The following is a 72,089-nucleotide window of genomic DNA, read 5'->3' on the forward strand; positions in this document are numbered from 1 at the left end:
TCCCCATTTTCTCAAATTTTCATTTCTAATTAAAAATCTGCTTGGCTCCTTTTCTTGGGTCTTTCATAAAACATATTTTTCATGATTTTAAAAACATTTCAAGGTCCATGAGAGTTTCCTAATGATGTACATGAAATGCATGAATCCTAAAACCATTCTAAGTTATAATGAGCCTCAAATTAAATCATACGAAAATGTAAGTACATGAATTCTAAATACCATTTCCCAAGATATTCTTGAACTTTGCCACTTGCATCTTGATTCTCGTACTCTTTGAGTTCCATGGATCTTGCCAAGATTTGTTAACTTTCCGTGCATGCTTAGTGTAATTCCTGTTCACAAACTCAACGCACAGATCAAATATCAAGTGATTTGTCATTATCAAAACAAGATTGGACTCTTAGAGTCAACAAAATGCAATTCCAGTATTCTCACAATATAGTTCCAGTACAGTGTATGCATGAACACACACGCATACCCATGCCCATGATCTACACGGTGTCGTCACACCCCTTGACCTGAAGTCAGTCCGCAACATACGGTGTTGGCCCGTAGCCAACCCGCGTATATGGCGCTACCGACACATGGCTAGTTCCAGACTCCCATGGCATCGTACCAGCGCTAACTGGTGGATTCACACCCTTCGATGATCAACCGGTATAGGCTCATGCCCTCGGATATAGAGCCAGACACTCTTTCCAACATGGCAGGCGATAAACACACGCCCTCGGATATAGAGCCGGACACTCTTTCAATACCTGGAACAATTTGGAACCCAATTCCTATTGCATTTCAACATAACACGTTCATGCATGCTCATATAACCAACCATACCACACCCATTTGGTAATCCAAAAATCATGTTTTCCAATCATATACAATTTAAAACAAAGTCAAGGCACGATCATCCCCAATACACAGTATAATCACAATATACCAACAGTTTTCAACAAAACTGGGGATGCAACCCAATGCCCTCTTTTCCCCAAAACTGTAACATGAATCACCCATAATTTTACCCATCAGATTCCCCTAAATGAGTAGTCAAAGCACACACAGGACCATGGACCACAGTTCCGCCGAGTCTGATTTCAAAAATAATTAATATAAACTGTACTCCCTTATCTTTCCCCCAAAAGACCAATCCAGAACTCTACGGCTCCTAAATAGCGAACCGAGTTCTCAAAACCTACAAAACACAGTACAAAATATACTCACAATTCCGTCCTCTACCAAACTACCGGATCAAAAAAGAAAACCGAGCCTTACCTCGATTTTTAGCCAAAACCAAAAAATCTCTGAAACGGGATTCCAATCTATAGGTTTTGTAGAGAATCCTTCTATGATCCTCGTAGTAATGTCGGATCTACAATTCCAGCGACAAATGGCGAAGAAATCTAGAGAGAGAGAGAGAAAGTAGGGTGAGTTCTAAAGCGAGAGAGAGAGAGAGAGAGAGAGAGAGAGAGAGAGAGAGAGAGAGAGAGAGAGAGAGAGAGAGAGAATTTAGTTTTCTTAGCTCGTAAGTAAAGAGAAAGGATATTTATAGCCCTTTGACTCGGCCGTCCTCGTTGACGAAATGGTGTCCTCGTCAACGAGGCCATGTAGTCAGCTTGTCGACGAGACGGTGACTTCGTTGACGAGCCTAAGATCCCTAGTTTCCTGAAATCTCTCGGCTTCTTCTCGTCGACAAGCCTCTGAATTTTGTCGACAGAGGCTCGTCGATGAGAAAAACATGGACCTCGTCGACGAAATCTGACTTCATCGACAAAGTTTGCTCAAATCCCAATTTTACCCTTCTCTTATTTAATTAAACCCGCATATCACAGTTCAGGTTCTTACAATCCCCCCTCCTTACAAAAATTTAGTCCTCGAAATTTGCCATCTCTCGTTTGCAAACTCATTCGTATAATCAAACATATATACACAATTCTAGAAAGAAACTGGCAACCATTACAATGCAACCCCATCATAACATATATATACAATCATACCCTCACTTATGGCGGAGGAATACCGTGGTTACATACACATCATGTCACAGGAGTTCACAAGTACACACACTCCCAAAGACGAACCACCTATCCCAACCCAAAGGAGGATGACGTACACATACTCAAAACAACTATGGATACTTCAAGCATATTTCCATTTCCTTTTCCCAAGAAGCCTCCTCAACCTCATGGTTCCGCCACAATACCTTCACTAACGGTATATCTTTGGTACGAAGCTTCTGAACTTTATGGTCCAGAACTTGAATAGGTATTTCTTCGTACGCTAGAGTATCCCAAATTTCCAAACCATCATAACTGATAATATGTGATGGATCCAGCACGTATCTCCTCAACACGGACACGTGAAACACATCATGGACCCTCGAAAGTGTTGGAGGTAGTGCAATCTTGTAGGCTACCAGACCCACTTGCTCAAGAACCTAGAATGGTCCGATATACCTCGGGATCAGCTTGCCTTTTCTCCCAAATCTCATCACCCCTTTCATTGAAGCAATACACAAAAATACCTTACCCCTACCTCGAACTTTAACTCATGGCGGCAAACATCTGTGTAACTCTTCTGCTGACTCTGAGCTGGTTTAATCCTCTCCTGGATCAAACCCACCTTCTCAGACACCTGCTGCACAAGTTCAAGTCCTAAAACCTGACATTCACCAACCTCATCCCAACATAAAGGAGATGGACTCCTCCAACCATACAAAGCCTCGAACGGTGCCATCCCGATACTAGCTTGGAAGCTATTATTATAAGCAAACTCTACTAGTGGCATAAACTGTAACCAGCTACCACCAAAGTCTAACACACATGCTCTCAACATATCTTCCAAGATCTGTATCGTCCCCTCCGACTGTCCATCGATCTAGGGGTGGAACGTTGTACTAAAAGTAAGCTTCATCCCTAGTTCCTTCTGCAAGCTTGTCCAGAATCGAGAAGTAAACCTTGGGTCTCAATCTGACACAATGCACACTGGTACTCCATGCATTCTCACAATCTCATGCACATACATATCTACTAAGCTACTCAGAGGATAGCTAAGCTTCATTGATATGAAATGAGCAAATTTTGTCAATCTGTCCACGATTGCCCAAATAACATTCTGCCCATGAAGTGCTGGTGGCAATCCGATCACAAAATCCATGGAAATATGCTCCCATTTCAACACCGGAATAGGCAAAAGCTGCATGGCCCTGCCGGCCTTTGATGTTCAGCTTTCACCTACTGACATGTCAAGCATTGCTCCATGAACTGAGCAATCTGCCTCTTCATACCAGACCATTAGAAGGTCTCACACAAATCCTGATACATCTTTGTACTACTAGGATGTACCATATACAAAGAACAATGTGCTTCCTCCAGAATCGTCCTTCTGATCTCATCGTTGTTTGGAACATATAGCTTGGTCCCAAAACTCAACACACCTATATCAAAGATGTTAAAATACGCAGCCAAACCCTGCTGCACCTTCCCCACAATCCCAACTAACTTCGCATCACTAGCCTGGGCGGCTTTAATACGCTCAAACAAGGTCAGATGGATCACCAAGCTAGCAACGAAAGCCTGATGATCACCCGAAACCAACTCCATGCCAAGGCTTTCTAGATCCCATCTGACATGATGCTGAGCCACAACTGCAGATGCTGCTGCATGCTCTGACTTTCGACTCAATGCATCTGCTACAACATTAGCTTTCCCCGGGTGATAATTGATGACGCAATCGTAGTCCTTAATCAACTCAAGCCATTGTATCTACATCATGTTCAACTCCTTATGCGTGAAGAAATACCTGAGACTTTTGTGTTCAATAAAGATCTCACACTGCACACCATACAAGTAGTGTCGCCAGATCTTCAGTGCATATAGAGCAGCAGCCAACTCCAAATCATGCGTAGGATAATTCTTCTCGTACTTTTTCAGTTGACGAGAAGCATATGCTAGTACCTTACCCTGCTACATAAGCACACATCCCAGACCCTTTAGAGATGCGTTACTATAAATCACAAACCCACCATCCCCTGAAGGAATGGTCAAAACCAGAGCAGTAACCAGCCGATGTTTCAACTCCTAAAAACACTGCTCGCAATCACTAGTCCAGTCAAACTTCATCCCCTTCCTGATCAATCATGTCAGAGGTCCAGAAAATTTAGAGAAACCCTCTACGAACTAACGATAGTAACCCGCCAGTCCTAGACAACTCCGAACCTCCTGCACACTCTTCGGTCTTACCTTCAATCTTACTAGGATCAACTGAAATACCGCCCTTAGACACCACATGGCCTAAGAACGCAACCTGATTCAACCAGAACTCACACTTCTTCAGCTTGGCATACAACTTCCTTTCTCGAAAAATCTGTAGCACCAATCTCAAATGGTCTTCATGCTCTTCTGAACTCCTCGAGTATACCAGAATGTCGTCAATGATTGCCACTACGAACTGGTCTAGGTACTCATGGAAAACCCTGTTCATCAGATCCATGAACACCGCAAGAGCATTGGTTAATCCAAATGACATAACCAAGAACTCATAGTGACCATATCTGGTTCGAAAAGCAGTCTTCGCAACATCCTCAGATCGAACCCTCACCTGATGATATCCTGACCATAGGTCGATCTTCGAAAATACCTGCATCCCCTGTAGCTAGTCAAAGAGATCATCAATACGAGGCAATGGGTAACGGTTCTTCACAGTCACCTTGTTGATCTCACGGTAATCAATGCACATACGCATCAATCTATCCTTCTTCTTCACAAACAATCCTAGAGCTCCCCAAGGAGAGACACTAGGTCGAATGAATCCCCTGTCCAGTAATTCCTGCAACTACTCCTTCAATTCCCGAAGTTCCACTGAAGCCATCTAGTACGGAGCTTTAGAGATCGGTTCCTTGCCAGGCAGCAACTCTATCGCGAACTCCACCTCACGATCCAAAGGTAAACCGGGCAAATCATCTAGAAACACATCCAGGAACTCGCTGACTACCCGAATATCCTCGAGTCTCAACTCATCCCGCGGCGGTTCCTTTACACACGCTAGGTACCCCTGACATCTGTCTAAGAGTAGCTTCCTCGCCTGCAATGCTAATAGAATTTGTGGCGTCGAACGCACACATGATCCCATAAATTCATACTCTTGCTCCCCAGGAAGTTTGAACACTACTACCTTCCTACGACAGTCGATCACAGCATAACTGGAGAACAACCAATCCATCCTTAGAATGATATCGAATCCCAACATGTCGTACATCAAAAGATTTGCCGGTAGCAGTTTTCCCTGAATTATCACTAGGCAACCTTCCAACATCCTCCTTAAAACGGCTCCAAGATATCTCTTAAACACTGGCTCTCTGCTTCTTCAGCAGATTCACGGCAGTCCACCAACGCCCTGCCTCCCCAAACAACTGGAAGGTAACATATAGAACTCTCTGCTTATCCGTACAGTGGAGGACTTCCAGAATCCTCTCGGTCTTCTCGACCCAATCCTCTACTATAATCGGATCAAGTCCCCCTACAAACGTTGGTGGGTGCATGCGTGTGAACCTCTCGATGGTACAGTAGGAGAGTGTTCGTGTCTCCTCACACTCCAACCAATCTCCTGCAAAATCTGCCTCATCAAACCTTGAGGCACAAAAGAGGACTCGTCACTCGCAGTCTCCTCGGAGCCACTTCACAGGTCATTATCCTTGGGCTCCATTTTGCAACACAATAGGAATCTATCAGTGTCTCTACAACACATACAGTTAACATAATGATCAATAACTAATTGTCTTAACTACTCCCTACTAGGTCTCAATTTGTCCTATCACACTGACACGAAAGCCATCAATGGTCTTCCCTGCTTTTACTGAAATTGTCATTCTAGGAAAAACACAGAATACCGCCAAAAAATCCTTGTCTAGCAACAAAACAACCGTGGACCTACTCTATCCATTTCCTTCCTTCTATACTCTGGTATGTACACATAGCTACACCAAACCAAGTCTAAAGACCTAGTAGCCTGGTTAGCTCTGATACCAAGTTGTCACACCCCGAACCCGTAGATGGGACTAAGGGGTGAATTAGTAACCTAACCTGTCCCCGTATCATATAAATAACAACGATACAGCACAATGAATAAGGTTCCGACCCCGTGGGGTCCCTAGGCACCCTATACACATCCATATACAATCACATACACAGCGGAAAAGGTCTTTCTATACACATATAGTACCATACTAGAGTCTATACAAAAATGGAGTCCAGGCTCCATGCATACAAAACGTACATCTGGGTGCCAACATACCCCAAAACGGCAACCCGCAAAACCAAGGTCCTAGCACTTACCCAAGTGTTACCCTCAGTACACCAGCCACTATGCTCCTAACTCTAGGATGCTAGTTCCGGTTACTCGAAGGACCTGTAAAAATGTACGTACAGCAGGAGTGAGACACATCTCAGTAAGGCAAACACAGGTTATATTAGTGTGTGGCATTCGAGTGTTATCATGACAACAAATAAACACAATTAAATGCAATTCCAGTATTCCCACCATATAGTTCTAGTACAGTGCATACACGCACACACACGCATTCGCACGCCCATGATCTACACGGTGTCGTCACACCCCTCGACCCGAACCGATCCGCAACATACGATGTTGGCCCGTAGCCAACTCACGAATACAGTACCACCAGCACATGGCTAGTCCCAGACTCCCATGGCATTGTATCGGCACTGGATAAACACCCTTCGGTGATCAACCGGTATAGGCTCACACCCTCAGATATAGAGTTGGAAACTCTTGCTAACATGGCAGGCGATAAACACACTCTCTCAGATATAGAGCCGGACACTCTTTCAGTACCTAAAACAATTCGGAACCCAGTTCCTATTGCATTTCAATATAACACATTCATGCATGATCATATAACCAACCATACCACACCCATTTGGTAATCCAAAAATCATGTTTTCCAATCATATACAGATTAAAACAAAGTCAAGGCACGACCATCCCCAATACACAGTATAATCACAATATACCAACGGTTTTCAACAAAATCGGGGATGCAACTCAATACCCCCTTTTTCCCAAAACTGTAATATGAATAACCCATAATTTTACCCATCAGATTCCCCCAAATGAGTAGTCAAAACACACACAGGACCGTGGACCACAGTTTCACCGAGTCTGGTTTCAACAATAACTAATATAAACTGTATTTCCTTACCTTTCCCCCAAAAGACCAATCTCGAACTCTACGACTCCTAAACAGCGAACCGAGTTCTAAAAATCTACAAAACACAATACAGAATATACTCACAACTTCGTCCTCTACCAAACAACCGGTTCAAAAAGGAAAACCGAGCCTTACGTCGATTTTTAGCCAAAACCCAAAAATCTCTGAAATGAGATTCCGATCCATAGGTTTTGTAGAGAATCCTTCCGTGATCCTCGTAGTGACGTAGGATCTACGATTCCAACGACAAATGGCAAAGAAATCTAGAGAGAGAGAGAGAGAGAGTAGAATGAGTTCTAGAGAGAGAGAGAGAGAAAGAATTTAGTTTTCTTAGCTTGGAAGCAAAGACAAAGGATATTTATAGCCCTTTGACTCAGTCGTCCTCATCGACGAAATGGTGTCCTCGTCGACGAGGCCATATAGTCAGCTCGTCGACGAGATGGTGACCTCGTCGGCGAGCCTAAGATCCCCGATTTCCCGAAATCTCTCGGCTTCTCCTCGTCGTTGAGCCTCTGAATTTTGTCGACGAGAAAAACATGGACCTTGTTGACGAAATTTAATTTCGTCGACGAAGTTAGCTCAAATCCCAATTTTACCCTTCTCTTATTTACTTAAACCCACATATCACAGTTTGGGTTCTAACATCTATTCCACGTGTCTATGTTTGCAAGTACACAGGCATGAACACTCAAGCCTAAGCCTAATTCTCCAACTGTTGTGCAAATGGGTTTCACTCTCATGTCTTACGTGTCTTATATTGCATTACATGTGCCTCCAAACCAATCCTACCTTCCACGTCTTGACCTTATTCAAATCCATTTTTCAAACCTAAATGATTCCTATGATCTCAATCATACTCTTGAGGTCCTCCAACTGTTAGTACCAACTTGGTTCTCAACAAAGGTTGTATAGAAAGCCCCATGCATAATGAGTAGTTCATATTATTGACCTTACGCCAATCAATACATTATGATTGATTTGGGAATGAAATGGGTTAAGAATGGAAGGAGTAAAATTTTGAATTGGAAGCTTGTATTCCATTCATATATACTAAACATTTAATTATTGTTTAATTAATTTTAGACCCTAATTTTAAGCCTATTAGTTTGTGTCCTTTTCTCGAATTGGGTGCACAAGTGTGAATAAAGGTTATAGAGAGAGGAACTTGTTGCTTCTGATCATGATAGTACGAAGTTGAGGGTTGTTTAGCCAAAATTAAGCAATTTCTATTAAAACGTGAAGGGTTTAAAGAGAGCAAGGAGGTGATAGAAGTAGATGTTTGGGACTTAACACCAACTCTCTTAGAGGTGCAGAGCATCCTACTATGTAAGGAGAGTATCTCTCTAAATAGGAAATTTAGTTACTTTGGAATTGTAAAAGGGTATAAATTGTTAAAAAAAAAGGAGAGAAATAAGAAAAGTGATTGAAAATATATTAGAAAAGGTAAAGAGAGAATAAGAGACACAAAGAGATACACTTATACGTAATTAGAGATAAGAAAAAGAGAGAGAAATATATAAAATGGTGTAAGGCCAAGTAATAGCATATTTGACACATTGTGTGAATGTTTGGAGAGATGTCCATTACTTCTTCACTACATGTCTACTTTAGGAGGTTAGGTAAACTATCTCTTGTTATAAAAGGTGCAAGAAAATAAATATAGATAAGACAGAAATTTTATGTGGTTCGGCTATGCCTATTCCACAAGTGGATGGAATAAAAAACATCACTATTTCGGGAGGAATTACAAAATGATTTGGAACTGGATATCTCTCTTTTCTTTATCTCTCCTCTTCTTTCTATATACCCTACTCACTTCAAGCATGCAAGTGTGTATACAAGTGTGAGGGGTAGGGTGCCCTTTTATAGGGCAATATGGATAACAAATAATTTTTTAGGGTGGTAAAACCGAAGTGGTGGAAGATGAAATAGTGGAAGATAAGGGGTGACATACATATTTTTCATAACGCTTCCCCTTGGATGGCACCCATATATTAACTCCTTCTGCTAAGATCTTTAAAATCTCTCCCCTTTGTAGTAGGCAAATCTTTGGTGAACAAATCTGCTATATTATCACTTGATCAGATCTACTAGACATCTATATCACCATTCTTCTTGAGTTCATGTGTATAGAAGAATTTTGGAGATAAGATATGCTTGGTTCTGTCACCCTTTATGTATTCTCCTCTTAGTTGAGCTATACATGCATCATTGTCTTCATATAAAACTATTAGAATACCCTTGATTGATTAAAGACCACAATTTCTTGGATATGAGAAATCATTTATTTGAGCCACACGCATTCTTTACTAGCTTCATGGATAGCTAGTATTTCATAATGATTAGAGGATGTTGTTGTAATTGTCTGCTTTACTGATTTCCAAAATATATCAATTTTTCTGCAAAGAAATACATATCTAGTTTGAGATTTAGCATTATGAGGATCAAATAGATATCCAGCATCTGCATATCCTACTAGTTGAGATTTGGAATCAAATGAGTAGAATAGACCCAAATTAGATGTACCTCTCAAATAGTGTAAAATGTGTTTAATTCCATTCTAGTGTCACCGAGTAAGAGCAGAGTTATATCTTGCTAGTAGATTTACAACAAATGCAATGTTGGGTCTTGTACAATTGGCCAGATACATTAGAGAGCCGATGACACTTAAATATGGTACTTCAAGACCAAGTAATTCCTCCCCCTCATCATGAGGTCGAAATGGATCCTTCTTAACATCAAGTGATCGCACCATCATTAGAAATCCCTAAGGATGAACTTTGACCATATAAAATTGCCTTAATATATTTTCAATATATTTAGATTGATGAATAAAAATTCTGCCATTTACATGTTCAATCTATAGGCCAAGACAATATTTTGTCTTTCTTAAATCTTTCATCTCAAATTCTGCCGTTAAATAATTAGCAGCTTTAGTGAGCTTTTCAGGAGTCCCAACTAAATTCAAATCATCAATATAAACAAAAATTATAGCAAATCCGGATTTTGATCTTTTAATAAAAACACAGGGATAAATTAGATCATTTATGAATCCTTCTTTCACAAGGTACTCACTTAATTGATTGTACTATATGCGTCCAGATTGCTTTAATTCATATAAAGAACGTTGGAGTTTAACTGAATATAATTTCTGGGTTTTGCTTTAGGCAATTTAAATCCTTCAGGGATTTTCATATAAATTTCATTATCTAACGATCCATATAGGTATGATGTTACTACATCCATAAGACGCATGCTCAGTCGTTCTGCGACTAGTAGCCCAATTAAGAATTTGAAAGTGATTCCATCCATTACAGGAGAATATGTCTCCTCATAATCAATTCTGAGTTTCTGCGCCTTGCTTTATATCGAGTGATTTCATTATTTTCATTTCTCTTGTGCACAAATACCCATTTTTATTAAAACCCTCAGACGCCTGTTTATTCGTCTCCACTTCTCTAAACCAGCTCCTCTTCATTCTCTTCAAAGCTTCTTCTCTTCAAACCTCTTCCCAGCGTCAATCCATCACAACCCTAATTCCTTCACACCTAGGGTTTCTTAAATTTCAGCTTCATCAAAATGGCACATACCAAAACAGTGGGGAAAAAGGACAAAGCATCCTCTTCTTCTTCAAAGGCTGCAAGCAACAACGACATCGAGAAATAACTGGTTTCATCTCACGCAAAAGCGTTGTACCAAAATCACATCTCTACAATCGATCTGATGTTTTGTAAGGTATTGGATGTTAACTTCTTTGAAGAAAATTTCCCTGAGATTCTTGAATTGTTCAAAAATATAGGATGGGATAAGTTCATTCTTCACCAAGTTAAGGGGTATTACCCAGATCAGATTAAGCTTTTCTACTCAAACTTGGTAAAGAAAGATGTTGGATTTGATACTGAAGTTTTTGGCCAAAAGATAACACTTACTCCACACTTATTGTCATACCCCAACCCCGAAGGGTCTGAAATATTTACTTTTTATCATTGATTTACAGTGGAAGTAAATAAACTCAATTATTATTAAACCAGAGTGCAACACTAATTATCCATATTACAATCATTTATTTCAAAAGAAGAAAAATTACATAAGCCTAAATATCTGTCATCATACTAAAATTTATAATCAAGCTTTATTTTTTCTATTATATTCCCACTCGCATGCTTACTATGCCTGATTTCCGATATGTCCTTCAGAGTTATCTGAAATATAGAAATATGATTGGGGTGAAACGACACTCAGTAAGTAAATAAGATTATTATTAGTGTGTGGTCAAAATGAGTTTTTTAAAATTTTCGTAAAACAATATTTAATACTATAACTTCAAAATTACTTTTAAAATAAATGTAAATTTAAAATTTTCTGTATAAAACTTTTACCATCAATTATAATAGTAAAATTTAATAACCATATACTGTGACTGTTAAATTAAACTTTTAACTTTAAAACTATAAAAATATTTAATGATATACATACATATACTTTTCCTTATACGTTTTCTTTAGATCGTTAAGAATGACCCCTTTCATCTAAACTTATACTTTTCCTTCAAATCATTAATAACTTTGTACACGTAATTAAATATGTATAAACATATATTATAAAAAACCACCCTTAGGCCTATTTGTCGTAAGTCATGTTTACCCCCATGATTGGGTTATGCGGTCCGAAGACTGGACTTAACTGGCTGGTCGACCAAACTAAATCAACATACGTAAACATTAAGTAAGATTTTCCTTATTAAGTCCTGGTCTGGAACTAGGTGTGCACTCAGGAGAAATCCACTAACATAAATAACCACTTTGTAAACAGTGTGTGTGCACTCTGATCCGTTTAAACTTTAAGCTGCGGTACCAAGCATCTGTAACTTTAAACATTCGTTGCCATAAGGGGTTTTAAAATCATCTTATTATAATTTATGCGATTTAAAATAATATCGTGAAAATTTTATCTTTACTCATATTTTCATGAAAAAAATACAACGCAGAAATAAACTAATGCCACACAATTTTTGTGTTAAAAATATATATAATTTTTTTTTTAATAGAAAGAAATGATGAAAATTTACCTGAGGGGATTAGAACATTTCTTAATCCAAAAATAAATGCAAGTATATTAAAGATATAATTGGTATAATTAAATATACGTAAAAATAAACTCATGGAAATTTTACGGAACTAACATAATTGAAATTTATTTACAAATAAATTCGGGTATAAATTTTAAATAAAAATCTTAATATAATCAAATTTACTTACCTCTTCTTTTACCTTACGTTACGAACACAATGATTATCTCTAAGAAATGAGATCGGAAATAGTAGGTGAGTGAAAACTTACTAAAAAATTCTCTCTTCACCACTAATTCTTTCACTCACTAATCTTTCTCTTCCTTTGAAAATTTTTGTGAAAAATGAAGGTTGAGAGCTTCCTATTTATAAAAAAAGTTTGGGAAAGAAGTGAAATTTGTAAAAGTGTGGGGAGAGGAGTGAAATTATAATTTTTTTTAAATTAAAGAATGAGCATGGAATGAGTTAGGTATGAATTGAGTATGAGATGGGAATGGAGATCATGTGGGAGTGTTTGACACAATTCTCATTAAATAAAATTTTAATTAATTACTTAATTAATTAATTAATTAACTAATTAATTATTTTATTATTTTATTTTTTAAATCATTATTATCATTATTATTACATTTAAGCTATGTTTTAGTATTTATTTATTTATTTTAAAAAAATTAAATTTGAATTTCGAAAACTCATGTGATCCCCACATGGTCTTGTGGGTCCCATACAACTTTGAGACCCAAGTGGGTCCTACGTAACTCCAATAGTCCTTAGCGTAAGAGTTTTTTTTTTTTCCTTTCCTTCCTTTTTGTTCGTGAGAAGAAGGTTTTTTTTTTTTTTTTCTTTTCTTTCCTCTTCCTACTTTGTTCCAGGAAGCTTAGGCACTAAGCTTTTTTTTTTTTCCTTTACTTTATACATTATTATTTACTTATATATATATATGTATATATATATATAATTTATCCTTATATGTATTTAAGCATATATATATACACATAACCCTCAGATTTCTTAATTTAATTCATTTCTTTAATAATGTTTAATTAATTAATTAATATTTATTTATTTATTTATTTTTTTGGATTACTACAGTGTACATGTATAAGTATGTGTATGTATAGATGTCTAAGTGATTATTGTGTTATTGCAAGTCAATTAATTTTTTAAAAATATTAATAACATTAATATATGTGTGAGATATATTATATATCACTTATCTAATATTAAAAATATAATAATTTTTTTAAAAAAATATAACTAATATAAGAAAATTTGATCTCTACTCCTAGATAATTTGAGTTCCAATGATAGCCAATAAAATTAGCTAAATTTGAATAAATTATCAATTAAAAGTTTGTTAAATTGGATTGACAAACGATTAAAAAAAAAAGGATATGAGTAAGAATAAGCTCAACCCAGTATAATTTTGTAACTGTCAAGTCAAGCCAAAAATTAAATTATATTTGACAATCATAAATTTTAAATTTCAAAATAAAGTTTATGTAAGTTTAAAAGAAATATAAAATAATTTGAGATTATTAAGTTTTATACTTATATTAGGTTAAATGACAAGTTCAAAAATTTAATCACAAATTAAAATTGAATTATTAAGAGAACATTTATTAAAAATTGTTTGAAATAATTTATGACTTTTTTATTTTTAAATATTTTAGCATTAATATTTAAAAAATAAATGTGAAGTGTCAATAATTTCTCAATTTATCATAAATACATAAGAAAATTCATAAAATAATTTTAATTTTAAATTTTTAATAAAATTATAACTTTTTTTTTTTTTCAGCTTTCATTACCTCTTAAAAGGAAATAAATTTGAAAATGTGGAAATATGCCCATAAGTAGAACATAAGAATTGAAGTATCTATCAAACTGTTGTATTCAAAATTTGAGATGATAAAATATATTTTTTTTTTGAAATTTTTATAGACTATGTAATATTCATGAAAATGGAGATGAGTTTACTCAACAATATTTAATAAATCAATAAAGAAATAAAAGTCTTACCTCAGATGGGAGATCCGGATGTAACTTTCAAACAACAAATCAAAAGCAAAATACTAAATTATGAATCTATAATAATAAATCTTCAATAGGTATTACAAATTAATCAAGAAGAATCAATGAAAATAAAATATATTTGGGGTAAGAAATACATACCTCATTCCTCCCCTTTCATAGCTTACTCGATCTCCCGAACGGTCACCTACTACGACGAACGATCACTTGCTAGCCTGCTGCTGCAATCGTCCTCCTGCCTGTCGGACTCTCTGCTCTCTACTTATGCATCGTGCGTTCGCGAGGGAAGCGAAGGAGAAAGGAGGAGTTGAAGGGTGTTAAGACAAATCTTGCTGGACTAAGCAGCGAGATTTGCCACACGCCACACACCGATTGATCGTTCTATTTATCAGATAAATCTTGTTGGAGCAGCAAGAATTGCTTTGATACGCGTCAATACCCGATTTGTCTAATCCTTTAAATCTCATTGGATCAAGCAGCGAGATTACGTAAGCGTCATTCTGTGAAATATTTTTTCAAACGTGTTATTATTTAACATATTATTTTAAAATAAAGATAAAATTGAAAAAAAAAAAGGGCAGAAAAAGCTTTCACATTTGGCAACCAAGGAAACACAAAATTCGTAATTCTTCCGGAGAATCCAATCCGACTGCCCTCAATCAAGAGATGCGCAGTGGGTTATGGGTAGAACCAATTCCCGCCAAACCCCAAAACCCTAACATCTTTGTTCGTTATTAAAACCCTGCTCCCTTAAAAAACAGTTGCAGCAGGGAGCCCAACGCCTCCACCACTCCAAAAACCAAAACCCTAGAAAACCCTGCACCATGGATGCTCAGCCCCCCAATTCCGACCTGGTTCTCATCCTAGACTTCGGTTCTCAGTACACCCACCTCATCACCCGCCGCATCAGAAGCCTCTCCATCTTCTCTCTCTGCATCTCCGGCACCTCCCCCCTCAAGGCCATCGTCGACCTCGACCCAAAAGTCATCATCCTCTCCGGCGGCCCCCACTCGGTCCACTCCTCCGACGCCCCAACCTTTCCTCCGGGGTTCGTTGAGTACGTGGAGACGAAAGGCGTGTTTGTTCTGGGCATATGCTACGGGCTACAGCTGGTTGTGCAGAGTCTTGGTGGGGATGTGAGGGTTGGGGAGAAGCAGGAGTATGGGAGGATGGAGATTGAGGTGGAGAGGGTTGATGGGTTGTTTGGCAAGAAGATGGTCGGTGATAGGCAGGTTGTGTGGATGAGCCATGGCGATGAGGTAGTGAGATTGCCTGATGGGTTCTCGGTGGTTGCACGTAGCCACCAGGGGGCAGTTGCCGCGGTGGAGAACCCATTGCGGAGGTTTTATGGGCTTCAATATCACCCGGAGGTATTTGAGCTTGGTTTTGATTTGGCATTGATACATTTGGAGTGTTGGTCTTGAATCAGTTTGTGAATTTATTTGCTCTTAATGATTTTACATGTCAGTGGCGTGGTGGTTTTTTGAAGAAAAGTGGAAGATGGTTTTTTTTTTTTTCCTAAAAAAGCGAATATCTTGTTTTGAACATGTCTGGAATGAATCCTTTTTGGATGGTGAATGGAGGATTCATGATATATCTTTATTCATTTGTATGACTTTTCTTCTTGCACTGTTAAATTTCCAGAGCACAATATGGAAAAATGATTCAAGTTTCTGGCCTTCTTGAATAAGTTGACTGTAGTAGGTTGTTTCTGGTATAATTTTAAATGGTAGGAGTAAGACTCCTGTGGAGGAAAAATGGTAATGATATAAACATAAACAGGCGAAAATAACATAAAGGGGCCAACTTGGGTGACTTATTAGTGTAGAGATTTTTATGAGAGAAGAATAGGGATGAGGTGGGGCTGTTTCTGCCTCTGTAGTTTTGAGAAATATGTGTCAATAATAAAATGTTTTGTTTGATGGAGTCTTTTCTAGAATGTATTGACATATATTGTCCTATTAAAGGCCCATAGTTAATTGGCTCTTATCTAGGTGACACATTCACCAGAAGGGATGGAAACACTGCAGTATTTCCTCCTTGATATTTGTGAAGTCTCTGCTGGCTGGAAGATGGAAGATGTAATGGATCAAGAAATTAAATTGATCAAAAGCATGGTGGGACCTGAGGATCATGTCATTTGTGCATTGTCTGGGGGTGTGGATTCCACGGTTGCTGCAACTCTTGTTCATAAAGCAATTGGAGACAGGCTACACTGTGTTTTTGTTGACAATGGTCTATTAAGGTGAAAGTGCATACTTTTGTTGAATACCATTTATGTTCATTTGCAGAACACTTGATTTCACTACCAGATTGGTACTTAGTTTAATATATGACTGTTATGGACTTTGATAGTATATCAGCTGGCCTCATCCTTGCATGAATTTTGAATGTGGTTGTTGTTTTCCATAGGTATAAGGAGAGAGAGCGCGTTATGGAAACCTTTGAAAGGGACCTTCATTTACCAGTTACATGTGTCGATGCTACAGATCAGTTTCTTATGAAGCTGAAAGGAGTGGTAGACCCCGAGACAAAAAGGAAAATAATTGGAAAGGAGTTTATATGCATTTTTGATGTGTTTGCCCAGGATTTGGAGCATAAGTTAGGTAAAAAACCTGCTTACTTGGTCCAAGGAACCTTGTATCCAGATGTCATTGAATCATGCCCGCCACCAGGAAGTGGAAGAAATCATTCCCATACAATCAAGAGCCATCATAATGTTGGAGGGCTTCCCAAGGACATGAAACTAAAGCTCATTGAACCACTTAAACTTTTATTCAAGGATGAGGTTTTGCACTTATTTCCTCATGAGTGTATTAAGTAATTTTATGTTTGCTTATTTGACTGTTTTTTTGGCAATGAACTCATTTTGTTTCTGCTTTTTGTTTTGTGTTAAAAGGTTCGTGAATTAGGGAGGATCCTGAGTGTTCCTGAGGCATTTCTGAAGCGCCACCCCTTCCCTGGGCCTGGGCTTGCTGTACGTGTATTGGGTGATGTCACTCAAGGAAATGCCTTGGATATCCTCCGCCAGGTATAAGGAGTTTATGATTGGACTAGAAAAAACTGCTTTCTCTTTTTTTCAGCAACATAAACCCAATTATGTTCATCAGATGCAAGAGTGGAACAGGGGAAGAGACCAGGAATACAACCTGATACAAAGACAATCTATGACAGCAGTCACAGCAATTCGAAAAAAAAAAAAAAAATTGCTTCTGAATTGCACAAAACTGAAACTCCTTGGTAGATTATCATGCTTGAGTGTATCTGGTTCGAGTATAATATGTTTATGGTACAAAAGCATCCTTAAAGAATAAGGTTCATTCTTTTCTAAATGATGTTCTGCTGTACCTTTAATTCCATGGAAACCTCCCAAGCTCACTCTCAACAAAAAACTCTAATCCCTTGATCATAGAAAACAATGAACTTACGGTTTGGGGAAACACCTCTCACCCTCTACAAATCTCCACAATCACCTCCCCCCAGTCTTCTGCATAAGGAAGAAAAAAGCTAAACTTCTTGTTCATTGCCTGCTTTTAAACCACTGCCCCCAATATACCCTGTCACTCCTTTCTTAACTAGCTCCTTCCACCCTTAATATAAAGTTGTAAGAAAAAACAACTGCTGTCTGCCAATCTTCCTCAAAAACTCCCCCTCCCCCTCCCCAATTTATCTTAGTCTGGCTTCTAGTTGTCTCAGATGACAATTGCTGGTGATGAGGAAACTAACTCAAAGAAGGATACTAGTACTGCAGGATGTCTTGAAGCCGAATCAGAATTTTCAGTGTAGAAAACAAACCCATGAGAAAACTATTTATATGTAGGATTTTAAAGCATTAGCATATATTTACGTGTTAAGCCAACCCAAGCGAATTTGTAGACAAAAAAATCTCTGGAAAGTAGAAGTTTCTTTGAAGTCTAACCAAGAGAATAATTTTGTTATCATTAAAATGCAATGGGTAGCCAAGAGATGATAACAAGGATAGCTGTCTGTATAAGAACAGAGAGCCCTTAAATCCAACGTCATGAAATAATCCTTGGTTGGCACTGGTTTGCTGAATCTAAAATATTCCAGGAATGAAATTCTTGGGAATTTCATTCTTGCAAGTGGGATTCTGGCTTCATGGGAAAAAATTTATTTGATTTGCATTATAAGATTCTAAGGAACGTTTGCAGGATGCCCATGTCGATGTTTTGTATTGAGGTTATTTTATCAGCGACACTGTCCCTACCCATGATGAACTAAATTTATTGATTTGGTTAAACTTGGGAATTGAATAGGCATTTCAAAAAGATTATCATTATACCCTTGACCATGAACAACATGTGAAGAATAATCATATTCACATATTTTAAGCACAAAAACCTAAAATTAAATCCATGTCCTAAAAATTTCAACCATCATAAATAAAAAATTTAACATGTAAGAATCAAGGTAACCAAAACAATGGAGGGCAATGTAGTTTCAAAATTTCATTATTATCATGACATAATAATATTATTTTTATTTTTCTTGATTTTTATTTTTATTAAAATAATGTATTGTTGTAAATATATTAATATAATAATATGTAATAATACTATACAATGTGGCATTAATGTGCAACCAGCCAAAATAGTTGGGGCAATTTAGTCCAAAAAAATAAGATTCCCATGGTAATGGGTCCTAGAAACTTACTTATGGGTAGCATTGTTCATGGGAGGGATTCCCATGTTTTGTAGGAATCCTTCATTCTTAGGAAATGTGAGATTCATTCCATGTAACATTCCAGACCCAAAAAACAATGGGATGCCATGGACATCACATTCCTAGGAATGTTGAAAGATGCTGCAAACAGCCCCTCCCCCTAGATCCTTGAATATCATCATATTTGAACTATTCCTCCCTCAACCATAAACAAAATGATGATTTGGTTGTCTATACTTTAGCTTACACGTAATTTGATTCTGAACTGACAGTCTAATTCCCTGAGTTGCACACACCAAACTACCTCAATCCCAACTAATCTGCTTTACCTTCCTCCCTCAAACTCACTCATCACCCTCAAAATATTAACTACCCGCCAACCATTTAAACCAAATGATGCATAAGAACCAAGCCTCACTCCACAATCCATATTTATTGATAATTCAGAAAATTTCGAAGCAGTGGTAGAAATTTCCTGTGTTAAAGTGAACCCAGTGGACAAAAAAAAAAACAGTGAATCCAATGGAACAGAAACACCTCATGTTCAAATTTTTTTCTTCTCCTTTTTCCTTTTTGATTCACCTTGCAGGATCAATTGGACCAAAGATAAAATTGAGTTCAGTTGTAGAATTTGTGTTGAAGCCAAGCCGAAAGACAACCGTAGCCAATTGATTGAGAAATGATCTGTGATGAAGCTCACCAATTCTCTGTGCCACAGCAGAGAACCCTTGTTTCTCTTCAACCCACTGCATTCTCCCTCAAACTCCCCTACTCTCTTCATTGTCCATATGTGAAATATCTCCCTCAATCAGAAACAAGACGAGTTAATTTTTTTTGCTAGGCAACAAGATGATTTGCTTGTCCAAACCTTAATCTGGCACTCTATCTCCTGGAACTCTTGCAACAAACCTCCATGACCAACCTCCCTCTATCTCACAAACCCCCTCATAAAAATACTTGCCTTGCTACCTCCTTGTTAGACTAGTTCCCCTCAAGAGATTGAATATAACAGAACCACAGACCCCCAAATCAAAATTTTCTTTTACATTTTTATTTTTGTCCTTTCTCCTGGATACCCATCACACTTAACTCCCTTAGCCCCTCAATGATGACTAAAATTCAATTGAAATAGCCTGAGCACTCAACACGCTCAACTCCTCAAATGTTGTCTAAAATTCCATCAAATTGGACCCTCAACACCCTTAGGACCTACCTTACCCTCAACAACAGCACCCAATTGGCCAACTCCAAAAGAAACTTTCCAAATTCCCATTGCAGTCTTAACTGCCACTCCTCTGCTGACAGCAATTTCACAACCCAAAAAAAATATAACAAGATCCTTTTACTCTGATTTCTTGAACCTCATACAACTAACATCCTCAAGGCTATCAATCCCTCACTAACTTGCTTTGTACTGCCCCACAGATTTATGATCAATCAGTTACAACCCTTCTGACATAGGAGAATCTCTCTAACTCCCATTTCCGCTAAAGAATTAGCAAAAAAAAGGGGGCTCTCTTATGGCTGATAACCACTTACTTATTTCACTCTGTTGCAAGCTGTAGATGTTCTATTTAATAAGAGTTCGCCTACTCTGCTTAATACTCTTAATCTGCAAATGCACCATTGCACCTTCCTTGCCCAATCAGATTCTTTAATGATTTTTAATGCTTTACTGGTTGCCAATATCTCTGCCCCGCTAGAACTCCAAACACTATGCTTCTGAGAAAAAAATAAGCCAAACACTGCTTTGATTTTGACCTGTTGGATCAGGCTTGTTCAGTATAGATACATCAATCTTAATGTGCTAGAGCTGGTTGTATCCATTGTATTGAATTTCTCTTTCCAAATTTTGACTGTAATAAATTATCTCTAACTCCTTCAGTTAAGCATGAATTCATTGACAGAAAAGTTCTTTGATGATCTGTTTGCCTTAATCCACCTCATTAAGCCATCCGTTCATTTTCTGTCTGTTGCTGCTATTTATTTCCGAACATTGTCTTTTCAGGTTGATGAGATCTTCATTCAATCAATAAGGGATGCTGGGATCTATGATTCCATCTGGCAAGCTTTTGCAGTGTTTTTGCCAGTAAGATCCGTTGGCGTACAAGGTGATCAGAGGACACATTCTCATGTTGTTGCTCTCAGAGCTGTTACCAGTCAAGATGGAATGACAGCAGACTGGTGAGACTATATTACATATGTTTGGCACCTCAGCTATTCTTACCTTGGAACTTCTGAGTATTTACTTTTGAAAAGATAAGTATATTTTCAACAACAATGGCAAAATATTTTTTGCAGAGAGCATACTTGTGGCTGTTGAGTTTATTCTATTTTTACTCTATGGTGAAACTACTTTTGGGAAAGTGCTTTTCTGAAAGAAAGTTCTGAATTTGATAAGTGCTGAACAGAAAAAGTGCTGGAAGTAACTTCTGTTTGGTTGTGCCTAAAAATAAGTGCTAATCATAGGTACTCATGAAAAAGTGGTGTTTGATTTTATTGTAAGTGCTGTATGAATGTATAATATTATCATATGTTATTATATTTCAACATCTAATTAATATATTATAATACATGCTGATTATTAAATTATTTTAAAATGATATTATTTAATAATTAAAATATTTAATTAACATTTTAAATATTTCCTAGTTAACAATTTAATTAATATTTATGTTAATTAACACTTTAATATTTTGTCCCAAATGGATGGTCCTTTGGGTGAGAAATATGTTGCAATAGATCTAAATAAAGCAAAGCAGAGAAACATCATCAAAGTATTTCATGCATGTCATAATGCATCAATATACTTCAGAATGAATCAAACTAGGAATTGTTGTTTAAGGAACTGATCAGAAAGTGAATAAAGCTCAAACTGGTTCGGAGTGGTGTTGATTAATGTGTCCGGTAACCAATTCTCTGGCAAGACTTTGACTCCCCTTTATCTCTTTGGCCCCAAATTTCTGAAAATGGTTGTCTGTCAATCCCAATTTGAACCAGGAGACGGTGGAGCTCTTGAGGGTTGAGGAGGAGAGTGTATACTGCGCAAAGCTTGTGAGAGAGATAAGGGAGGGAAATTTTTAAAAATTACAAGAATGCTACTGCCTTTTTGCACCATCACTAATTTAAATGATGATTGATAAGTGCCGTAAGTGCTACCATACTATATAAGCTATTTAAGTTTAGGACGTTAGATGCCTTCTGAAACATAAGCAAAGAAAGCTGCATTCATTGAAATCATGGGTGAAGTTGATGTTTAAGCATTAAATGATGTGTTTGTGCCCAGATGCATGCATTTACATTTTGTTGAGGCATTCTTAAAATGAGTTAGCTTAGATTTATCCTCATTATTTTTTTTTATTTGGGCAATTTGTACTTTAGTCAAAATATAATTGCTCTCATACACCCATTCTACCTTTTCCAAATTGCAAAATTCCAGGTATTATTTTGAGCACAAGTTCCTTGATGACGTGGCCCGGAAAATTTGTAACAGTGTTCGAGGTGTGAACCGAGTTGTTCAAGACATTACATCAAAGCCGCCTTCAACAATTGAATGGGAATGATGCCATGCTGGATGCTTATAGCTTGAGAGTAAGGAATCTGTGCTTTTGAATGAGCCAAGTCAACTGTTTATATTTGCATCAGTTTGTTCCCACTGCGTGAAAACCAGTTGGATTGGCAAGAAGGAAGTTGATTCATGTGCGAATTCATTATTTGATGCTTGGGATTTACCCAGTGGTAATGATTCTTTTTTATGGTCAACGTGATAAACTTCTCCAGGAAGACCTATAAAGATTAATTGAGATTCTATTTACCTGTCTTCATTGTTTTTTAATTTTTGATGAATCAAGGAGTTTCTGTTGTTTTCATCCTTTTGTATATATATATATGTATGATAAGTTTATGGCACTGTTTGAGAAGTTTATTTTACCAGATTGATGTTTTTTCATGGACTTAATCAAAGTATGAAATTGTGTTTGCGAACTTGAGTAATTGTAAATGTCTATTATTTAGTCATTTTTGTTCTTTGTTGCAGGCCAGTCAACCATGGGTCCAGAGTGTACCTTTAAAACATGCACACACTTGTGCACACGCACACAGGGTAAAGTGGGTTGAGACTTGAGAGCTCCCACTCAATCCTGTGATTTTGTGCAGTTCGCTTTCAAAGGATGTAGCCATAGGTTTTCGATGAGATAAGAATGTCCAGTTCTTAGCATCACTGGTGGTATTGATGGTGGTGATATGGTAGGGTGGTGCTAGTGGTTTGTGGTCTCCACCATCATAGTGGTTATGGCATGATATGACGAAAGTACATCTTTAGAAAGCATTGATTTGGCCAACCACTATCTCCATCTTTCTCTCTGCCACACAGAGCACACACACGTACGAGTGCTTGCACCCACCTCTTATACCTGATTGATTGTGGTTCTTGGTGCTTTGATCCATGCCTTTTCTTTTTATAGTGTTCATTATCGTAATCTTAATAGCAATCAATAATTAGAGAATTGACAATGTTTTTGTCATTGATAGTGTAGAACATGGTGGGAAACTGCTAAGAGAGTTGCAATCATAACTTTAAATAAGCATGCCTCCTTTCTCTCCCTTTCTGTAATTAACGCTCTATCTGCATACTCCGACCTAACTGGAGAAACCGTTACAAATTTATATATTATAATGTCTGAATTGTGGATTTCTATGCAATTACCTGTATTAGATATGTCTCAGCCAGTTCAGCCTTCCTTCCTATCATCCCTTTCCCAAGCAAGTCAGGAAATGGGCTTCTTTTACATCAGCAACCATGGAATCTCTAGAGATCTTTTCGGAAAAGTGTGTTTACTTTCAAAGCATATTTTTGGCCTTCCCCTAGAATCCAAACTCAGGCTTGGTCCATTGTCATCCACAAAAACTTACACTCCCCGTTTCATAGCCTCCCCTTTCTTTGAAAGCTTGCGAGTGTCTGGACCAGATTTCTTTGCTTCTGCTAAGAATTCTGCTGATGCACTCTTTGACAAGCAGCATTCTGATTATAGGTAACACTTGTTTGATACTTCATAGTCTTGTGTTTTCATTTTTCTTTTCACTCATTATTTTTTTCATTATTGATGTTTTCCGCTCCTAGTGAGATATTGGAAGAATATGGAAACAAGATGGAGGAGTTATCAAAGAGAATCATTGAGGTTGTATTAATGAGCCTGGGGGATGACTTTGTGGGGAAGTTCTATGAACCTGACTTCAACAACTGCCATGGTTATTTGAGGATAGTGAGCTACTCACCACCGGACAATGTGGAGGAAAAAGAGGTGGAAGGACTTGGAATGCATACAGATATGAGCTGTATAACTATAGTCTATCAAGATGAGATTGGTGGGCTGCAAATGAGATTGAGGGAAGGAGAATGGATGGACATACAACCACGTGAGGGTTCTCTAGTTGTAAACATTGGAGATCTAATGCAGGCTTGGAGCAATGGGCGGCTTAGATCATCCGAACACAGGGTTGTTTTGAGGCATGCTGTTAACCGCCTGTGTCTGGCTTTCTTCTGGTGCTTTGAGGATGAGAAAGTGATCTTGGCACCAGATGAAGTTGTTGGGGAAGGAAACCCAAGGATTTATAGGCCGTTCGTTTGCTTGGATTATTTGAAGTTCAGGGAGAGTGATGAAGAAGGTAAATTTGAGAAAGTTGGGTATACTGTAAAAGATTTTGCAGGACTGAAACTTCAGACGTAGTAATCACTTGCTTTCTACTGAAATTGTAGCACCGGCTAATAAAATGTCATCTGTTTTTACTTTTTCTGTTCTCAAGGTATCCATCAAAAATGGCTTGCTGATTTTATGGGCTAGTGAGAGGGCAGCAGAACAAGAAGGAAATTTGTATTATACTACTAGGTTATCGGGCGGAAAGAATCGAAAGATCTTCAAAGAGAGAAAAAAAAAAATCTTATTTTGCTTCAAGAAATGTGTTGTAGATGTGCTTGTTCCAAGTGAGTTGGAGCCGAGAGGCAGTAGTCTTGGTTAAGATCGAGTAATTTGGCGTGCAATGTGTTCATTGGCTTCATTCTACAGGGCAGTTGAAATTCCACTTTCGTGTTTAGTTTTGTTTTTTGTGTTAATGGGTCTCATTTTCTCGTCTTTGTTTCATTACTTCGATTATCCATAGGACAGCGATGGGAGATAATATATTCTATCTTTACCTATTTCCACACCACTTTAGAAGTATTTACAAGTTGAGAGCATTTTCTAGAAGTCAAACGTGCTCAGCTGATGCTGCAAATGATCTTCACTCTGGGCTTATTCATCGTGGAGACGTGGAATTCTGTGAAATTTGACGATAGTACACAAGATATTTGAATTTGTTGTCAAATCCAAATCTTGAATTGTCAGAATGAAGTCTGTTCATGTTTTGGAGTTTGGAATTTAAATTTATGCAGAATTAAAAATAAAATATGATTTGAAATCTTATTGGGTTTTGTTTAATTCTAACTAAATTTAAATCTAAGATTTAGAATTTGGACAAATTTTACACAAATCCCAATCATGCTGGGTTTTTAGTATGGAAAGATTTGAATTCTAATTATTGTAGAAATCCAATACAAATTTTATACAAGGATGAGAACTGGAATCTTCCTATATTAAAAATGGGATGAAAGAGATCTTTGAAGATGATAGGAGAAGGGGGTGTACTCTATAGGGGCAATTGGTGTTTAACCAATATTACATTTTCGCTTCACACACGTGATGATGTGAAATTTATACTCTATAGCCGGTTTAATTGACCATCAGCGTTAGTCAAATTTAATTGAACAGTTGACAGTTGATGCCACACAAAATGACCAAGTACACAATTCCGAAGATTTGCTTGTGGAACAGATGGCTCCAAAAGGGATGGTCATGATAGCCCTTCTTGCCGGCTGGGGAACATCTGGTAATATTGACAGCAGAGAAAAGGAGCTCTGCTGCTGTGAACAACGAATGACAAAGGAAAAAAAGGATGTTCTCGCAGGTTTGGATTTGAATTTGTGAGGATTTAGATAAAAATATATTAAATATTTTATTTACAGTCATATAAGTTTTAATTTAGAATTTGAAATTTATGTTCTCAAATGAAGTGTATAATTTTTTATATTACGAAATATGAAACTGTGTCGATGTATTTTCAAGACTTAACTCTATTTAGTATTGATAAGAAAACAATGGAAAGAAAATTTAAATAGAGTGATCAAATCAAGTGATAAACTTGATTTCGTTTCATTCCTACACACCAAATGTACAATTAAACTAGAGTACAACTCATCAAAAGCCGCTAGCCAACATATGAAAGCAAATCTAGAGCACAGTTCTTATACCAAATAGAAATAGTAGAAGTCTTGTGCCAATGGGGGCAGTAGATCTTGAAGTGTGTCTAGGCTAAAGAGGATGAAGCCCAAATGATGAATAAAATGCTTTTATCACGAGCGTTGGAATGAAATTGGATGTTGTCTTTGACAATAGCAACTCTGCTAGAAACCCTTCTAGGCCAATGGCATTATACTACTTAAGATCTCTTATAAAAACAAAACAAGCAACATTGGCTTCATAACATATGCCAAGGTTAGTGGCTAACATAGGACTAATATTAGTGCTCAGTGGACTATTAGCGTGCTAATTATCAAATAGGAAAAAGTGGGGTTTCCATCACTAGTATAAGCAGCTATTTATGCCTAGCTATATGGGAAAAAAATGGTTTAATTTCTAAGACACATTAAGGGATTGTTCACTCTCGTGTCATTTCTAAACTTAAGATGTTAAATTTATTTTTATTTTTATTTTTTGTTTTTCATAGTTTTTGTTCATCTTCTTTAATGTTGTATTTGATTTGAGGTTTTTTTTTTAATAAATAAAAAAGGGCGGTACCTCTTTTCTTTATTAGAAAACCCCTCACTTATGCTAGAGGAATATTGTGGTTCCGGCAAATCAAGCTACAAACAAATAAAAATGAAAGGTAACGAAAATGAAACGAAGACAAAACGACACATTAGACTCTTAAATTAGGAAGACCAATTTTGTCAAGTCGTATCATGCCTCTAACTAGACGAGGTAAAGAAGCAAACTCCAAATATCTTATAGTGACGCCTTCCTTTCCTTGACGTGACAAGAAGTCCGCAACCTTATTTCCTTTTCTGAATTGGTGAGCAATGGTGAAATTAATCATGGAAAAAGCCTTAAGAAGCTCTTCCCAAAAATCCCACAAATACCATACCATGCATCTTCGAGAACGAACCCAATCGACCATTACATTAGAGTCACATTCAATCTCCACATTCATATAACTCATCTCTTTGCACATCCGTACTCCCTTCGTCAGGGCCCTAAGCTCGACTATTATTGTCATAGCCAAAGAAGGAAGAAAGAGCACCCAAGAAAGCCTTGTTGCAATCTCGAATCACACCCCCCCCCCCCCTCCACATCTCCCTACGTTCCCACGGCAACTACCATGTAACGACCTACTTAATTAAATGGGGGTTTTTTTTTCCATACTATAATATTTTACATGCTCTGATACCATACTAGGGAAAAACCCAATCATAAACCTAGGCAGCGAAAAGCATAAACTGAATAAACATGTCCATATCATACAATATCAATACCAGAGTGCTACCATGTTTTTCCCAAAATACCCTCAACTAGATAGGATAATACAAAAATGCTCCCAAAAATGAAACTCACTCTCTGTCAAGGCACTACTGAAGCCCTTCTATTTGCGAGCCTGGTCTGCTCGCCTACCTGGATCACCTAAAAAATATATCAACATTGGGATGAACCAACGCTCAGTAAGGAGAAGTATGCTATTACTAGTGTGTGGGAAATGAGCTACTATATATATCATGAAATCTGTTTTCATATAAACACGAATAGCTGAATACAAAGTACAGTACCAATAATAAAATACACCACCCCTTTTCCCTTTTGCTTACATAGAGTATTATGGTTATAATTCAAAATACTTCTAGTGTACATAAGTAGAGTCACTGTTTCTGTAAATCCGTACGTATGTAATAGTAACTGAAACTGTTCCCTGTGGCTATCTGTGTGTCATGACTTTCCCCCCCATGACAGGGTTATGCGGCCCATAGGCTAGATTTACCCTGGCTGGCCAACCAGGAATAAATCACTGAACTCCGTCAGTCGACCTGCCCACCTCAACCCATATCTGGATGGGGAGCCTAACCTCTTCAAGGGCCTAGATGGTCGACCTTACCACATATTATCTGAATAGGTGGTTGCACTAAATAAGTAACATAGTATTTGTAGCAACGGTACCATGCTCTGTAGCTGCAAGTCCAACAGGGTCTGATATCATATAATATATTTCTATATATATAAATATATCTATCTGATTTGTCATGATTCTGAAGTACTGAAATAATCAGGATGCTACATAAATTGTAACTGTAATTCATACGTAATACTGAGAACTGAATAATCATAATACTGATGCTGCATGATCATAATATTGAAATTCGTGTAATCATGGTACTGAAATTCGCATAATCATAATACTGAAATTCATAAAATCATGAAACTAAATTCATAAAACATATCCCCGTACCATATACATATTCACAAGCCACACCATACTAAATACCTAATTTTCCTAATTAAATAAATTGTATCATATTTTAAGAAATGTCTAGAATAGCATATTTCTCTTACCTGACTACTGGAAAGCCCCTAGGGAATACAAGCCTAACACCCACAGGGCCTCCTACAAAACACCCTAAAACCAACATATGCCAGAATATAATATCAGTATTTTTTCGTTTATATTATTTCCTATAACTGACAGAAAGCCAAAAACTAGCTAAAATGCCTTACCCTGAATTTGGGATGAAATCCAACTCTGTTTTCCTGACGATCCGCTTCTGCAGATGTGCAGAGAACTCTGCCAGGAGTGTCGTGGTAGCTTCGGATCGTCGATCCGGCGACTGGTGGGGCCGGAATCGAAGAGAGAAGGGAGAGGGAGACGTAGAGAGAGAGAGAGAGAGAGAGAGAGAGAGAGAGAGAGGAGAGAGAGAGCTCAGTGAAAAATGATAAAAAAATCCCGGGTTTCCACTATTTATAGGGTCAGGTTTGTCAACGAGACACGTCACCTCGTCGATGAGCCCTTCATAAAATTCGTCAACGAGACCCTATGTTCGCCGACGAAATTCAAAGCAGCCTGAACCGTCTCTCGGTATTTTCTCTTTGATGAAACCCTGTGTTCGTCGACAAAATTCTGAAGACCTTCGTCGACAAATCTGGGCAATTTCTTGAATTTTGATTATTTAATATTATCTCAAAAATGCAATGTCGTCAACGAACACGGAGCATTCGTCGACGAAGTCTACGGCCTCTTTCTGTTTCTGGTTCTATTTCTCTCCCTTTTATTATTACTAAAATGCTATTATTCTTCGGGTCACTACATTGGTATCTATGTACAACTTTACGAACCCAACCCGAGGGTTCCCGCACCTAACAACACAAAGAATTTGTGCCTTCAGAGTGATAACTGGAATCTCAAGAGCACTTAGAACTTTGCTATCCTAAGTTGAAAGGGATCCACTTGATCTCATATAAATCCTCCTAAACCATACCTTGATTGCCAACCAAATTCCTTCAGTCGATTCCTTAGCACCTTCCATTCAGACTCTACATCAACGCACCCAAAGTCTCCAAGTTATTAAACTTAGAAAGATACCAATGATTACACCCCTCTGAGTCGATTTATTAGCATAAGTAAACCATTGTTACACACAACAAATCCAAGAAACTGTAGTCATACAAGGAACCCCCATGGTTGTAGTGGCAAAATCCCAAACTTTCACAGCAATCTCGCTCAAACAAAGCACATGATTCAAGGTATCTGTTTGCCCTAACTCGCAATAGTTACACCAAGAAGCAAGAGCAATTCCCAAGGATTGAACTTTCTCATCCAACGACAAGCTGTCAAAACAAGCTTACCAAGCACATATGCTGACCTTCTTTGGCAAGAGATTGTGCTACAACCAATCCATATCCCTTACATGTGGCCCTTTGACTCTAATTAAATCCCAAGCACTTGATGACGTGAAACTTCCTTTATCATTGAGTTTCCAAATTAGAATATCCTCACCTGGTCTCCCACAAGCAATATCCTGTATGACTTCTTTGACTTTGTCATTTACCAACCAACTCCACTAAGTGCTGCCTATATTAGGCACCATCCACCCACACATCTTTGATATTAAGCAAAGGGTTTTGAATATTGTTAAATTGCAAACAAAGTGGGCCACTAGCCAACCAATTATCAAATCAAAACGAACCCTTGCCATTCTTTACCTTCAGCTACACGTTCTCTGCCACCTTAGGTAAAACCCGCATGACTGATTTCCAAAATCGATTCGATAATAATAAGGCTTAGTTATTTATTTCTAGGTTTTGAGATGATAACTATAAATCATGATATTTCTACACTTATTGCAACACTAGATTTACTTTATGGCACATCAAGATTCGTACCATTTGAACTTGAATGGATCTTGAAGATGCTTTTTGATGATGAAGAAGATGTCAAGGACTATATATGAAGGAAAAAAGAAAATAAAATAATGAGTTGCAAAGCCTAAGATTTGATATTTTAAAAAATAATTTTGTTGTTGTTATGTGGTAGAAATTGGAATCTTTGTGTATGATGAAAAACATCACTAAGAAACTTTTTTTTACACAATGTTTGTGTTCCTATCAAATAGTTGAGGTAAATTTGTTAAGGCACATCTTGATGAATTCAAAGCAATAGTTATCAACTTGAAAATTTTGGATATGAATTCTGACAACAAGGATTTGCGCTCTTCTTGTTGTGTTTATTGTCCCTCTCATTCATCAACTTTAGAGATGCCATATTATATGGTAAAGAAACTACTTCATTAGATGATGTTTTAGCATTTTTGTTTAAGAGAACATTGATAAAGTGGAGTACTAGTGTTTTTGAAAAGTAGAGATGACATTTTTGGTAAGGAAAAAACTAAAGAAAGGAAATTTGGTGATAATAAACAAATTTTTAGATCAAAATTTAAACATGCAGACTTGATCTCTAGACACTATAAAAAGAAAGGGCACATAAAACCAATTGTTCAAGTTGAAAAGACTAGAATAGAATGAAGGAAAAGATCAAACAAGAAAGAAAAAATTTGTTGAACCCAATTTTATGGAGGATGGAAGTGATGATAGGGACTAGTCTCTTAGTGAATAACAATGGAACCAAACATTGAAAATTAAAGGAGGGATTCATCTCCACTTATGAGCCCACTGATGGAGGATTACTAAGATAGGAATGATTAAATTTAAACTGTTTGAAGGTACAGTTCAAATTAACACGAGGCATGTCCTTAATTTAAAGAAGAATTTTATTTCCTTGAGCATCCTTGATGCAAGTACATTGGTGGAAGTGTTTCTAAAATCAATAAAGGTGTTCTAATTGTAACAAAGAACCCTAAATTGGGTGAGGTATTATATGTCTTGTTGGATTATACAACTGCTAATGGTAATGTTGTTTCTTTATCCTCTTTAATAAGTTAAGATACCACCAAGTCATTGCATATGAAGTTGGAGTATTTGAGTGGGAGATGCCCAACTGTATTGAGTAAAGAGCAAGTACAAGTAAGATATATAGATTTATGTGAGCACAGTGTGTTTTAGAAGCTTTAGTAAAGTAGTTCACTAGACCAAGGGCACTTTAAATTACATTCATTTAAACCTTTGGGATCATGCTTGGGTCCCCTCCAAAGCTAGTGCAACATGCATACCTTCATTGTTGACTACTCTAGTAAAGTTTAAGCATTCAAAAGCAGTCACTTTGTAGTGAATAAACTCAATGGTCCATCACTAAGAGTGAGGATTTAGAGTCTTTTTATGATCATACATGGGGGTTGGTGAAGCAACCAAATGACCAAAATATTGTTGATTCACATGTAACTTGCCATAGCTACTCAATTGTATTTAGAGCTTGAGTAGCTTGATGTAAACTTTTATTTTTTGCTCTGGTGGTCTTAAAGAGACTATCAATATGGATTTAGTAGATAATTTTTTCTTTATGCAAAGGAAAGAAACCACAATTTACTCGTTAAATGAAGTTTCATACATATTCAAGTAATCTCCTAGAAAATGGTATGAGCATGTGATAGTTTTGTGATGCTTGTTTGTACCATTGGAGTGTGTTAGATGGTTCTTTATATTTGTTTTTATAGGGTGATGACATGCTGATAGATGCTAGGAGCATGTTTGTAACCAATGAGTTGAAGTCTTAGTTGAGTTGTAGTTTTGAAATGAAGGATTTGGATGTTGCAAAGAAGATTTAGGAATTGCAAGATGAGAAAGTTCTATGTCTTAGAAACAATACGTCAAAAAAGTGATAAATGCTTTGATATATGAAAATGAATATGATGAGCACTCTATTTACAATGCACTTTAGGATATCAACAACATTGTCATCGTAGATTGATAACAAGAAGCAGCATATGTCATACATTTTGTATATTAGTATAGTTTCAAAACTATGTATGTTATGGTTTGCGTTTGACTAAATATTTTTATATGCTATTAGTATTGACAATCAATATTTGGTTCTTCTAGGAGAAGGTCATTGGTGTAGGTTGTTGAATGAATATTGCAATATCTCACAGGCGTTGCAAGTTTGAGTTTGAAGGATGATTGACCAAGTTGTTCCATTTAAGGTGGAGTACTGGATAAGTTTAATTTGATTTTTTAGGAGACTTTACAAGAGATGATTTACTATGTCTTTATTTTCTCTAGCAATGTTTTTAGTTTAGAAGGTTGTGTTATAGTCTACTATTGTATCATCTGTAGAGACCCGAAGAATTATAACAATTAAATAATAAAAAGAATGAGAGAAAAAAGAATTTTCTTAAGAGATTTTAGCAGGGTGTCGTCGACGAGTGAAGAAGTGCTCGTCAACGAGCAAGATTCTTGGGCTCGTTGATGGGGACATGTGTCTCGTCGATGAGAAGTTACCGAGAGGACTATTTCCAGACTCTGAAACTCGTTGACGAGGAGAAGGTGTTCGTCAACGAGCTCTTTTCATCGACTCGTCGACGAGGAGTTGTGGCTCATCAACGAGTCCACGTGGACCCGCATTTTATAAAAGGCCAAGAACACACTTTCCCTACGAGAGAAATTTTTAGAACTCTCTCTCTCTCTCTCTCTCTCTCTCTCTCTCTCTCTCTCTCTCCTACGATTCCCTCCCCTTTCTCTCTTCGATTCCGGCCTTATTTTCCGTTGGTTTGACGATCGAAAGTCATCATATCACTCCTGGAAAGATTCTCTTCACATCTGCTGGAGTGATTTGTTGGTCAGGTCAACTTGGGAACCATCCCAAAATTTGGGTAAGTTAGTTAATTTCAGTTTTATTGGGTATTTGGTGTTTCTGGACTAAGGAGAATATGTTAGGAAAGATAATACTGAAGTTTTGTTAGGGGCAATGTTACTTTCAGGGTGTAGTGCTGGGAACACTGCAAGTGTAAGATTGGGGTGTTTTGTAGGCTTCTCAGTAAGCCAGGTAAGGGGATAAATTAAGTCATAATTTTACATGAAATTTTTTATTATTCAACAACAATAAATTTTAGGAAGATATATATATATATATATATATATATGTATATATATATATATGTATATATATATATATTGTATAATTATGTTTGGGAAAATACTGTTATGAATAGGGATATAATTTAAATGTGTTTTATTAGAAATTATGATTTCGGAACAGATTTTACATTCAGGAGGTTACCCATTTCTGTGTGACATGAGTTTAAATTTCCATGTAACTATGTATATCAGAATAATACGTTTTCCCAGATCAAGTATGTTATGATAGTCTTCAAGGCAATTATAAACAATACATGAACCATGATTTTATGATTGTAATATTAAATAGTATAGAAAAATTATGTTCAGTATATTATGATATGCCGGCACAGATGTCGTGATTCATGTTATGTTATGTCTGCGCAAATGCCGTGATTTATGTTATGTTATGTCGGCGCAGATATCAAGATTCATGTTGGCACAGATGCCATAATTATGTATGATAAGACAACATTTATGAAATATTAACATGTTAGATATTATTATAAACTACGAAACAGTTATGTTCAATATACAAATCATATTATATGTTATCAGAACCCAAATGGTATGGTTTAGTTCTGTTTTCAGGAGCATGGTACCGTAGCTATATATTTAGAATTATGATAGTGCTACCACACAATTAGTAGTGTGAGAGATGACAGTCGATGTGGCTTCAATGTAGAGTAGAGTTGTTCCCCTGGCAGTCTGGAACTAGGTGGGACAAGTCCATCATACTTACAGACTTATGATTGATCTAGCATGGTCGGCTAGTCATTGTTAGGTCCCGCCTTCGGGTTGCACAACCTAGTCATGTGGAAGTAAGACATGATATCAGTTAACTATCCATCATGAGTGTTATTTCAGTATTGTACAATTATATAAAATGATTTTCATGAATATAAATTTTGTATGCTTTATTAGTATACGACAAATCATGTTTTACTCAATTCTGCTACAGATAGATTTTACCAAATATGCTCATTATATTGTTTATATGTATAACACCAAAAATGCTCATAGCACCACACACTGATGTTAGTTTATTTCCCTTATTGTGGAAAAAGAATAAAAATTATTATTTACAGTAAAATAGGCAGGTTGTTACATCATCACTGCAACAACACAAACAACAAAACCAAGCCTTTGTCCCACTAAGTGGGGTCGGCCATATAAATCCTTTTCTGCCAATTTATGCGTGGACCATTTATTTTGATAGATTCAAGGATATTAAATCTTTACTCACTATCTCCTCCTAAGTTATTTTAGTTCTACCCCTACCCCTTCTATAGCCCCCTACAATAACTAAGTCACTCTTCCTCACAGGTGCACTATGTGGCCTACGTTGCAAGTGTTCATACCATCTGAGTCGTCCCTCCCTTATCTTATCTTCTATAGGAGCTACACCTAACTTACCACAAATATGTTTATTCCTTAATTTATCTTTAAATGTTATACCACTCATTCATCTAAGCATTCTCATCTCGGCAACTTTTACTATTTGGATATTATGTTTCTTCGTTGCCCAACATTCCGATTCATATAGCATAGCTGGTCTCATAGCTGTCTTATAAAACTTCCCTTTCAATTTTAAGGGTATTCTACGATCACATAGCACACTTGAAGCACTTCTCCATTTTACCCAACTTTATGCATTCCATTATCTTCAATTTCTCCTTCAGCTTTCATAATAGATTCAAGGTATCGAAATCTACAAGTTCTATTTATTTCTTCATCATCAAGTTTAAATTTGTCTCCAATATTCTTCCTATCATTACTAAAATTACATTTCATATATTCTGTTTTATTTCTACTTATCCTAAAGCCTCTAGATTCCAAAGCTTCTCTCCATAATTCTAACTCAGCCTCTACCTCGTCCCTAGTTTCATCAATTAATACAATATCATCTGCAAATAACATAAACCATGGAACCTCCTTTTAAATACTCTTAGTCAATTGTTCCATCACTAAAGCAAAAAGATAAGGACTTAAAGCAGATCCTTGATCTACACCTATGGTGATTGGAAATTCTTTAGTTTCTCCATTTATAGTCCTTACTCTAGTCATTACTCCATCGTACATATCCTTAATGACATCAGTATACCTACAACATACACCCTTTTTTTTTTTTTTCTAAAACCTACCATAGAACTTCCCTAAGTATCCTATCATATGCTTTCTCAAGGTCAATAAATATCATATGCAAGTCCCTCTTCTTTTTCCTAAACTTTTTCATTAATCTTCTTAAAGATAAATAGCTTTTGTGATAGATCTCCCAGACATTTAACCAAATTGATTTTCTAAGATCTTTGTTTCTAAATTTAATCTTTGTTCAACTACCATTTCTCATAGTGTCATCGTATGACTTATAAGTTTAATTCTATGATAGTTATTACAATTTTGAATATCTCCTTTATTTTTTTTATATAGGTATTAAAGTTCTTTTCCTCCATTCATCTGGCATTTTCTTAGTTTTTACAATTGTATTAAATAAATTAGTTAACTATATAATTCCGTAATCACCCAAGCATTTTGCTTTCCAAACTTCAATTGGGATGTTATCTAGTCCCATAGATTTCCCATTTTGTATCTTTTTTAGTGCAAACTTAACTTTGTTAACTCTAATTTTGCGAATAAATATTATATTTTTAGTTTTTTCCTCATTTGACAATTCTAAGTTTAAGTCTTCTATTTGATTTTTGTTAAACAACTTACTAAAGTAACTTTGCCATCTTTCTTTAATATTTTGTCCTTAACCAAGACAATATCATCCTCACTTTTTATACATTTTACATTTCCTAAGTCCTTACTCTTCCTTTCTCTAGTTTTAGCAAGTTTAAATATATCTTTTTCTCCTTCTTTTGTACCTAATCTATCATACAAACTATTAAATGATCTATATTCAACTTGACTAAAGGCCTTTTTTGCATCTTTTCTTACCTCCTTATATTTTTCAAAGTTATCTCTATTTCTACATTTTTACCACGTTTTATACCAAATTCTTTTTGTATTTATGATTTTTTGTACATCTTTATCCCACTACCAACTATCTTTGCTATTCGAAAATTTTCCCCTTAATTCACCTAAAATCTCTTTTACTATCTTTTTAATAGAGCTAGCTAATCTATTCCAAAGAGCATTTGTATCTATGTTGTATCAACACTAATAAGACATAATACATAGTGATCATAAAGGTGATAAAGGAAACTTTGTACCGTAGTTACTTAGGTCGCTGGCCTTACTTTGGAACAACAATCTAAATTGCATATACTAATTCATATGTCAATAGCGTCCTGGATCAATGAGGGTCAGGATCTAACTCCCCATTAGTAGTGACCTATTGTTAACCATTTTCAAATGAAAAATAATATCAAAATATTCAAAATTTTTTTAAAAATCATGTAAAATATTCACTATTGCTCAAAGCCTATTAAGGAGAGAGAAGAGAACTTATTGTGGTTGCGAAGCTTGTGAAAAGAGAGAGAAATGGGCTTCCTGTTGCTATGAAGCCGGCAATGAGAGAAAGAAGAGGGCTTCTTGTTGTTGCAAAGCTTGTAATGAGAGAGGAGAGGGCTACCTGTTGCAAAGCCTGCAATGGAGAGAGAAAAAAAGGACTTTCGTTGTTGCGATGGTGGAAGGATTTGTGTGTGTGTGTGTGTGTGTGTGTGTGAGAGAGAGAGAGAGAGAGAGAGAGAGAGATTTGATATTAAGAATTTTATTTGAGAATTTTATTAGAGTACAATCAATAATTATTCTATCTTAAGTACATAGTTCAAAACATACTACTGTTTGAGATTGAGAATTTCATTTGAGTACAACTGATAATTATTCTATTCTAAGTAAATAATTCAAAACATACTACTATTTGACGTGTCTCAATTAATTGACCCAAATAAGTGGGTCGTGCATACTATGATTTGAAATGGCGTACCAAATAAATTTAACACCAAGAACCATATACTTCTTATGTGGTGTTCATTCTTTGTATACATACCACGACTTAAAATGCTTCACACTCTAGGTAACTAATCTTTGTGCATAATGGTTTGGTTGCCAATCTAGGATGTAAGAGAAGCCAACAGTAGCAAATTAGGTGCCATTCATTTAACTAAAAACCATAATTTTCATGAGAGAAACAAACATATATTGTAATGACCTGCAATTTAATTTGGGTTTTTTATTTTATTTTATACTATAACATTTATAATGCTCTGATACAAAACTGAATTAAACACAACCATCAACATAAGCAGCGAGAAACATAAATCAAATAAACATAACCATATATAATTATATACAACACCAAAGTGCTAAAATGTTTCCCAAAATATACATATATGATTGTTTCAAAAAATACCCTTAACTGGCTAGGGCTATACAAAAATACTCACTCTATTGTTAGGGCAATACCGATTCCCTACTATCTGCGAGCCTGATTTACTCATCTACCTGGATCACTTGAAAAATGTTAAAGTAATGGGATGAGCCAACGCTCAGTAAGACAAAATATGCTATTACTAGTATGTGGCAATTGAGTTACAATACTGTGAAAATCTATTACTATATATTCATGTATCACTGAATCTGTAATTACAATACCAGTAATATAAACCATCATCTTTTCCCTGTTGCTTAACATATCTATACTTTAGGTTTCTACTCAAAATACTTCTAATATATATATTGTCTCTATAAGTCTTTATAAACATAGTAATAATTGAAAACTTCCCTGTGGATAACTGTGTGTCATGATTTAACCCCTCATGACAAGGTTGTGCGGCCTGAAGGCATGGTCTACCCTGGTTGGCCAACCAGGAATAAACCACTATACTCCAACAGTCTGATCAGCCCTCCTCAACCCATATTTGATGGGGAGCTTGTCCACTCGTGGGCTCTATACGATCGACTATTATACCACGTATTATCTGAATAGGTGGTTGCACTCTATACTGTATGTAACTACGGTACCGTGCTCTATAACTGTAATGGTCCAACAGGGTCTGATACTATATAATACATTTCTAGATACAAATATATGTTTTACCATGATTTTGTAATAACTGTATAAACCATGAAGCTGTGATAAACTGGATCTATATCAACTGTATTTCAGAAATAAACTGTAAAACTGTATGTCATGGTACTGTAAATTGTATCTGTATCAACTATATAATCATGGTATTCTGTAATTACTATGAAATACTTCCTCTGTCTGTATATTCTGTAAAACATAGTTCTAAAAAATATTGTAAAGCATGTCTCTGTACTATATTCATATTCTCAAGCCACATAGTAATTTAAAACATATTATACATAATGGATATATTGTATTAAGTTCTGATGTGAATAATAATCTGGTATAAATATATATACTATATTGAAAATCATACTAAATTTGCCTAGCATAGCATATTTCCTTTACCTGATTTCTGTTAAAAATCCCCTACTATGACGGGTCCTACACCCACAGGGTTCTCCACTCAACACCCTGAAAATCAAATATCCCAAAACGAAACATCATTATTTCTTTTCCTACATCATTTCCTACAACTGCCAGAAGACCAAAAATTGACTAAAAGGCCTTACCCTAATTCTGGGAAGAAATTCGACTCAATCCCACCGACTATTCGCCCTAGCAGACTTAAAGAAAACTCCGCCAGGAGCGTTGTGGTGGCCTCGGATTGTCGATTCGATGAACTACATGGCTGAAATCGAAGAGAGATGGAGGTGGAGCCGTAGGAGAGAGAGAGAGAGAGAGAGAGAGGAGAGAGTTTCAGTGAGATTTCTGTGTAAGAAAATGAGTTTAGTACTATTTATACTGCAGGATTCGTTGACGAGCCACGCCACCTCGTCAACGAGTCCTATAGAAAGTTTGTTGACGAACCTGCACCCTCGTCGACAAATTTTAGACTTCCAAAAATCCTTCTCGGTATTTTCTCGTTGACGAAACATGCCCTCCCCGGTGAGACCCTCTTGTACCCTCGTCAACGAATCCACTGTGTTTGTCCATGAGGCCATTAGAAAATTCCTTGGGTTTTTATATCCATAATGCAATGTCGTCGACGAACGCTCTGCTGCCTCCTTCTATTGCTGTTTCCATTTCCCTCCCTCTTTATTATTTAAATAACATTATTCTTCGGGTCGTTATATATATTGTTATAGGTGTCCTTCTATGGGTGATTATGTGTCCACGTGATGAAGAAATTATTTTCAAAGTTGGAAACTTTAATCATCTTGTAGATATGATGAAAATTCACGTTCCACTACTAAGTTAAGGTATTTGTGAGGACATGATTGGTAATTGGTGTATACCCTTATAGGATTCATAGAGAAGGGGGAGGGAAGATTTGCTATGTTGCTTGACAATGTAATATTTGATAGAATCAATCCATGGTGAAGACTTGTTTAGTGTTTTGAATTCTTTTTCCTATGCTCATTGGTAGAAGACCCTTTCTCAAGGAATAGAGTATCGGGGGAAAGAGCTCGTTGCATTTCACTTATTACGCTTGTTGCTAGATAAATTTTTTTTTTTAATGGAGTGTGAAAGTGAAGCACATGTGGCACAAACCTAACTTAACATCATGATCCATTTTGTATTTACAAGTTACACATATATCAATATATTTCTTATATTTGTAGGGTTTTGATAAATTTTCTTTTCATTTGTTGAAGGTTGGGTGCATAATTCTTGCTTCCTTAATCTCTGGACATAAACTTTTAAAATTTAACCAAATAAAATTTTAATGTTTTCTTTGTATCACTACTATTACTACTATTAGTACTAGTACTGCTACTAATTTATCCGTGTTTGATTTGGAATTTGATCACAACAAAACTAATGAACCTTATATACACTAAGTATTATTGGATGTTTTAAAAATTAGAAAATTTTTAAGATGTGATTTGGGAGAGCTCGCCCAAATAATTTTAGGTTAGAAACTTTGAGTTGTTTCGTTACATTTTATAGTCTACAACTCACATACTAATATTCCAAAAATTATAATTAGTAATCCAAGCACTCCTTTCTTGAACTTTCCTCCCGCAAACCAATTATTGCCGCACTTTAACCACAAATATTTTCTCTAATAATACCCTACTAATTAGATTTTGAGTCTAATATCAATTATAACAAAAGACACCCACATTCCCTGAGATTTAGGGAAAAAGGCAAAGATCTCCTATGAGATTTTAAAAATACCATAAACTTTTTCTAAAATTTCAAAACTATCATAAACCTTTCTTAAGCTTGCTAAAAAGACACAGACATTTCCTAAAAAAAAAAAACTATCTTTTTGTAAAATATAAGGGCCCGTTTGTGTCTTTTTGACAAACTTTAGGACAGATCATTAAAATTTTTGAAATCTCAGTAAAAATTCTTAGAAATTTTAAAATTTTAGAAAAAATTATTACCTTTTTACCAAATATCAAGTTCAATATCTATAGTTGACGATGAATTTGCTCACACACAAGACCTAAGGGTGGTCTAGGTGAACCCACAGCTTGACCAACCCTCAACAGTGACCGTATAGAGAACGTGATTCACATGGCTGCACAAGACAAGTAAGGTACCAAGTTCAAGAAATGCCTCAAAGTTCACCCATGGCTTCTTTGGGAATGTTATCCATAGCCCACGGGCCATACCTAACATGACTAAAAGTAGTAGAGCCCCGGTGTGGACACTCCACCCATTTTCCTTTATCCTATTCCTTTGCACATGCATGGATCACTTATTTCTATTTGGTATTCCTCCTTCCCCCCTCCCCCTCCTTTTTCTTACTTTTGACTGCCTAAAAAGAAGCAACTTAAAGTTAAACCACTTTTGCTTGGTGGCTTATGAAAACCTTAGGGTTACTTGCCATCAATCCAATTATCCCACTTTAATATATACCTAGCCTTTTTTATAAAAAAAAATTATTAATTAAACTCAACTTGCACTATTTTAACATACTTATTACAATAGATTTGGTCACTTAAAGAATGGAATAAAATAAAAGAAACCGGAAGAAATTCCTCACTCAACCTTTTTCGTGTTCTTGTGATTAATTGAACTCAACATTCATCACTCGATTGCTTTTTTTCATATTTTTTTATTCATTTTTCATCCCATCCTCGACCAATTCCATTTTTTGAATTAATGCAACATTGTTGTTATTATTAGTATTATAATAATTTTTATAAAAGAACACACTTGTAATGGTTTTTTTTTTTTTTTAAAGAAGGGCGACACCTCCATTTATTTATTGATAAACCCTCACTTTTAAAGGAGGAATACCGTGGTTACAAAGCAATCAAAGGGAGAAACAAAAGACAAAACTTTAAAAATCTCTCAAATAACAACACCAACATCCGGGCAAAACAGGATTACACTTGTAATGGGTTATTATGAACTTTACTCTTATTTTAAGCACAACAATTTTCTTCATTTTAAAAGTGTGCAACATGATAAATATTAATCCACCAAACCATGATTTTGGATTTCAAGTGATTGTGATAGAGTTTGACTCATGAAGGTAATTATTTATTAATTTTTTTAAAAAAATTTAAAATTGAACTAGTTGTCTAAAATATTATGCGACTCATAATGCCTATCGTAGTATCATAAGTACATAACCAGTGTCATTTCTTTATTTTAAGCTTTATCTATGCAGCAGCCATTGGTTGCTTCTTAAGCAGCAAATTGAAATTTGGTGCATTTTGACTTATTAAATTTTTTTTTTGTTTAAATTATTGTAAACATTGCAAGTCTTCACAATTTTAATAGCTATACTCTTAAAAGTATTTCCATTTTAATTCAAAAACAGTGACCATATTATTAAAAAGATTCAAGTGACAACAAAAACAAGATTAGTGACCAAGGTACATTTAACCCTGACATTTTGTTGGGAGGAAACACTGAAAGATCCATGGTCAAGTTCTTTATTTTCATCATTTCGAAGGCCTAATATACAATCTACTTGATAACATACAACCAGTAAACAGTGTCCAGAAACATAATTTAAAGTCCTAGATTTGAGCTTGTACAAATTTAAACAAAACATAATACGATATTGTATTTAGTTTTGTTAAATTGCACAAATTCAAATCTAAAATTCAAATTCTATGCCCCAAATGCCGAATGCAGGAGGCATTCTCCCTTCTTCCTTGAAGCTGCTTTAAAATTACCCCCTTTTGAGCACAATGCTGAGTGTAGATTCACCGATCCATCGCTGCCAAAGCCTTAAAAGTACAAAATTCAGAATGGTTTTAATTTCTTGTTGATGAGTATTCAACCAGGAAACTTGTGTTTGTGATGGTCAAAGATCTACAAAGCCTCACCACAATACACAAATTTACGACTGCTGAACCAGCAAATCGATGCTAAAAATCTTCCACCATCCCCCAATAATCAGTGAGCCAGTCTGAGCCTTCAACACTTGTGAACAACACTCCAAAGTGCTTGCCTAAGCATGCCCACGGAAACAACAGCTGATCCCTTGAACTGCTAGTAGAAATAGTCACGTTTAAAAGTAAATATAGAATGCAATCTTGAACAATGCACAAAAAAGCAGAATGGAACCAACAAAGCGATTCTTCTGTTAATACTACTACGAGTAGTTAAGTTGCTCATGTTTTAGGAGAAAGTCAAATGTGAAGTTGAGTTCAAACCTTGGATTTAATGGTTAGGGTAAGAATCCCATCAAGGGTGGATGATTGAACAGAGTAACAATCCAAATGGAGATTACTTAGTGCATCCATGATCAGGAGCAGCAAACCCTCCCTCCACTGACACTTCATTTCAATCAAGACATCCCTCTCGATCATCCTGACATTTACTTCATTGGTCAAGCCATCGTTTGGTAAAATCAAATCCATCTCAGGCTCCACTTCATCGCCATCACGAGCCTTCCTCTTATTCATCAATTGCTTCTTTTCATTATCAATTTTGTCGTTAGCAGAGTCGTCGAATATCCTCTCCATGGTATCTTGAGGTTTTGCTTTAGTTCTTGCTTCTGATTCTGTTAACTGCCTGCACCATTCCAAGTCATCAACCCTTCTCTTAAGCTCTTTTAGGTAGTCTATGGTGTCGTCCAGTATAGAAACTTTATCAACCTGCATAAAAACAAAGTTAAAAAATCATTTAAAGCATCGAGCTTCTTCAACGACATAACTGAGGATTGGAGCTTTATCTACCTTTCTAGTTGAAGGGACCAACGCTTTGAGGATCATAAATCTTTCATTTATTTTTTCCCTACGGCTCCTCTCTGACAACATGTGGTTAACTCCTGTTTCATCAACCTCTGGTTTCCTAAAGTCATCCTTATTGCCATCATTTTTGCGAAACTTGAGCAAGAAACTACCATGCATCTGAGCAACTTCAAACAATATCTTCTTTAACAATTTTTGCGAGGTACCATCTCTTGGCTTCTGGGTATCCAACAATCCTTCTTTCTTCCAACTAACAAAGCTGGATTCCTTATTACGACTTCTGAAGTATGGTCCCAGAATCAACTGTTGAGAACTCTTTAAAAGGGTTGAAAGGACACCCTGATAGTGCACATCATCATTCCGAACATCCAATGGGGTCAATTTCATGTGATTGCATTCTTGAGGGTCGAGAAGACAATGGTCATTTACCCTCTCGTGGAATGGAATAGACCCAATTTTATCAGGATTTACAAAGGTTTGAGATATACAGTCACTAGAATTCACAGAATTATGTATGCCATTACTGAACTCATCATCCATGAAGTGCCAACTTTGTACTTGAGAAGCTCCCCCATTTATACCTTCAACCATAAATGATTCATCTCCCTGCTGAGTGGGCCCAATGCCATTTGAACCGTTATTCGGAGAACCAATTTCACACTCTATAATTGGATTGAGAGTGGTGTCCAAAATCTTGCAATCAAACTCAGTGCACAAAGGATCATTATCATCCATTGGGTTTCCCAATAAAGAACTGGAATTCTTGGAGACAATGGCATATGGCATCTCCAAGAAAGTAGTTTTAATGTGCCGAATGAGATTGAGGTCCTCCGAGAACTTTGGGGAAAAAAAAAAACAATAGATTACAATGGATGAACATGACTCATAATAGAATTTATTTGAATTATGTACTTGCAACAATTGTAGAAAATCAAATTTCAGTGGTAAACACAAGCCAACTTACCAGCTCAGTAACGCCCAGCTCAACCACACCTCCTAAAAATGGAAAGCATGCCACAGTCTGCAACTCAATAACAGGACATATAATGAATAACATAGATTTCAAGAGAAAATTTTCACATATCAAAATAGTGAAAACATTAAGTCACATCCATGCCCTTTGGATTAAAGAGAAGCCATTCTAGTACCTGAATTGATGCACTCTGAGGAAGACGAGCAAATCCATTCATTGAACATGAACCCATTTGAAAAAGAAATGTTAGTTTTTTGTTTGTCCATTTTGAGCATACTGTCTAATCCACTACACTGAGATCTCAACTAGACTTAAATTCGTACATTCAGCAAAAAATTGCCAATCTACCTTTGCCAGCAGAGAGCGACCAAATACTTTGCTATCTGCAAGATGAGCATTGCTTAGCCAGATTGGTCGACCATTTGCTAATGTTCTTCCTGGCAACCTGAATAACAATTGACAAAAAGTTTTAACAGTAACATCACTGAATAATTGTATAATTATTAAGCTACTAGTTGTGATTAAGCAGAAGATGTTGCATGATGAGATTTACAAAGGGTTAAACTGAGGGAGGTTACATATAACAAGCAAAAATCTAAGCTCTGATCCATGGAAAAATAAATGCACCAGTACAGCAAGTTGGTCCTGTGGTCCCAACATGGAGGGTAAGAAATTTATGATCACATGGCAACATCATATGAGAGCCGACAAAGTACTTATTGGGGTGCAGTTAAATTTGAAGGGCAAAAAAAAATGCAGTTTTTTTCATTTGAATTATGATTTTTACACTACACACTAAGATGCAAAAAAAAACTTTGTTATGTTTCCCTGAAATTAGAATGTTTTTTCTTCTTTTTCACAACTTGTTGCTATAGCTGCCTTTAATGTGATCCCATGCGGCACAATAGCTTTCTGTATGCCAGAAAACACATACAAGGATCATTAATGCTAGAAGGGATGAACATTGACTTCAAACATTTAAAGTGCGATTTCAGAGAATTAATAAGAGGGAAAGATTACCCTTGGCCGACATTGAACACGAAGGACATGCAAACCAAGTAATACCATTCTGTATCACTCAAATCTTCAGGGGATAATGCCGCGGATGGCCTCCTAGCTTGTGGGTTGCTTTCGCTGGCGGAGAGGGACTCATAAAGCTCTCTTAATTGTTCGCTCCGCTGCAAACCGATTTGGTCTGAATTGAGTTCTATGGCTTGAACAGTTTTCCTTGTCTTGATGTCACCATTGTAGTACCCCTCACCCCATTCCAATACCCTGAAGAAAACAAAGGGCCATTTGTAGAGAATAAGAACATGAAAAATATGAAGACACAGCCACTTGCAGACAATAAGATGATGAAATATCTTATAGAACTATGAGCATGAAGAGACTTGCATATGGAGAAACTTAATAGAGTTATAACCAAAGCAGAAAAGAAGAAATTACCAGAAAGAAGTTTCAGCTTTGGTTTAAGCAGAGAAATGCATCTTACAAATGTTAAAGAAAGATACTGCAAGAAATTCAGATGAAAGAAAAAATGCAGGGAAAAGATGCATCCTATGGAGTTCAATAGGAGACCCTTCAGCTGCCAAAGCAAATAATGGATTTAAATTATGTTGACATTCGTATTTTCAACTGCACAGTTGCCACAATATAGAGCCTATGCTACAGAAGAGCAGGAATGTGCTGAAGCTGATATGTGGAGCAGAGAGGAGGGAAAACCAGGCAGTAAAACTATTGCCCTTCTTACCCAACACATGTGACTGAGTTCCAAATCATAGTCTACCCATTTTATATCAATTTTTCAGAAACTTACGCAGACCCATGTGCAGTAGAAATACAGGATCCAGAAAAAACAATTGAACATGAAGATTCTGAGTGTATTTTTTAAAGAGTAGAGCGGAATTTGCAGAGAGAGAACAAGAGAGAGAGTACCCTGGCTGTCTACTTGAAATGGACCAGAAGATTGCATAGCTCCATTGAATGCTTCTAACAGCAAGAGCAAGCTGTTTTCTTAGATTCTCCGGCACTCCCTCTTGGGTTTGGTGAACAGTAGCCATACTCTTGACATGCAACCTTGGAGCTGAAAGAAGAATAGAAGACAATGAGCAGGAAATTAAAAAAGCCCGCTACTCAAATCAGACCCCAGCAACGTCGGATGCAGGAATTTTTTCGAACTGGCACCATTCTTTGAAGCATTCAATTCCCAAAACCAGAATCAAGGATTTGGTAGTGTGGGCAAATCAAAAATCCCACCACATCATCACCAGAAAACAAATCTTTGGCCCGAGCTGGTAACTCTTGTATCCCAAAAAAGATGACCCAGATGGTTTTTTCCTCTCAGAACTGTCGCTAACCATAGCTCAAAGCCAACTCTCTCCTGAACCAGAATGGCAAAGCCGCTACCACAAGCAAAACTCACAAGAGAAGATGACGATGGTGGTGAAACACAATACCCAATTTTGGATTAAAGACAAACATGGCCTTCATTACTCTGGGATACACCTTCCTGTTATGTGGACGGTCACAAAACACTCAGCTTCAATAACTTCATCAAAGAAAAAAAGAAAGAATCTGTGTCTTGGTTTTTGTTTTATAAATGGGGCAAGTAATTTTCAGTGAACAGGCATGATTCCTCATAGAAAACCCCAAGATGGACAGAGGCATTAATGGCGCAAGGAGGTGGGGAACACTACCCCCTCACAGTTCTGTCTTTTCTCTCCTTTGAAACCCTTAAAAGAACACCTTAGCCTGTAACATTTCCCTCCTGTGCAAAAGAAAGACTGAAGCACTTGGGGGCCTACCCCAGAGCCACATCCAAGCACTCCAGTGAAAACGGGTGTAGTTAACTTCTGCTCAAATTTGAAATTACCACAAATCAGCTGAAATTGTGGTTTCAGCCACACTGAGAACTTACCCAAAATGGGAAAACATGATAAATCAGTAAAAGCCCGAGCTTTTACCAAAAAGACAGGGAAAGCTATTCCCAAATAGCTTTAGATTTTCCATGTGCTTTCCAGCATTTCAAAACCTACTGGGCTTTTTCAATTAGTAAGAAAGAATAACATCCCCAGAGTAATGAAGAAGAAGAAGAAGAAGAAGCAAATGAAGAAGAAGAGCGACTTTAGAGGGAGAAAGAAGGTGAGTGATGAGCAAAGCGAGGAAGAGTGGTGACGTGAACAATTCCAAGGAGCTGCATTGCAGATTGCACGGTCGTCCTATATAATAATAAGGAAAAACCAAGGATAATTATTGTGAATTGAAAGATTTGAACTTTTGTTATATGCGCTCAACCAACTGCTTCCTCCACACCGCTATTGCCTTCCAGAAGCAGAGCAAGAGGCAAGCGGTGGGAGTGACAGAGATGACAGCCTCTGTGCGTTTTGTTTTTGGCACGTGATAAAATGCCTCTGCTCTCCTAAACTTGTTTTAAGCCTTGGGTGACCCAAAACTTAATGGCTATATTGGTTGTGAATTACTTAATTGCCCCTGTGGGTGATCTTGGGGTGCCCTTGGAATTGGGAGCTGTCCCTCCCTACTCCCTAGCTACAATGCTATTGTGCTTGATGCAGACCATTGAGAGTCCTTTTCTGCAATTTTTTCCTTTTTTTTTTTTTTGGATTATGCACTGAATTTTCACGCATCCGTTTTACGATCCACATGACTAATCTCGCATCCCTTGAAACCAACCCCACAACTTCAAAAGGGAGATAAATTTTAGGAATTCAGGGGCAGAAACGAACCCAAGAGGGTTTAAACACCTGATCTCGTGAGAGGCACTCCCGCAACCCACACTACTACCTGAACCACACCCTAAAGGTATTGTTGCAATTTTTCCCATCTTGATTTTAGGGTTCAAAGAAAAACATAAAAACAAAAAAAAGGGGGGGGGGGTAAAATGTGTTCCATGATTTTTGGGGAGTGCACTTGTGCACATTATCATCAATTCACAATGTTTATATATTTAACATTAAAATTTTTGTGGGTCAATGTTTACTAATTTTTATTTTTATGTTTTCATAATAAGAAAAGACTTCCGTTTCTTTCTATCTGTGGTTTGATTGCGAGCGCCTTTTCAAAATTAAATTATTTTGATAAGTGCTTAAAAAGAGAGAAAGAGAGAGAAGGGAGAGTTTATTAGAAATTTAAAAATTTTTAAATCTCTCTCTCTTTCTTAATTTACTCTCTGATTGTGTCACATCAAAGATCTATTACTCTATAGTTTGTGTTACTTTTTTAGATGTGAAAACTATTACAAATGAGTCTTACTCCTCATATATCTTATGCTAATGACAGATATATAAATATGTGGAGAGGCAAGTTCCTTGTATAATTTCTCTTCATTCATAACTTCGCCCAATTCTTATTTTTCCTCTAATACTTTGATGGGTAAAATCTAGCGACACCTTTTCACTTTTTAAAAAATAACACTCCACCCCCTAAGTTTTCAAAAATTACCACAAAACCCCATACGATTTTATTTTACTAACAAAGTGAATCTTCCGTTAGTTGACCATTAATCAACCGTTAAGTTTAGTGAAAAAATTAAATTTTATCCTTAATAAAATAATAATTTTACCCTTCTGCTCAATTTTGATAAGATAAACTAATAAAATAATATTATTTAATAAATTAAGTTAAACAAGTTGATGAGTTAATTATATTTTGAAAAATAAACTTATAAGTTATTTGAACACTCATTGACTAAACTTGTAGTGCCCCGAACTCGAGGGTGGGGCCCGAGGTGCTAGTTAAAATAAAAACTCTCAAATAAACTCTTTGATACCATAATACCACCACCCACCCTAACAAGGGAAAATCGGTTGATTCTGCTATGACTGAAAATAAAACCATACAGTGAAAGAAAACACTTCAATTACATTACCATAGTTCTATCTGTCCCCAAATACATATATAAAACTACCTAACAATATCTTATAACCCAAAAATAACAAGCATAATAGCTGGTGGCTCACTAGCTTTGTCTATCACTCCCAAAAGTCTAATCTCAACCTTGTAGTAAGTTAGGTACAGTTCTCTAGAGGACCTAAAAAATGAAATGGATAGTGCGGTGAGACACTTCTCAATAAGGCATATTAGACTATCATTAGTGTGTGGCTAACATAAGTTTTTCTGTGAATATAAAACTTCCATTATTTAACTGTATCTAAAATGGAATTTTAAAACTGTATTGATTTGTAATACTGAAAATACATAATTTTTGAATGATATACTATTGGCTCAATATAGCCCATTTATAGTAAATTTGCTCATATATGCATAAAAGAAAACACCTTGTACTGCTGAAGTAGCATCATCATGTTTTCCCATCGACATGCTTCCCCCCATGACAGGTTGTGCGGCCCAAAAGTTGGACGAAGCATATGGCCGGCCGACCATAGTTAAGTCAGAAAAATATAGTAAATACGATTGTGCCTACGCTATACCCGAAATTGCATTGGGAGGGTCACCCGAAACTACATCATGAGGGGTCCTCTGAAACTACATCGGGAGTAGTACTGTACCCATACCACAAATCGACTATCCCGCATCACACTTGCATCCCCGTGTGATTGCACTCACTAGCCAAAACATAGCTACGATATTGTGCTCATAATATCACATCTGATCCTCAAGGTTTTTAAATCATATATGACAATTTACGTAATAAAAAATGTAGTTATGAATTCACTTTCATAAAACTATATAAAACATAAGTTATTCATAATTCTGTAAAATATTTGTCATATACTGTCTCGATATAAAACCAGTGTATCAAAACTCGACATCTAGCCGTCATATCACATATCGGCTTACAACCGTCATATCACATCTCGACATATAGTCATCGTATCACATCTTGACATATAGTCGTTATATCACATTTCAGCATATAGTCATCATATCATACTGTATCATAACTATATAAACGTACTGTTTGTTTACGCCATTTTAAACCATTCTCATGTCACACAATTTTTATCTGATAAATCATAAATATAATAAACTATCTGGAAAACATACAAGTTGCTGAAAATAGGGGTATGAGCATCTCCAAGATTTAATTTAACTCAAAATATATATTTTACTAAAAATAGGAGATATTCAAACCATTCACTTTAGTTTTTCCCAAAAAAATGTATAAAAGTCAAAACAACTATTTTCATATGCCCGATTCGTTTAGAAAATCATATATACTGTTTTTGTAAACATATACTACAATTTAATCAGTTTATATTTTAAAAATAATTGACATAATCTAATCCTCTTACTTGTTCCTAAAGAAACTGTCTAAAACCTTTGAAATCACGAAATCTAACCATTCAAATCTGTCCCGGATCAATGACCTACGTGCCGGGAGGAGGGAGAGAGAATCGAGGAGCACCCGAGAGTGATCTAGGAGGCTTAGGAGGGAGAGAGAGAGAGAGAGAAAGAGAGTCTTCAAAACCCTTAAATTAGAGAGAGAGAGCAAATGAGAATTATGAAAAAATATATATATGTTACTTAATCCTTAAGTAACTCAGCTTGCAGAAAAATCGTCGACGATTTGGCCACTTACCAAACATGTTTTACCCATGTAATGCTCTCATTTGTTTGCCCTTGCAAGAAAACCACCGACGGTTTTTCTGAGACTCCCTGAAACTATCGACAGTTTGGTCTTATGTCAAACCAATTTCCCTCTTTTCTTTCTCTTTGCCTTTCCCTTTTCTTTTATTTATTTCTTATTTTCTTGGTCCGGGTTACTACAAAACCGAATCAATTAGTTGACATAAGAATGATAACATAATTAAATTATTATTTTAAAAAAGTTAAATATTATAAAAATAAATAAATAATAATATTGTTACAAAATATTTGTTATATACATTTTATGAAAATCAAATTACTAAATATATCCTTAACAAATAAAATATAGTATTAAAAAATTGATTTGGATAAGGTCGTTGGTCGATTTGTGGCTTACTTTTTGGGTTTGGTTGAATACCATATTTAATAATATAAAAATTTGAATAAAATTAGGAAAAGTCTCGTGAATTGTTTCAAAAAATAGTCAACCAATTAATATAAATTTGAGTTTTCTTTAATCTCTTTAGCATTTATAGAAGAACTAACATTTCATTTTATAAGTTTAATCTATAAAGAATGAACTTTAAATTTTTATTTTATCCTTTTGTAACATTATGTTTGATAAGTTACTTAAATTTAAAATTATTGAATTATGTTTTGTTTGTTTTATGATGTGTTTAGTCATTAAATTTTTATGAAAATTACATTTAATACACATTTTGTAGTATTATTGATATGCCCATAATAAATCACGCTAATAAGGGCAGGTCAACACCTGTCCCATACTTTCTCCAGGTCTGACTTTCTAACTAGTGATTAGCTCCGACCTAATGAAGAGGAGGAGAGATTCACGCCGACGCCCTTAAAAACCGAGTAATAGGCGCACGCACTTATGGCCGGAGAGCAATTCGCGCCCCCACGCAATAAATCCGAGCCAACCAGCGGTCAACTCAAGCCCCTATAAGAAGGGATTGGGAGTACAGGCAAAGGTAAGTGACATAATACTATTCTACTGTTGCATTTAGCCTTCCTAAAAGCCTTCCTCTTACTTAGGTATCGAAGTGATCCCCCGGAGTACACTTCAGGTCCTCCAAGCCTTAGTTCTTTTCTTCTTTCAGGTCAACGAGAGTCGAAGGAGCATCCCAACTATTTTTTTTTACCCCGCAACAGTTGGCGCCGTCTGTGGGAACTTCTTGAGAGGTTTTCTCTTTCAATCCTTGATCATGACTATATCAGATAATTGAAGGTCGATGCATTGGCTCAATTAAGATCGTCCAAAATACCACCGTCCGACACCTAGATGTACTTGATGCCGTCTAATCCATCGCCAATTGGGATCCTACCCAGTGCAAACTCTTCATTCGCGGAATTGGATGGGACACTACCATCAAGAACCTCCACAATCTCTTCTCCACCTATGGTGACCTCGAAGAAGCCATCGCGATCCTTGGCAAGGTCACCTGGAAGAGTAAAGGGTACGGGTTTATTACATTCAAGCACATCAATGACGCTTTACTCGCATTGAAAAAGCCAAGTAATAAAATTGACGGACGAATAACCGAGACCCAGCTTGCGATATTGGGAAATTCCGGATCTAATACGAATCCAACTACAATTGATGTTTCTACGCGCAAGATTTATATAGCCAACGTGCCTATTCTCAAGGTATAATTTTTTTCCCCATCATACAATAATAATTCTAAAAAAAAAAAAAAATGGATGTCATAGTTTCAACCCTTGAAAAGCTCCATCTTAATTGCTAATAATAATTAATAGGATGTTCAAGTTATTTAATTATTTGAACAATGACCTATGCACCAAATGCATAGTGGGGTCATAATAGCTGCACTGCAAGTCAAATAAATAAAGCCAAACTTTGAAATTCCAATGGGTTGGCCGAATGCACCATGGGTTTGGCAATAATGACTTTTGTACATTCATATGTGTTGAACAGTGCTCTGAATAGTGAATTTGAAATTGCTATTGGGAATTTGAGTTGAAATTACAACGCACATTGAAATTGCACAATTGTAGCAACTACAATCGGCAAAACCTCAAGTAGAAAAATCAAGCTCCTTAGTGACATTCTATCGAGCACCTGGAGCCCAATCAGCCGAACAATCCACACCATAATCAAAACAAACAGTAACAAAATCACCGTCGTCAATGGTAGACATCTCGCAGATCTCAATCTCAAACTTCAATCTACCATTGCACTCACAACCCCATCCAACATGGGACTCACGAATCAACTAGAATACAATTGAATAATCTGAGTTTATAGACCCCACATATGAAACAGACAACACAAAAATAGTCTGCGAAATCTATAACATTGCACGCTTACTTGCAGTTCCCTTTGCCATAAATGATCGAACACTTGGTGCATACACATCCAAACCCTTTGAAACAAATCCATCTTGAACCGATTCAGAATCCTAACTGATATTGAAAATACCATAACTCACATCTTTAACCCTAACGAAATCAAAACTGCAAGAACCTGTCGAATTGAACAACCATCCCAGCATCATAAATTATCAAAATGTTACTGAAGATATAGCCCAGAAAATGAGCACAGCTCATTAGGTAAGGAAGAATCGGCCCAACTGATGAGCAATGCTCGTGAGGTCAGAAGACTGTCCAAAAAATGAGCACAACTCATTAGGCAAAGAAGAATCAGCCTAACTGACGAGCAACGCTCGTGAGGCTAGAAGACTGCCCAAAAAATGAGCACGACTCATTAGGCAAAGAACAATCAGCCCAACTGACGAGCAACGCCCGTGAGGCTAGAAGACTGCCCAAAAAATGAGCACGACTCATTAGGCAAAGAAAAATCAGCCCAACTAACGAGCAATGCTCGTGAGGCTAGAAGACTGCCCAAAAAATGAGCACAGCTCATTAGGTAAGGAAGAATCGGCCCAACTGATGAGCAATGCTCGTGAGGTCAGAAGACTGTCCAAAAAATGAGCACGACTCATTAGGCAAAGAAGAATCAGCCTAACTGACGAGCAACGCTCGTGAGGCTAGAAGACTGCCCAAAAAATGAGCACGACTCATTAGGGAAAGAACAATCAGCCCAACTGACGAGCAACGCCCGTGAGGCTAGAAGACTGTCCAAAAAATGAGCACGACTCATTAGGCAAAGAAAAATCAGCCCAACTGATGAGCAACGCTCATGAGGCTAGAAGACTGCCCAAAAAATGAGCACATCTCATTAGGCAAAGAAGAATCGGCCCAACTAACGAGCAACGCTCGTGAGGCCAGAAGACTACCCAAAAAATGAGCACAACTCATTAGGTAAATAAGAGTCGGCCCAACTGACGAGCAACGCTCGTGAGGCCTAAAAACAGCCCAAAATATGAGCACAGCTCATTAGGCCAGAAATGACAAAAAGAAAAGCACGAATCATGAAACCACAAGCAGCCCAAAATGCCTCAAGAAGAGCTTCTCGACAAAAAAAAAAAATACAATTTTCGAACTTTGGAAGCCAACTTCAAAAATTCGAAACTGATGGGGGTACAACTGATATACCTCAAATATATCACTTACCATAAATCCAAAGGAGATTAGAGCCCAGCATTGATGATGGCAATTACCACCTAAGTCAACTACTCAAGCAGAGCAATTGACGCGAGCTCCATGATGACTAGAGCAATCTACGCCAACGTTATAACAACTGGAGCGATTCACGTTTGCGCCATAATTCGCTAATAAATGACACATCGCCCTTGGGTCAAACTCCATCACTATAAATGGGGATTCAGAGAAGAGGCTAAGATATCTCATTCTAAACTCTACTTTACTGTTGCATAAAAAACCTCTCAAGTCAAACCCTGACTTAGGCATTGGAGCGATCCTCCGGAGTACACCCCGGGTCCTCTAAGCCTTGCTTATTTATCTCTTTTCAGGTGGTCGTGATCAGGGATCGTGAAGGTCGTTCAATTTTTGGTTGCATACTTTCTCCAGGTCTGACTTTCTGACGAGTGATTAGCTCCGACCTAATGAAGAGGAGGAGAGATTCACGCCGACGCCCTTAAAAACCGAGTAATAGGCGCACGCACTTATGGCCGGAGAGCAATTCGCGCCCCCACGCAATAAATCTGAGCCAACCAGCGGTCAACTCAAGCCCCTATAAGAAGGGATTGGGAGTACAGGCAAAGGTAAGTGACATAATACTTTTCTACTGTTGCATTTAGCCTTCCTAAAAGCCTTCCTCTTACTTAGGCATCAGAGTGATCCCCCGGAGTACACCCCGGGTCCTCCAAGCCTTAGTTCTTTTCTTCTTTCAGGTCAACGAGAGTCGAAGGAGCATCCCAACTATTTTTTTTTACCCCGCAACAATTATAATTACTAGCTATTTGTATGATTTACTCATAATTATAATTTTTTATTTATTTTTCAAAAAAATTAAAATAATATATATTTTTTATTATAATGATGTCAATTGGTTGATCTAAAGTAATTGAACTGCATAAACCAGTTAACTTCAGAATTAATTAGGTCTCTCAGTTGTTTAGCTAATTTTCAAAATTTTATGTTGATCAATTTTTTAAATTTAATTTATTAATTAGGTTTCGTTTTAAAAATATCATTTTATTATAACTAAAATTATTTTGAGCGGCTAGGTGGGGAATGCTGTCACAATAAACATTTTAGTTAAAAACAATCCTCAAAACCAATGCAAAGACTAACTTAAAAGTATGTGGTCAATTTTTGAATTTTTAATTCATAATTCTATTTGACAAAGTAGAGACATTTTTTGCACATTGAAATTATTTTAAGATTACAATACTACAAAATGCTGCAGTTGGAATGTTAGGAGTAAATAAAGATTTGGTAAACTACAAAAAGTTTTGACATCCAATCGTAAGATGCCAAAGAATAAATTTTTATTTAATTGGTTTCACAATTCTAAATAATATTCTTAAAAGGATTTTTTAACTATTAGAGTTTGGAGCTTACACAAGTGGGTCTCAAGTTTAAATTCTTAAGAGAATAGAAAAGCTATTGGGCAGAAGTTGCACTGCCACTCATTATTCAGTGAACTTTAAATTAACCAAAAAAAAAATGTCAAAAACAAATATGCGAGGTGAAAATAATGGGAGCATAGCATTATTTGGGCTAATCTTTCGTGATAAAATTATTAGACAACAAGACCCACATTATGTACATTATGGCGTGCCAATTAGGGGGGACCCACAAATACGCGAGGTGAAAATAATGGGAGCATAGCATTATGTACATTTAAGCTTTGAAGCATAGAATTGAAGACCACTTGAAGGTCTGTGAAATAATGGACCAAAATCACCCCCCCCCCCCCCACCCTCTGTTCCTCCCTTTGAATTCGACCACTACATGGGAAGACTCACAATTGAAACTTTTCTTGGAAACTAGCTTGGAAATAGGACGACAACTTGCAAGTCAAAGAGTCTTGGTCTTTCAAGAAGCAGTTGACCTTATAGGTCATATCCCGTTTTGATAATGACAAATATCTGTGTATCTTATCTTTGCCTTGAATTTGTGTGCAGGATCTCTCTACGCATAAAATGGAAAAGGATCATATCACTTGGTGGTGTATGGAGAGGCTTAAGGAAAAATGAAGACAAAGTGTTTACATTTGTATTTTATATTTATTCATTTGGGTTTGTAATTATTATCAAAGGTCTGTAATAATTAATACATGGCATGAATGGTAGGAATTATAAGCTCAAAGACTTTAGATCGACCCTAAGTTCCTACACAAATCACTTGGAAAAGTTCCCTCTATTTTACAGATCATATTCATGCAAATAGGGAAAACCACACTTAAAATCATAACCTAGTTGTTAAGTTTCAAAGGACTTCAGGCGACCAAACCTGTGCGTCAAAAACGCCTCCATCAACTGAATAGTTAAAGAGTCAAAAAGTTGACTTGGCTCGGGCGACCAGCCCAAAATGAATGCACTGTTCACGGTCGACCAAACCACGAATAATAACTTTTTCACCTTCCCCAGGTGCCCGAACTCAACGTTCAAATATACCCTGAGTGATCGAAATGAGGAGTTCGGCAGACCAAACTATGAATCGGGTGACCGAATCTTGAGTGTATAGAAAATCACCTTGGTTCAGCTATCCGAACCTGTTATCGGGCACCTGAATTTGAAAATTCAACTTTTCCAGTTGTGAGTGTTTGGGCGACCGACCCTGAGGTTCGGGCGATCAAAACTCTCGAGTTGCTATATATTTTAATTGCGGTAACACGGAGTTATTAAGGTTAAATTAGTTTAAAACAAATTTAATAATCCCCTCTATATCCCAACGGTTATCTTTTTGGGTAAAGCTATATATATATGTTCATTTGCAAAGATTAATAACTAATTAGTAAATTGATTAAGAAAAATTTCCTCTAAAATTTTGAGGGCTCTTTCTTCACATTTAAGTCATATACTCTTCTTTTGCTCGTTCTATTGCAAAATATTTTTAAGTGAGAGTATTCTAAGTGATCCTACACATCCTACTATTGCTTAAACTCTCATACTTGCAAATTGCTTGTTAATTTTTTTATTGAGAGTTAAGCTTAAAACTTTTCCCCCTTGAGTTAATCAATATTCATTTTGTGGGGAAACTTTTATTAGTTTGTGAGTCTTTGCATTTTTTATTGCAAGACTCTTAGGCTTGTCTTGTGTTTTGTAGAAAACTTTTTGACAAGCTTGTCTTGAAAATATCTCTTGTGCTTAAATTTGTGAAAAGCATTTTGAGATATTTTGATTATATCCTTAGAAATCTTTGAAACCCTATTTGTAGTTGATATATATTTATATATTGTTTCAAAGATAGATTGATAATACACTTTCACACTTGATTGATTATTGACATTACCTTGAGTGTTATTTCACATATTTGCACCAAGCTTATAGTTCTTATCTGTTTATTGTGCATTGATTATATTTGTAAAAACCTGCTTACTGGAGAAAAAAATATCTTTGTACACGAAAATTTGTATTAAATATCTGTTGTATTCGAGGCATGGCTTGAAGGGGTGATAATCTAACTCGGAAGGATTGTATGTAAAGGTTGACGTCAGCCCCGATAATTTGACGTAGTTGTAACTGGTGTTGCTCCACCCGTTAAGTGAGTCGTAGTGGAATTCTCAAGCTTGTGAGCCGAGGCGGGGACTTAGGTACATTTTTCGAACCTCAATAACATATCTGGTGTTATCTCTACTTTCCTCGCTTTACTTTTCTGTGCATGCTTGGTTAATTTACTTATGCAAATTTAATTTAGTTGAATTTATCAGTTTATTTTATATATGCTCTAGACCCCTAGGTTTGTGAAATACTGTTGTTGGCTATTTGACCTAGGAGAGAAAAACTTTAAAAATCCAATTCACCCCCCCCCCCTCTTGGGATTACAGCAAAGTCAATAATTGGTATCAAAGCCTAGTTGCTTAGACCTAACCGTTTTTTTCTGCAAAAAGATCAAAATGGCTCATCATACTGTAACCCATTTTCTTGAGGTACCATTTTCCACATGTCCTCATATTTTCAGCGATGTGAATTACACCTTCTGGAAACAAAGGATGCATATTTACCTTCAAACTGTTGATTGGAAGGTGTGGAGAGTTGTCTCTAAAAGAAATTTTGTTCCAATGAAAATGGAAGATGAGGTTAGAGTACCTAAGACAGAGGAAGAATACACTGATGATGATATGAAACTTGTAAGTATAAACGCAATAGCAATGAATATTTTATACTATGGACTTGATGTAAATGAGTTTAACATGGTTATGACATGTTCTATTGCCAAGGAAATTTGGGATAAGTTAGAGGTTACTTATGAGGGTACTAGAGATGTTAAAGATAGAAGAATTGATATGTTGACTAGTGAATATGAAGCATTTATGATGAACATTAGTGAATTTATTCAGAGCATGTACACACGTTTCACTCATATCATTAACTTTCTACATGCATTAGGCAAGACATATCTTACATATGAGATGATTAGAAAAATTCTTAGGGGCTTGCCACCTGTGTGGGAAGTTAAGGCTACTACCATTGCTGAGGGTAGAGACTTAAAAAAGCAATGTCCTTAGATGAACTGATACGGTCACTTATCACATATGAGTTGGCCATTAATGAGAGAGTTAATGAGCAAAATAGAATAAAGAATGTGACAAATAAAATGACCAAGGAAAATGATTTTTTGAAAAAGAAATGTGAAAATTGCTTAAAACTTGTTGAAATGGGAAGATCTGTTCACTTTACTTGGTAAGAAGAAAAGAATTTGAAAATGATTGAACTTGAAAGAAAATTGGAGGATAGCTCCAAAATTATCTACAAATTTACAAAATGCCAAAATAATTTTGAAAAACTTCTCAGGGTTTAAAGAAATTTGCATAGTGAAGGACTCAGATTTAATGGAATTGGGAATGTTAGGTGAAATGATCTTTATATGAGATATTTTACTCGTAAATCAAAATCCTACATTCCACCCAAAGAATCTGTCAAGCAAATAACATGTTACAAATGCAAACAGATAGGTCATATTCAGTTTGACTGTCCTTCTAGAAATAAACATGTGAAAATTAAAAAGGTGTGGAGAGTAAAAGGTGAACTAGGCACTAACCCCTTTGGACCCAATAGAATCTGGGGACCAACATTAGTTACTTAAATATTTTTGCAGGTATGCTTAAGGTCGTCCTCATCCAAGGACAAATGGGACAGCGAGTGCTCACGTCATATGACTGGTGTGTCGACCTAATTGGTCATATTCCGTTTTAATAATGAAAAATACACTTAGTACTAATGTTTGCCTTGAGCTTGCATGTAGGTTCACTCTACGCATGGAATTGAAAAGAACACTATATCATGATGGCGTATGGTGACCTCACAGAAGATTGAAGAATATTGTGCTTAATTTATATTTGTATTTTTATATTCTTCTTTTTGGATTGTAATTCAATATGGTCTGTAATAACTGCATCATGCATGATAGGACTATATGCTCAGGTTGTCTTAGATTGACCTTAGGTTCCCACACTTAGTGCACAAGACCCCAATATAGTTCACATATCATCAGGGGTAAAATTAAAATCAAGTAATAGACCTTAGGCTGAAATCATAAGGGCTTCAGGCGACCGATCCAGGCAAGTCAAATTGCCTCGCTCAGCCGAACCGTGGACTGGTCAAATAGTTGACCTGTCTTCAGGTGACCGAACTCAAATGACTTGAGTGTCCACGGGCGACTAAACTCATGCCCTTACTTTTTACACCAACTCGGGCACCCGAACCACACGTTCAAATTACCCCTGGGAGACCGAACGTTCAAGTTTGGCAGACTGAACTTGAGTCCAAGCAATTGAACCTCGAACAGAATGAAAAATTGCCTTGGTCAGCAAACCGAACCCCCATTCAGGCACCCAAACTTCAAAAGCTACCTTGTCCTATTGTGTCTGTTCGGTTGACCGAACCTATGGCTCGGTCGACCGAAACTCTCGGGTTGACCAAATTTTTACCACAGTTACTTGGGGTTAAACAGGGTTAATTTTCTTAAACCATTTTAAATAATTTCAATAATTATGTCCCCAACGATTATATTTTTTGTCTTCTCTATATATATGGGTTCATTTGCACAATTAATAAAAAATTAGCACCTTGATTAGCAAAGATACTCTCTATATTTTTGAGAGAGCTTTTTCCAAATATAGAGCCTATACCCTCACATACTACTATTCCTTTGCTAAATCAATCCTTGTGAGAGTGCTTTGAGTGGTTATACATTGTTCTCTTTGTTAGGAAACTCTCATTGTTTTGCATACTTGACTTTCGAATTGAGAGTTGAGCATAAGGTTTTTCCCTCAATTTTTACTAATAAACTTTGTGTGGGAAAACCTTTGTAGTTAGTGAGTCTTTGCATCATTGTTGCAAGACTCATCAAGCTTGTTTTTTTTATTGTGTAAAATAATTTTCACAAGCTTACTGATTTTTCGAATATCTCTCGTACTTGAATATTGAGAAAATTATTTTAGAGATATTTTGATTACTCTTGGTGAAAATCTTTGAAACCCTAAATTGTTATTGAGATTTACATCTATACATTGTTTCAAAGATTAGCTTGTTAATACACTCTTGTGCTTGATTGAATATAGACAGTATTTTGAGTGTTAGCATACTTTATTGGCACTAAGCATAAATTCTATTATCTGTGAGTGCTTATTTATCTAGACTATATTGTGGTACATATCTGCTTGCATAGAAGCAATTTATTTGTATGCCAAATTTGAGTTGATTAATTGTATTCTCGACGTGTGTTCGGAAGAGGGAGACTTGCCTTGTGAAAAGTACCAAATTGGCATCGACCCAGTTAGGAAAGGTAGGTGCACCATCCTGGTAAGGTGTTGTATTAGGTACTGCTCCACCCATTAAGTGAGCCGTAGTGGAATCCTTGTGCTTGTGAGCCAAGGCGGGGACATAGACAGTATTGGTGAAACCTCGATATCATATTCAGTGTCACTTTTACATTTCTTGCATTATATTTTGCTTTTTTTCTTGATTTAATTTCCTTGCTGAATATATTGTATATGTGATTGGCACAATATTGCATTTGATTGGGAAATACTGGAATTGCGTTGTATGTACTGAAAGGTGATTAATATATCATATCTGCAATTTCATATATACTTAGACTACTCCTAGGTTGCATTATACTATTGCTAGATTAGTTGAACTTAGGAGAAAAGTTTTAAATCTCCAATTCACCCCCCTCTTGGGATTGCACCAAAGTCAACAATTGATTAGACTTAATCATTAGCTTGTAAAAAGATCATGATGGCTCGTGTTGGTGCATCCCCTTCGTGTGAGGGAAGGTTATTTATGAACCCTCCAGTGTTTTGCGGTGAAAATTTCGCTGTATGGAAATTTAGAATGACTATATTTGTTAAAGCCTTGAATTGAAGGTTCTGAAACATCATTGCCTAGGGAGATAGTATACTAGTAAAAGTCATTGATTGTGTTAATGTTCCGAAGTCTGAAATTGAGCTGAATGATAATGATAGGAACTTAATGTAAAAAAATTTTGATGCCACGAATACCTTATTGTATGCTTTAGATTCTAACATTCTGTGTGAGGTTATGACATGTAATAGTGTTAAGGAGATATGGGAGGAACTTGAAAAGACATACAAAGCAACTAAGCAAGAAAAGGCAATCACTCCCTATGACTCAAGCTCAAAAGATCTTGAAGGAGAAAAATGGTGCTTCATAACTTTAACAGACAATGAGGTAAATTCGTCTCTTTCTACTTTGGTAGATTATCCAAGTAATGATTCATGTGATATGTCTAATGATGCATCTGATACTAAATCATATAATAGTTCTGGTAGTGAAAGCATGCCTACTTATGAAGAATTAAAAATTGAATATGTTAGAATTCATAAGTCACTTGTTAAAGCATATACTGCATTGAAAAACAAATATGAGGCATCTTTGAAAGAATGTAATTGAAAAGTTCTTGTTGAAAGGGAAAATGGTTTAAAAATCAAGCAGTTAGTAAAAAAGAATGAAAAGTTGGAAAAAGAATTGATGTAGTAAGATCTCAAACTTCAAGTGATAATAATAAAGATCTTCTCATTGCAGAACTAAAATGTCAAGCAAACAACATGACAAAAGAATTTGTGAAATTATAGGATGTTTGCAAAGGTCTAAAGAACTTAAAAAATGTAAAATATGGAAAAGAAAGTAAAAGACCAAGCTAAGATCATTTATACGTTCACTAGAGGCAAGGAAAACTTTAACAAGTTGTTAGGTTCATATAAGATGACCTTGGATAAAAAAGGTATAAGATATAAAGGAGTTAGAAATAGAAAGAGGAAGAATCAATACATAGCGTACTTCATGAGAGACTCTGATCATTATGCTAGTACCTCCTCTAGTCCTTATACTCATACCTATTGTGCATTATTTAAAAAGAAGGGGCATACTAAGTTTGATTGCCCATTCAAATGGAAAGGGGTCAAAATGAACCACGTGTGGAGAGTCAAAGAAAAACCCGATTCCATCTCTCATTGACCTAATCCATCTTTTATTAACCCTAAAAGTGATCCGAGTGTCAATAGGTTAGAATAGGGGGGACTCCATAATCCTTAGGTCATGTATTTGAATCCTAGGGGGTCATGTTATATGAGAAAAAGTCAAAAGGAGAAAAGTTGACCAGGTTCTATTAGCTGAATATTTTCAGCTTAGACCATTCGGTCGACCAAACATGAAAGTTGACCATCCCATTGACCACTTTCGGGGCACCTAAATTTTTTAGCTAAAAATTGGTTTGGGGCACCGAACATGATTCGGCGGACTGAACAGATTTTCGGGCAACCAAATCCTGGTTCGGCCAACCGAATTGAAGTGAACTAAGTTCATTCGGGCTACCAAGGGTTGGAATGTGAAAAGACACATGAAATTCAACCAATCGACCCTACGTTCAACAAACCGAATAGACTCAGCATTTGGAGTAATTATTATGGTTCAGGCGACCGAACATTAGACTGAGCAACCGAACTGCAGTTTATATATATATATTTATGCCTGTGAAAACTATTTCATTTTCTCCATTTTCTTGAGAGTTCTTTAGTTCTTTCTCTCTTCCTACTGTTCCATACACCCATTCCAAGCCTACTTTTCCTCAGAAAAATACTCCTAGTCATGTTAAGAGATCAAAGGCGTGCATAATTTGGCATTGCTCTTAAGCAATGGTTTATTTTGCCTGAAAGAAGAATCAAATACGAGAAGGTCTTCTGACTCAAGGTGTCACGACCCTACTCATTTTCACATATATACTTATTTATTTTTTATTTTTATTTTTCAATAAAAATCAACATCATGCCCTCCAACTCAGCAGGTCACCATCCACCTGGACCCGTGGGTACCAAGGATATAATAGAACATACAGAAGAAGCCTACGCAGCAGAAAGTATATAATCATATACATCTCATCATAATGTGCAATACAACACATATACCAGAGTACTACAAACACTATCTCTCAATATATACATCCCAAAAAAAATAAATCTAGGGACAGTTCCCACAAAACCTAACTGTCCCTACCAAAAATTTACCCTTCGCAAAGGGTAGATAAACAACACTAATTCTGCGATGCTTTTCCTGTTCTCCTATCTGGGGCTCCTGAAAAGTTATTAAAATTTAGGGGTGAGACACCTTTCAGTAAGGGAAATAAACTAATACTAGTGTGTGGCAACATAAGTAATCCGTGTTCAACATATATCATATATAACACATTTAGTACTGTTTCATCAAATCTGGGAAAACATATATATGTAAATCAACATGGCAGAAAAATACTGCATTTTCATAACATATCTCATCTCATCTCATAATAGTAATAACATAAAAATCATCCTGGTAGGTTAGCTGGTTGTTGTCATGTATTACCCCCATATGATTGGGTTGTGTGGCCCGAAGGCGGGACCTGACAATAGTTGGCCAACCACTGCCAAGTCAATAGTCTAGTCTGTAGGTCCGATGGGTCTACCCAGACTGGTCCGTACACCAGGGGCGATAACAGCACACTTCTTAAAACTAACCACATCGACCATCCAATCTCACACTACTCTGTACAGCGGCGTTAACACAGATATCATGATCACGAGGACTATGGACACATAGCAATGGTACCGTGCAAGTGCTAACCCAAACCAAGCCAACCAGGTTCTGATATCATATACATATACTGAAATCGTGATACATAAATATCTCATATAATTTATTTTCACATTAATCATATCATTTCACATATATACATGTATCATGAAAATCATAGGCCCGTACGCCGGTATTACACATTTTATCATAGCTCAGCCCGTACGCCAGTTACACATAGCACAGCCCGTACGCTGGCAAACAGTAATCACATAGCACGACCCGTACGCCGGCAATCACAGTCACATAGTACGGCCCGTACGCCGGCAAATCACATAAAAATCTCGACCCATATGCTGGTTTTCCATCATAAAAATCTATATCATCCACATTCCTAGAAAAACAGTATTTCACAACATTTTTTACTCATGCCACACAATAGATTTTCCACATATTCAACATACGATCATTTTCACAGTATTTTTCAAATATAAAACATATATATATGTATATAAGCATTTTCTCAAAAACGTAAACAAGCTTAGTTTATCCCCTTACCTGATTCCTGGAAAGCCCCTAATAAGACTGCCCCGCACCCGCAAGGTTCCTAACTCAACATCCTGAAAATGAAAAATCCCAGAATTAAAGTTTAGTATTTCGAAGCATACAATATTTTACTCAACTGCCAAAAATCCAAATATTGAGTAGAGAGTTTTCACCCAAAAGCATTCAAATTTAACACCTGAGGGGTTCCCTGACCAATACTCTGAAACTGAAAACCCCCAGTATTAAACCTTAGTATTTTCATGCGCACGACATTTCTTCTAACTAGCGTAAGATCAAATATGGCTTAAAAAGTCTTACCTAACTCTGGGATGATTTCCAACTAGCTTTCTCCCACGATCCGCTCCAGCAGATTTGGAGAGAACTCCGCCAGGAGCGTCGTGGTAGCTTCGGATCGTCGATTCAACGACTGGTGGGGCCGAAAACGAAGAGAGAAGGGAGAGAGAGTCGTAGAGAGAGAGAGAGAGAGGAGAGAGAGAGGCTTCTTAAAAATGATATTTTCCCTGGATTTTTCATACTTATAAAATAGAGGATTTCGTCGATGAGTCCTTCACAAATTTCGTCGACGAAACCCTGTATTCGTCCACGAAATTCAGGCTACCTCAGAACCCCCTCTCGGTATTTTCTCGTCAACGAAACCCTGTGTTCATTGACGAAATTTTTAAAGCCTTCGTTGACGAAACCCTGTGTTTGTCGATGAAGTCGACGGTCTCCTTCTGTTTTTGGTTCCCATATCCCTTTTCTTTTATTATTTAACTACTATTTTATTCGGGTCGTTACACAAGGAGCCCATTCTAGGTAAAGTTCTCGACATTGGATTTATGTAGACTCATTTCAATAATGTACTTGATATGTTCTGTAAAGACCCGAAAATTTAAAAGGATTAAAATAATTAAAAAATATAAATAAATAAAACAACAGATAACTAAATAAAAGGAATGGTGTGGGAAAAATAAAAAAAATCAATTTAAAATTAAATAAATTAAATTAAATTAAGATAAATTAAATAATTAAATAATTAGTAATTAAATTAAATATTTTTACATTGGATTTAAAAAAAAAACTAATTAGAATGATATATATAAGTAAGTTATTATAATATATATATATATATATATATATATATATATATATATATAAAGTATCTGACAGAAGAGATAAGAAGAGAAGAAAGAAGAAAGAAGAAGAATAAAGAAGAAGAAGAAAGAAAGGATTGCAGAGCCGCATGCCCCCCCCCCCCTTTGAAATATTTTCTGCGCTCCGTCTCCGTCTCTCTCCTTCTCTCAATTACTCGGCGAGTTTGCGACGGATCGGAAAACGGAAGGTGCCGTTGGAATCCTAATTCCGCTACCGACATTTCTACTGAAGCAGATATTTCATGGGAACGGCTTAGGCACTACTCCTGGGGAAAGGTAGTTTTTCCTCATTTTCTCAACTTTGCCTTTAATATGTGGTTAAATCGACGAACGGACACCACCACGGGGTCCTAATCGTCGTCATCGTCATTTTGACATATGTAATTTTCCAATTGGGATTTTTTAAGTCCTACTCCAAAGCGAGTGGGATTTGAGAATTTGGCTAAATTTAAGGGTATTATTATTTATTTAGGAATTATGGCCCTAAGAAATATTTAAATAATATTTTATTCAAGAATAATTTATTGGAACTAGGAATTTAATTTCAGGGTCCGAGTGAGCGCACAAGTATTTTTCGGAGTCCCTGTTGGCATAGTTCAAGAAACCAGGTAAGAGAAAAATATATATATTAAATCAGAATTTTTATGAATTTAATGAAAAAATAAATTGTGTTATATGTATGTGTATATGTTTCGATATAGGTAAAATGCCTGCTATTTAAATTATATTTTTTTTCGCGTTTAGAGTTGTTTATTAGATATGTATATACGAAAATAAACTGATGAAAGTGGAAACATATTTTCAAAGTATTTATGTAAGAAATAAAAGGTAATTTTAGTATATAAACATTAAATGTTGGTTGACTTATTTTACAGGCAGTGTATGAATTTTATTGCTAAATTGTGTGGCATGAGTAAAATAGAATTTTGTGTGGAATTATGTAATATATACGAGATGCAAGATATACAGAAATGAAATGAACATGAAAATGATATATGAAATATGCTGCATGTGAGTGTTAATACAATCATGGAAACAACCACGGCTGAAAAGATGTCGACCATGGCTGAAAGGATGCCGAAGCTAACCAACCACGGCTGAAAGGATGTCGAAGCTAATCGACCACGGCTGGAAAGATGTCGAGTATTTATGAATTAAATTAAAAATGAGTATGAAATGAAAATGAAATGAAAAAGGAAATTAATGGAATTGAAATGAAATGTGAAATGTGAACAATGTAAAATGGGAAAGAGTCACTTAAAGTGAAATGTAATGTAATGTTAAACCATGAATATGAACAGATGTGTATGATTGAATAATGATAGAAAAAATGATGTATTATGATATTAGAAGTTTGTATGTACGTAGAACATGTTACGATTGGGCGAGGCGTACCTTTCGCCCGGGGGCTTGCTGAATTGAGGGATGGCGATACGTAATGCCTCAATCTCAGTGAGTGCTCTGATAGGTACCCGTTATTGCCACGGGTGCAAGGCCCACAAGGTTAAGTGACAATGCCCGAAAGGGGGACGTTACAATTGGTATAAGAGAAATATCCAGCCGGAAGTGTGATTTATTTCACATCACCTAGATATGGAAATGTTAGAGTATTAGGTTAAAGATGATTTATACCAGAGTATAGGAAATAGTTAGGATAAGGATGCTAAATGGATGGGTTAGATTAGGTGTTGAGCAGTAGGTATGGTATAGGGAAGTATAGAATTTTGTCTTATAACTTGGAGGCAGAAATCCCTTGGCGGACTTCTGTGATTTTTTGATTCATTCGAAAGTTTCTGAAAACCATGGTAAATCCATCGACGATGATGTTTCTTAGTCGTGAGACGGGTCCTTATATGGAGAACTTGGATGCGTGATACCAAATGAAACGCCCCGAACCCTTAAACTCGGGCCCGACGCGTTATACCTAATCATATCCTGATAAAATCCCTGATATTCCACAATTAAACAATACATACGCAGCGGAAAACACAACTATGAACCTCAATCATACAAATAATATCAGAGTTTCCTAGTTTTATCCATAGACCATAATATCCTTCAACACCTGAATTTCCATAATTACATATATCTCCAAAACAATTCAGTAATTTCATAATCATTCCTTACTCAATAGCCTTAAAACATAAAGACATAAAACTTAAATATTTACATTCCCCAAAATTAACATAAAAATATATCATTTTCTTTTTCTATTTCCTAGTAATGCTATAAAAACCTTGAGCTCTCAAAGCTCGATCTCCAGGAAATCCTGAAAAATAAATAAATTCATATTCGGGTGAGACACATCTCAGTAAGGGAAGAAACAATATATTAAAGCAGTGTGTGGCCAACATGAGTTTATAATCAACATAATATTTAACATTTGCAAATTCTTAACATAATTTTCGAAATCATTTTCTGATCCTATTCAAACACATGCAAGATATTTTACCCACGAGATTACCCAAGGATAGGGGTGATTACTCGCCCATACAAGTAGTACCCCTCTACTCTGACACATTTGGCAACTCAAATGTCACAACTAAAGCATACCAGGGCACTCACCTTACTCAGTAAGCCATCAAGTGATAAATTGATCTCGTACTCACACAGTTCATACAAAAGTTTACCGGCAAAGGCCCTAAGGATAGGGAAATCTACCCGCCCATACAAGTAGGTTCCCTCTGCTCTAGTACGTTATGCAGCTACTACCACATCTGTAGCTACTAGTGCACTCGCCTTACTCAACAAGCCCTCAGGCGAAAGGTACGCCTCACCCAATCGTAACATGTTCTACGTACATACATACTTCTAATATCATAATACATCATTCTTTCTATCATTATTCAATCATACACATCTGTTCATATTCATGGTTTAACATTGCATTGCATTTCACTTTAAGTGACTCTTTCCCATTTTACATTATTCACATTTCATTTACATTCCATTCATTTCCTTTTTCATTTCATTTTCATTTCATACTCATTTTTATTTTAATTCATAAATACTCGGCATCTTTCCAGCCATGGTCGGTTAGCTTCGACATCCTTTCAGCCGTGGTCGGCATCTTTTCAGCCATGGTTATTTCCATGATTGTATTAACACTCACATGCAGCATATTTCATATATCATTTTCATGTTCATTTCATTTTCTGTATATCTTGCATCTCGTATATATTACATCATTCCACACAAAATTCTATTTTACTCATGCCACACAATTTAGCAGTAAAATTCATATACTGCCTGTAAAATAAGCCAACCAACATTTAATGTTTATATACTAAAATTACTTTTTATTTCTTACATAAATACTCTGAAAATATGTTTCCACTTTCATCAGTTCATTTTTGTATATACATATCTAATAAACAACCCTAAACTCGAAAAAATATATAATTTAAACAGTTGGCATTTTACCCATATCGAAACATATACACGTACATATAACACAATTTATTTTTCCATTAAATTCATAAAAATTTTGATTTAATATATATTTTTCCCCTTACCTAGTTTCTTGAACTACGCCAACAGGGACTTCGAAAAATACCTGCAGCGCTCACCCGGACCTTGAAATTAAATTCCTAGTTCTAATAAATTATTCATGAATAAAATATTATTTAAATATTTCCTAGGGTCATAATTCCTAAATAAATAATAATACCCTTAAATTTAGCCAAATTCTCAAATCCCACTCTCACTTTGGAGTAGGGCCTAGAAAACCCCAATTAGAAAATTACATACGCCAAAATGACGATGACGACAACTAGGACCCCGTGGTGGTGTTCGTTCGTCAATTTAACCACATATTAACGGCAAAATTGAGAAAATGGGGAAAAAATACCTTTTCCCAAGAGCAGTGCGTAAGCCGTTCCCATGAAAAATTTGCTCCGGTAGAAATGTCGGCAGCGGAACCAAGATTCCAACAACACCTTCCGTTTCCCGATTTATCGCAAACTCGCCGAGTAATTGAGAGAAGGAGACGAAGCGCAAAAAATTTTTTGGGGGGGGGGGCGTGCAACTCTGCAATCCTCTCTTTCTTCTTCTTCCTTCTTCTTTCTTCTCTTCTTATGTCTTCTGTCAGATACTTTATATATATATTATAATAACTTACTTATATATATCATTCTAATTAGTTTTTTTTTAAATCCAATGTAAAAATATTTAATTTAATTACTAATTATTTAATTATTTAATTTATCTTAATTTAATTAAATTTCTTTAATTTTAATTTAATTTTTTTTCTTTTTCCCACACCATTCCTTTTATTTAGTTATCTAGTTATTTTATTTATTTATATTTTTTAATTATTTTAATCCTTTTAAATTTTCAAGTCTTTACATGTTCAGATATCAAGGATGGTACAAATTCATTAGTTTTCAGCCCAGGGGGATATACCCCATCCTTGTCAAGCTGTTTTATGCCAACATAGGGTAAGACGACTAGGGATACTACTCCCGGGTCTTTGAGACTGACATACGGTTCAATGATGGGTATCTAGCTGAGACTTTCAATATCCAGAGAGGAGATTTTGACTACCCTGACTCGGTCTCGACTTGGATCAACGAGCAAGATTTCACTGTGAGTACCTTTGTGAATCCGGTTATGACTAATCTTGTGGTTGATCTCAGTCACACCCCCAACTATAGGTCGCTAACTCTAGAAGCTAAAGTTGTGCACAACTTGATCTCTTATAATATCTTTCCGAAGTCTGGGTCTAAGGATCATGTTTCATACCTAGACTGTTTCATAATGTGGTGCCTCTTTACGAGGAAGAAGCTGGACTTGCTGAGACTGATCCTAAAGTGGATGTTCGTGAAGACGGTGGGCAAAAGGATCATTCTACCATATGGAGACATCCTATCTAGGATGTTTGTAAAAGAGAGAGTCACCAGGACTCCATATAGAGTTCTGAAGAAGATCGGGAGCACAAAAACCTTCTCCTATACTACCCTAAAATTGATGGGTCACGAGCTGACCGGCAACATGTCGTTTCCAACTATACCTGAGAGAGGATGAGCTCCATAGGAGGTTCCTTAAGAGCAGCCTTACGTACTATCTAATGCTGAGATTACAGCTGCCATCAATTATAACGCCCTGACCCTTTATACAGCCCCAAAGTGCTACTACACCTATATAATACACTTGTCTCTGATAATGATACATGTACAACCCGCCGTAAAAGGGACATATAGGTGTTTCACACTAAACTGTAATCTCATGCACAACGGAAAACATAAACATTCATACTGAATCTAATAGAAAAACCAGAGTTTCTAACTGTATCCTTACATACATACGATCATACTTAAAACATAACCTGTTCTTACAATCCCCAAAAATACATTTTGAACTAAGTCTATTACATATATAAAATA

The 72,089-nt window shown here is 36.4% G+C and overlaps 3 protein-coding genes across 6 annotated transcripts; 2 read left to right on the forward strand and 1 right to left on the reverse strand.

Annotated features, from left to right (window-relative positions):
- Window positions 1-14,899: 14,899 nt before the first annotated feature.
- Window positions 14,900-22,988, forward strand: LOC131164821 (uncharacterized). Its single transcript, XM_058122308.1, has 6 exons — window positions 14,900-15,694; window positions 16,319-16,569; window positions 16,737-17,112; window positions 17,224-17,355; window positions 21,016-21,191; window positions 22,447-22,988. Exons 1-6 carry the CDS (start codon window positions 15,149-15,151, stop codon window positions 22,568-22,570), a joined length of 1,605 nt encoding a protein of 534 aa, XP_057978291.1. The 5' UTR covers window positions 14,900-15,148; the 3' UTR covers window positions 22,571-22,988.
- Window positions 22,989-23,567: 579 nt separating this feature from the next.
- On the forward strand, window positions 23,568-25,462 carry LOC131164822 (gibberellin 20-oxidase-like protein). Its single transcript, XM_058122309.1, has 2 exons — window positions 23,568-24,037; window positions 24,127-25,462. The coding sequence occupies exons 1-2, from the start codon at window positions 23,682-23,684 to the stop codon at window positions 24,731-24,733; spliced, it is 963 nt and encodes a 320-aa protein (XP_057978292.1). The 5' UTR covers window positions 23,568-23,681; the 3' UTR covers window positions 24,734-25,462.
- A 17,074-nt stretch (window positions 25,463-42,536) lies between these two features.
- Window positions 42,537-47,996, reverse strand: LOC131164823 (transcription factor EGL1-like). 4 transcript variants are annotated; one of them, XR_009139355.1, is made up of 9 exons: window positions 46,737-47,815; window positions 45,822-46,076; window positions 45,150-45,246; window positions 44,977-44,991; window positions 44,793-44,849; window positions 43,814-44,665; window positions 43,289-43,732; window positions 42,959-43,121; window positions 42,537-42,859 (listed from the first exon to the last, which is right to left on the reverse strand). XR_009139355.1 is itself a non-coding variant. In XM_058122311.1 (8 exons), exons 1-8 carry the CDS (start codon window positions 46,859-46,861, stop codon window positions 43,050-43,052), a joined length of 1,917 nt encoding a protein of 638 aa, XP_057978294.1. In that variant the 5' UTR covers window positions 46,862-47,996; the 3' UTR covers window positions 42,537-43,049. The 4 variants fall into 4 exon arrangements, 2 of the variants coding, with proteins under 2 accessions (XP_057978294.1, XP_057978295.1); XR_009139356.1 differs by lacking the exon at window positions 44,977-44,991 and having other exon boundaries at window positions 44,793-44,855; XM_058122311.1 differs by having other exon boundaries at window positions 42,537-43,121; window positions 46,737-47,996.
- Window positions 47,997-72,089: the final 24,093 nt, after the last annotated feature.

Source organism: Malania oleifera, chromosome 9, assembly GCF_029873635.1.
Source record: "Malania oleifera isolate guangnan ecotype guangnan chromosome 9, ASM2987363v1, whole genome shotgun sequence".
Taxonomy (NCBI): Eukaryota; Viridiplantae; Streptophyta; class Magnoliopsida; order Santalales; family Ximeniaceae; genus Malania; species Malania oleifera.

Coding starts and splice junctions, on each gene's coding strand:
- LOC131164821 (XM_058122308.1), top strand. CDS start 15,149: ATGGATGCTCAGCCCCCCAATTCCGACCTGGTTCTCATCCTAGACTTC. Junction 16,570..16,736: donor GTTGACAATGGTCTATTAAG/GTGAAAGTGCAT, acceptor TGTTTTCCATAG/GTATAAGGAGAGAGAGCGCG. Junction 17,113..17,223: donor AACTTTTATTCAAGGATGAG/GTTTTGCACTTA, acceptor TTGTGTTAAAAG/GTTCGTGAATTAGGGAGGAT.
- LOC131164822 (XM_058122309.1), top strand. CDS start 23,682: ATGTCTGAATTGTGGATTTCTATGCAATTACCTGTATTAGATATGTCT. Junction 24,038..24,126: donor AAGCAGCATTCTGATTATAG/GTAACACTTGTT, acceptor TTCCGCTCCTAG/TGAGATATTGGAAGAATATG.
- LOC131164823 (XM_058122311.1), bottom strand. CDS start 46,861: ATGGCTACTGTTCACCAAACCCAAGAGGGAGTGCCGGAGAATCTAAGA. Junction 46,077..46,736: donor ATTTCAAGTAGACAGCCAGG/GTACTCTCTCTC, acceptor TGTTTTCTTCAG/GGTATTGGAATGGGGTGAGG. Junction 43,733..43,813: donor TGGTCCCTTCAACTAGAAAG/GTAGATAAAGCT, acceptor GTTTTTATGCAG/GTTGATAAAGTTTCTATACT.